The 72,089-nt window shown below is 29.6% G+C and overlaps 5 protein-coding genes across 10 annotated transcripts in view; 3 read left to right on the plus strand and 2 right to left on the minus strand.

Moving 5' to 3' along the window:
- Nucleotides 1-2,198: 2,198 nt before the first annotated feature.
- LOC105141251 (SWAP (Suppressor-of-White-APricot)/surp domain-containing protein) lies at nt 2,199-7,110 on the plus strand. 4 transcript variants are annotated; one of them, XM_011048423.1, is made up of 4 exons: nt 2,199-2,551; nt 3,395-3,546; nt 4,023-4,844; nt 5,297-7,110. In XM_011048423.1, the coding sequence occupies exons 1-4, from the start codon at nt 2,305-2,307 to the stop codon at nt 6,902-6,904; spliced, it is 2,829 nt and encodes a 942-aa protein (XP_011046725.1). In that variant the 5' UTR covers nt 2,199-2,304; the 3' UTR covers nt 6,905-7,110. The 4 variants fall into 4 exon arrangements, with proteins under 4 accessions (XP_011046725.1, XP_011046728.1, XP_011046726.1 ...); XM_011048426.1 differs by adding an exon at nt 3,700-3,786 and having other exon boundaries at nt 2,229-3,546; XM_011048424.1 differs by having other exon boundaries at nt 2,229-3,250.
- A 6,749-nt stretch (nt 7,111-13,859) lies between these two features.
- On the plus strand, nt 13,860-21,286 carry LOC105141253 (aspartic proteinase A1-like). 2 transcript variants are annotated; one of them, XM_011048429.1, is made up of 14 exons: nt 13,860-13,871; nt 17,189-17,566; nt 17,669-17,729; nt 18,269-18,363; nt 18,460-18,572; nt 18,709-18,877; nt 18,980-19,019; nt 19,130-19,194; nt 19,588-19,701; nt 19,812-19,876; nt 19,988-20,144; nt 20,220-20,339; nt 20,625-20,713; nt 20,875-21,286. In XM_011048429.1, exons 2-14 carry the CDS (start codon nt 17,192-17,194, stop codon nt 20,957-20,959), a joined length of 1,548 nt encoding a protein of 515 aa, XP_011046731.1. In that variant the 5' UTR covers nt 13,860-13,871; nt 17,189-17,191; the 3' UTR covers nt 20,960-21,286. The 2 variants fall into 2 exon arrangements, with proteins under 2 accessions (XP_011046731.1, XP_011046729.1); XM_011048427.1 differs by lacking the exon at nt 13,860-13,871 and adding an exon at nt 16,943-17,094.
- Nucleotides 21,287-40,966: 19,680 nt separating this feature from the next.
- On the minus strand, nt 40,967-46,887 carry LOC105141254 (dihydrolipoyllysine-residue succinyltransferase component of 2-oxoglutarate dehydrogenase complex 2, mitochondrial-like). 2 transcript variants are annotated; one of them, XM_011048431.1, is made up of 15 exons: nt 46,763-46,887; nt 46,575-46,659; nt 46,402-46,467; nt 46,246-46,309; nt 46,091-46,118; nt 45,483-45,553; nt 44,764-44,838; nt 44,599-44,654; nt 44,455-44,499; nt 44,074-44,346; nt 43,891-43,985; nt 43,504-43,594; nt 43,289-43,399; nt 42,099-42,293; nt 40,967-41,483 (listed from the first exon to the last, which is right to left on the minus strand). In XM_011048431.1, the coding sequence occupies exons 2-15, from the start codon at nt 46,632-46,634 to the stop codon at nt 41,292-41,294; spliced, it is 1,422 nt and encodes a 473-aa protein (XP_011046733.1). In that variant the 5' UTR covers nt 46,635-46,659; nt 46,763-46,887; the 3' UTR covers nt 40,967-41,291. The 2 variants fall into 2 exon arrangements, with proteins under 2 accessions (XP_011046733.1, XP_011046732.1); XM_011048430.1 differs by having other exon boundaries at nt 46,575-46,678.
- An 8,404-nt stretch (nt 46,888-55,291) lies between these two features.
- On the plus strand, nt 55,292-60,593 carry LOC105141255 (Phototropic-responsive NPH3 family protein). Its single transcript, XM_011048432.1, has 6 exons — nt 55,292-55,735; nt 55,833-56,143; nt 57,448-57,517; nt 57,851-59,074; nt 59,794-60,359; nt 60,393-60,593. Exons 2-5 carry the CDS (start codon nt 56,085-56,087, stop codon nt 60,331-60,333), a joined length of 1,893 nt encoding a protein of 630 aa, XP_011046734.1. The 5' UTR covers nt 55,292-55,735; nt 55,833-56,084; the 3' UTR covers nt 60,334-60,359; nt 60,393-60,593.
- A 7,438-nt stretch (nt 60,594-68,031) lies between these two features.
- Nucleotides 68,032-72,089, minus strand: part of PYRB (PYRIMIDINE B) — a 5,232-nt gene continuing 1,174 nt past the window's right edge. Inside the window, exons 2-6 of the mRNA XM_011048433.1 lie at nt 70,411-70,776; nt 70,177-70,316; nt 68,742-68,915; nt 68,337-68,573; nt 68,032-68,226 (exon numbers count right to left, since the gene is read on the minus strand). Of these exons, the coding sequence (XP_011046735.1) occupies nt 68,119-68,226; nt 68,337-68,573; nt 68,742-68,915; nt 70,177-70,316; nt 70,411-70,750 (999 nt within the window). The 5' untranslated portion in view covers nt 70,751-70,776 and the 3' untranslated portion in view covers nt 68,032-68,118. The remainder of the gene's footprint in view (nt 68,227-68,336; nt 68,574-68,741; nt 68,916-70,176; nt 70,317-70,410; nt 70,777-72,089) is intronic.

Here is a 72,089-nt window from a genome sequence, read left to right on the forward strand (position 1 = left end):
TTCTTCCCATCCTTTTCATATGTCCCCCCAAACAACAGGGTTCTTATCCTTTTTTGAGTTCGATGCTCGATTTTTGCCTTGCTTCGGGGCGAGGGCTAAAAAACGCTAGAGACATAGCAGGCATGTCCCAAGCAGAACGACCATGCCCGGAAACCACAGGTGGCGTGGAAGACTGATACCCAAATAAAATTAGTAGAAAGTGAAAATAGAGAGTCCTAGAAAGAGAAAGTCAAGGGTGAGGAAGGAAAAGAGAGACCCTATTCTGGGATGACAAAATAGAGAGAGGAGAGAGGTGGAGAAACTTTTTAATCTGATCTGAAAAAAGATTTAAACTTGAACGAATCCAAGAATTCCTCTACTTTGTAAGTTTTTTCTTATATTTTTCTTCCTTCTGATTGATTGTTTCCAATTACTATATATTATATTATCAGATCACTTCTTGTTGTTGCTTAATAATGGCTTCACCTGTAATTCAAAGCAGCAACAACAAGGAGGTGGGGGAATAATAGGGGGAGGTGGAGGTTTTGATATGAATAAATTGTTCAAGCTCTTTTTTTCAAATCATATGAATATAATGCAACCTCATATCCAATAAGAACAGCAACAACAGCAAGGTCATTCTCCATCTACCAACAGTAACAATGATGTCGTTTTATTTTTATATATATATAAAAAAGGTTGGGTCTCAGTTGGGTTTACCCAGGTCGACCGGGTTTCGGGTCAACCGGGTTTCACTGGGCTAACTCCCAAAAGGGTTTTTATTTAGACCTGGACCGGTTTCAAGCCCGGGTCGGCCGGGTCCTGGGTTGACCCACCAGACTAATCCAGGTTTTAAAACTATAGTTTAATGTGAGGAGGGGTATGATAAAAACCCCTCCTCTTTTTGGTAAATGGTGCTGTGTTATTTATAAATATTATAATAATATTTTTTTTTATAATTTATTTTATTTTTTTGTTTTTACATTTATGGTATTCATTAACTGTAGCGAAAATGAAGAGGTATTTTTACATACAGAAAAATATACTTTTTTAATTTGATTTTTTTTTTGTAGTTTTTCTTTTCATTGAAATAATAATAAAAAAATGTTTAGTTATTGAAAATAAAGACAAATCTTTTTATCAAAAATAAAATAAAATAAAAAATATATCAAGATTACACTATATTTTATTAAAAATCATAATCATAATTTAAAATAATTATCTCAATATTATATATTTGTGATAATTTAATTATATAATATTAATTTTATTTAAATTAAAATAAGAATTATCATAAAAAAGTTGTATTATTAACTAGTTTTTTTTTCAAGTTAGCTTTATAAAATTTACGACATTAACTAAATACAAAAATATAAAAAACAATCTTTTACATTGTTTTGTGTTGTATATAAAATAAAAAAACTGGATTGTTTATTATTTTATTTGAAAAATTATATATAAAAAAAAGTTATAAAAAGAGGGGAACTTTTACAAGGTGTTTTCTAAATTTAGTACTATTTTGAAAAATTAGAAAAGTAGTTGTTTAATTTTTTAAATAGAAAAATATTGTATTTGAACATAAAATCTTATTTTTTAAAATATTACTATGTTTCAGTAACTTCATTTTTTTTTTTAAGTCTTAAATGATCTAATAGGATTTTGACATTTTAATAATAAGACTTGCATGATTTAATTACTAAACATAATGTTTTTGGAAGTAAATTATAAATTAGTTCATTTATTTTTTTAAAATAAATTAAATATTATCTTTAATTTTTATAATTTATTAATTAGTTTATATATTTTTAAATTTGTTTATAATTCCTTTTTAATTCCATATTTGTTTTAGTTTAGTTTATTTTCATTAATATATGAAAGAAAATATATAAAGATAGGTGAGGAAATATATATTTTTTTGAGAAAAAAATAATTTTAAATTAAATATTAAAAAATTATTTAATTTTTAAAATTATAAAGGATATTTAATTTGTTTTACAAAATTTAAAAAATAATTTATAATTTATTTCCATTAGCTACTTAGAATAATAATAATAATAAGTCATTGAATTTAAAGTGTGTTTAAGAGTAAAGTTGCTTTTATTTTAAGATATTTTTAAAAGAATTTTTTAAAAAAATTAATTTTTTAATTATTTATATTAACATATTAAAATTATAGAAAAATATTATTTTTAATGTATTATAAAGAAAAAAACTTTCGAAAAGAGACTGCAAAACATATTCTTAGCCGGCCACCGAGTCACGCCACCTCCCTAGGTAGCCAAAAACAAATTCTAGGGTTTCTGTAGAAAGTGTCCAACTCCAAAGATGGATCTGGAAGTGTTTGGCCGCCACGCTCTGCTTTTCGACGACGATACGATGGCGTCTTTCGTCAACTCCACCGATGCACTTGTCGAATGGAACTCTCTCTCCATCGATCGTTACGACGTCCGACATCTCCTTTCCTCTCCCCCGCCGCCTCGCTCTCGCCACCGTCACAAACATCACGACTCTCTCGAATCTGAGCTCGATCACGATCGATACCTCGATTTAACCTATCCCTCCCTACCACAAGGTATTCTTTCTTTAATTTATTATTTATCTTGTATTGTTTAACTCTAATACATGTATTTTTTGTTTGCTCCAAAATTTAAATTAAGTATTTAGGGTAAGGTTTGGAAATTTGTGGTAGATGATGAGCTTGAGCTTAGAAGAATTTAAATTATTGTTTTGCTAGTTTGGATTTGTGTGTGTGTGTGAAATTGGATCTTTTTGAAATTATAGAATTATAAATTAAAAAAAAATATGTGACTATATAAATATATATATCACATTCTGCATGCTAGAAGCTTGTATCTTTGTTAATAGATGGGAGTGATTTGCTTCTCTCTCAGTTGAAGAACATTGTAGTTTGTTTTTGGTATCCAAAAATTAAAGAAACAATTCCTCCACTTGATTTGAATTTTAGTGTGAAAAAGGGTTAATTAAGTGGATGCTATGTATAGGCACCTCTCCTTTAATAAACGATGTCTAGTTATTAGCTCTATATGTGCTGGCTACAGAACTTCTCCGTTTATAATGTTCGTTGTTCGTTCGAAGACACGTTACTGGTTTCAATTAAATATGAATTTCCTTTTAACATTGTGTTCAGATAAAAATTGGGAATTTAGGTAATAGCTTGTCATTTGCATGAGTAGTGTATGCTTTCAATTACCTTTCCCAAGTTTGCAGGATCAAAATGATTTTGCTAAAGATGTAACTTTCAGAGAGACAAGTAAGACATTTCTTGCCTTTTCTTTTAAGTGTACTGTTTTCAGTGCTGATACCCTTTCGATGTCATATATGTAGTTTTGATTTCATTTTTAGTAAGATGACCTTGTGTTCATTTGATTTTGATCTCCTTTTCTCTTATTTTTAGACTTAGATACAGAGGCAGTTCAGGAGATTGCTGGTGTCTATAATGCGGTTTCTTTTACATATGGAAACCAACACACTGACCAAAAGAATGCGGATGCCGAATCTAGTTTTTGCCCCTCTTTCCCAGTGCCTGAACACTTGGTTCGAAACTTGGTGAGTAGACTTTTTTTTTTCAATGTTGACATTGTATATTTTTTTATTGTTAAATCATGATAATGTTGTTTGTTTGATGCCTGTCCATTGTGGTCAAATATAGTTGTCTAAGGTGCATGTGTTTTTCTAAGGCTTATCATGTCTAAGTTTCAGATGCTTGGAGCAGAGATCGGCGTCCTTCAAGGTTGCCATTCACGGGCACCTTGTCTTCTTTTGATGTCTTGACAAGGGGCCATGCAGGTGGGATTAGGATGGGAAAAAAAATGTTACTTTGACAGGAATCTTAATCTCTAGAGAGCAATCAGATGATAGCTGTCTTCACTGAGCGCTGTGTTTTTATATTTATAGTTATCCTAATACATCAAGAATCAGGAGTTTTTCTTGGGAGTATTCAGCTAGATGTCTATTTTACTGGTATTGTGCTATGCTTAAATTTCCCACCATTGAGGAGGATTTATTTTTTGTCCATTTTTCAGCCTCCAACAGAGAAGGTGCATCAGATCATTGCAAGAACTGCCATTTTTGTTAGCAAACATGGTGGGCAATCAGAAATTGTTTTGAGGGTCAAACAGGGAGACAACCCAACTTTTGGGTTCTTGATGCCTGATCATTATCTACATCCGTACTTTAGGTTTCTTGTTGATCATGAAGAACTTTTGAAGTCTGTCACTGATAGAAAAGCTATAGAAGAAGAAAACAGAGTGGAGAATGTGCTTGACCAAGCAGGTGGTCCAGCTGGAGCATTGTCATTGCTAGGTTCTGCTTATGGTTCTGGAGAGAATGAAGAAAGTGCAACTGTGGATGCCCCAGCTGTTTTAGAAAAGGACCCCAAGGAAGCTGTTAATGCTGATTCTGTGATCATCTCTCCTGGATCAGAAGAAGGCGGTTCTTCCCTAAATTTAGCTGGTAAAGGCAAGGGAAGTTCCAAGCATCCAGTTACTCCTTCAAAAGAAAAAGCTCATTTGGTACGAAGAAATCGTTCCATCTGTGTAGCTCAGGCTGGAACCACAACTAGGTTGAGGAAAGAAGGTGATACCTTGGAAATGGTTTCCTCTACTGTGGATAAGTTGCAGGTTTCTGATTCATCAAGCCTGTCCAAGTTGGAAACATCTATTTTGGAGCCTCCATCTGATTTGAAGAGGGTGGTTGAGAAGATAGTTGAGTTCATTTTGAGGAACGGGAAAGAATTTGAGGCTGTTCTTGTCCAGCAGGATACTAAGCATGGAAGGTTCCCATTTCTTCTGCCATCTAACCAATATCATCCCTTCTATCTAAATGCTCTACATAAAGCTCAGGAGGTGCGTTCTCCCAAAAGCTTTTTATGATGTGCTTTTTGCATTGGATGCCTTGTTTGTAAGGGGGGTTAATGGATTGCACATGGTTTGAGTTATGATATGCAGTTGTTGTGCTTTTTGCATTGGATGCCTTGTTTGTAAGGGGGGTTAATGGATTGCACATGGTTTGAGTTATGATATGCAGTTGTGCTATCCTCTATTTATCAATATGCTGTCAGAGTATGAATTTATGGAGGATTATTTGCTTGTTAGGAGAGTTTGAAGTATTTTTGTTTAAACTGATTATGGCAGTGTCATCATGTATTGACTGAACATGACATATTTTTCAACTTCTCTGTTACTGCTATTTCTTTAACTGCTTTTATTGGTCTTATGATTTGATTTTATAATGCCATGATGAATTTTTTTTTATCTGTTCTGGCTTGCTGATTTCTCCTATGTTTCTTTGTTTGTAGTCAAGGTCATTTGGCACTGGCTTCATTTCTGAGAAGCTTGATTCCTTGGCGCATGGGATGGGCAGGAAAGCAGCACTTGAAAAAAGCGATACCTTCTCATCATCTGATATACCATATGATTGCAATAGGAAAGAGAAGTTTAAAATGGTCATTGGAAAGTCAAAGAAGGATGGACAGGACCCACCTTCAAAAGCCACCCCACCTCAAGTAGGTGTCAGTGTGGATGCAGCTGCAGCTATTCTTCAGGCTGCCACTAAAGGTGTCAAGAATCCCCGTTTAGAAATACTATCAAAGACATCAATAAATGGCATCATTCAAGGTCCTAACACTGAAAGTGGGACACCCAGTGGCCCTAGCAGCTTGCTTTCCCACCCTCAAAGTTCCAGCAAAAGGCTTGATCATGGTGAACCTGGGGCGTCTATTCCTGTGGTGAGGGCTATTGCGCAGACAGCTGCTATTGCAGCAGCAAGTGAGGCTGATTCTTCTGAAGCCAGCTTGACAAGAGAGCAGAAGTTGAAGGCTGAGAGACTGAAACGGGCAAAGATGTTTGCAAGTATGATAAAAAATGGAGGAGCTGCACCATTAAGGATTGAATCATCGCGTGGGTTATCTGCAGAACCACCTGAATCTGGGCTCTCTGCTTCAGGCACTCAAACTGTGAACCTCACAGGCTTTGAAAGGGAAGGCAGCTTATGTCAGTTAGATGTTAATACTTCTGATAAAGATGAGAAGAAAGAATCAGCTGGTGGCCATAATGAGCGACGATCAAAGAGAAGGTACCGCTCAAGATCTAAAAGAGAAGAAGAAGGGGAAGAAGGGGAATTGGAAGAAATCCAGGATCACAAACTCGTCAGGAAGAAACAATCTCGTTATAGCTCACATCAGAGTAGCAATAGACGCAAACAAAAAAGAGAAAATACTTTGTCCAAGGACGAAGATTATCAGCATGGGCATAACCACAATCATACTTCAGATGATGAGCATGATCGTGCTCAAGGTATCTATACTGATGGCGAGCATAAACAGAAGCATTATAGCTCCTCTGATTATGAGAGTGGCCGCCATCAACATGGGTGTAAGCATAGTTCTCTTGAATCTCATCTTAGGCACTCTCAACACAGGCATAAGCATGATTATTCCTCTGATGATGAGCATAGGCATTCTCGGCATGGGTATGAACATGATACTTCTTCTGATAACAAGCGCAAGCACTCTCGTCACAAGCGCAAGCACAGCAGTTTCTTAGATGATGAACATAAGCACTCTCAACATAGAAGCAAGGGCGGCAACTCTTCTAACGAACATTTTCAATATGAGCATAAGCATTGTAGCTCATCAGATGATGAGGATCTGCATCACAGAAAATCCGTTAAGCATGTGAAGAAATCTCTCTTGGAAAGAGAAGCTGACTTGGAAGAAGGGGAGATCCTTACAAAATCAGATCAATCAAAAGCAAGTGGGGGTGGAGATGGTGTTAGTAGGGAAGCTTCTGTGGATTTGTCAAAATCGTACAACGATGCAAGGTCCTCTTCTCGGCCACCTGAAACTACTGAGGTTTCTGATGACCTTAGGGCCAAAATACGGGCCATGTTGATGGCGACCTTGTAAGTGGCCGCAACATGTATCTGCAGGTTTTGTTTTGTTTTTGAAAACGTAGAGTATTTTGTGTTGTATTTGATTTTCAATTTTTGTGGGTCGTGGACCTAACTAGGATTATATCTTTGTACCTGGTTTTATTAAGATAGCGTTGTATATCTCTACATGTGCTTCTCGTGCAATTTGAATTTCATTTGCATTGATGTAGCTACGTGCAATTCCTCGGTGGTTGCTTTTCCAAGCTCTTTCTGTGACCTTTATTATTTACAGGTCTTCAGTAGTCAATTTAAAGAGCTATGAATAGGTATCCTTAGTATAATAACAATCTTTTAAAATGAGAGAATAAAGAAACAAAATCCCCAACCTAGGATTATGTTGCTTTCTTGTTATATTAGGTAGGCAAATACTTCTTATACTCCAAGTCTAAGAAGCCTATTAATGCCTAGTTAAAGATAGTTGTGGTCTTAATAGAAGGTCATATTATGGCTTTAAAATGTTTTTATACTCGTATATATTTTCAAGGCCTTAGGGTAATGCTAAGTGAAGAGTGAACAATGTCCTTTCATGGTAAAAAACATATATAATGCCTTTTGATATAATTATAGGCTACAACCTAATTTCATGAATTTAGTGATGTATATTCAACCTTGATCCTTTAATTGACTTGTTTTGGAGAAAGATTGATAAAAACTCAATTACGCAACTTCTCTTTTAAATGCTATAGGGAAAGCTTTATATTCATGGTAAGAAAAAATGACCAATCCATAAAATTCCTTGTTGTAATAAAGACTTTTCGAAGTTACATATCTCTTTTCTAATAACAGAAAATAAAAGCTATAAAGGAGGAGTATGTTTTAATATGTATGAGCATACTGGCTTGTAGAGATCTTTACCTTGGTTTAGTGACCAATTCTATTTAGAGAAATAATTATTGCTCATGCAAGCCTTACAACCTATATTACATGGTAAGGTAGTTGGAATTAGTTCAATACACTTTATTTATAATGTTTTATGTCATGAATAAACCAAACCTAGCTAGGGTCATTTTTTACATCCTCAAGCAAGTGATGGTTATGACTTTAACAAATGAACACCACCTGAATTATTGTAGGTGAAAAACTTCACCTTGGCAATTGGGTACAAGTAAAGTTTCTTTTTATTATATTAAAAATTTAGCAACTAGTAAAGATGTCAAGAATACCATTAAGAAAGAATATGTTATTTTCATAAGTGAGTGTTTTGTTTTTTCATTTTATCATATTAAGGAGTTATAATGTTTATGAAAAATAGCGCATCAAGATAAAGCATTACCAATATTGATTGATAGATATAACAAAAGATTAATTAAGGTACAAAGAGTTCTTGGATTGTCTAATTCAAAAAGATATATGAAATTAGACTGTTATTCCTTTATAACAATGACTTCACTCTTTTGGTAAGGAATAATCCAGTATGACATCAAGATGTGTTTTGATGTTTAGACATTAGATTGCTTACATATACGAACATTTTGAATTGCCTGTGTATTTATTTTTCAATATGACATGTTTTATGGATGAATATATATTGCGAATGAATCCAATGTGTTTTCAAGTTTTTTTTTTGTGTGCATATAGGCATAATTCTTTAAAGTTTTCATCTTGCTCATGTTTAATATTTTTAGACATTTATTTATTAAGTAATAAGCTAAAGGGTGTGGGTGATTTACTATTCATCCACGTCTAATGCGAATTACAACAGTTATCCATAGTGTATTCCTCTTTTTGTTTTTTTACTTATTCAATTTTTTTCCAACTTTCTCATTTTTTTTATTTTTTCCAAAATTACTTTCTTTTTTTCCAACTTTTCCTCTTTTTTTTTTGTTTTTTTAAATTAACTTTCTCGATTTTACTTTTTTAATATTGAGCTCGTTGAAAATTTTGCTATGTAATTTTTTTAAAATATTATGGATTACTACGGTGTTTTCCCATAAAGTTTCTTTAATTTTTTTAATTATTTTTGTTGATTTTATTTTTTTAATATTGAGTTGATTGAGAATTTAGTTTAGCAATTTTTTTAAAACATTATTGATTGCTATAGTGTTTCTCCACATGTTTTTTTTTGTTTTTATTTTTTGATGATTTTCTTCAAAATTATCTTTTTTTATTTTATTTTTTTAATATTGAGTCGGTTAAAAATTACAATTACAATATGTGAGAAAAACACTGTAACTTTCCTCGTAAATTAATATGAATTGCCATAATGTTTTTTCCCACTTGGTTTTTTTCTAGTTTCTCTTGTGCTTTCTTTTTTTATAATATTTTTTTTAAATTGTCTTTGTCAATTTTATTTTTTTAATATTAATTTGGTTATAATTTAACTTTGTAATAAAGCTTAATCATGTGGGGAAAGCATTGTAGCTTTCCTCACAAAACATTGTAGATTGTTAAAGTATCTCTCAACATAGTTTTTTTTCTTATGATTTTTTTTAAATTTTCTTTGTCAATTTTATTTTTTAATATTAAGCTAGTTGAGAATTATAATTACAAGTCATTAAAAATAAGGCTAAATCATGTGGGGAACACTGTAACTTTCATTACAAAACACTATGAATTGCTACAATGTTTCCAAAATGATTTTTTTTCCCTACTTTTTTTTGTTATTTTTTTTTAAAATTATCTCTGTCAATTTTATTTTTTTAATATTGAGCTTATTGATAATTTAACTTTGTAATTTTTTTCCTTTAAAACACTATGAATTGTTGTAGTGTTTTCTCATATGATTTTTTCCAAAATTATCTTTGTCGAGTTTTTTTTTAATATTGAGTTGGTTAAGCATTATAATTACAATAAAGCTAAATCATATGGGAAAAGTTTTGTAGTTTTTCTCATAAAACACTATGAATTGTTATAGTAATTGTCTAAATTATTTTTTTATAATTTTTATAAAATTATCGTTGTTGATTTTATTGGAGAAAGTATTATAGTTTTCCTCTCGAAACATTGTCAATTGTTACAACGTTTTTTCTCATGGGTTTTTTTCTTCCAAAATTATCTTTATTGGGTTTTTTTTTTAATATTAAGTTAGTATAGAATTTAGCTTTGTAATTTTTTTTCTTTTTATTAACAGAAAAACTAAATCATGTGGTAAAAGGACTGTATCTATCCTCACAAAACACTATGAATTGCTACAAATCATTTAGTTTAGTCTCTAAGTTTTTTTATCACCATCACAACTTTTTTTCCTATCATGAAATGTTAGTTTCATCATACCTTTAGTTTTTATTACTTATCTAGCATTTTCTCACAATTATAACACTATCAAGTATATTTGTTTTATAAGCCCGCGGAAGTGCGCAGGCATGCCATCTCGTGTTATTTATAACTTTTTTATAAAACCCATTAAAAGTTCGACCCATATTAAAAGGTTTTTAAAAGGCCAGCATTCCAGTATTTTTTTTATACATAAATTCCTCATTTAGTTCTCAATCATGTTTTTTTAATTTCTAAGTAAAATTTTCAATTGTGAAAATGTGATTCACCTATAATGGATAAATTAAATGAATTAAGAGAAATCATTACTTTGAAAGTTGATTAGGAGTAAAACCTTCATCTTGTAATTTAATTTTTCAAAATTAAAGTTTTTTTTTTAAATGCATCAAACCTTTTTTCATTAGTCATCCATCAACGATTCCTAATGTACATGAACCATTAAAGGTCATTACTTATAGATGTTGATTGAAGATGACAATATAGTTCATTCATATATGATGTAAATATATTGGCTTTGAATAACTTGTCCTTTTAATATGGTTATACATACATAAGTCATAGTACCGGTGTGAATAAACATTGATTAGGTGGAACCAACTAAAATTAAAATGAAAGTTAAAAAACACATCGCATGACAAATGAATTCTAAAAAAATCATTGTCAAAATTTAGTCCACAAGGAACCCTCATGTCACTAAATTCTATTTCAAGTATATAAATCCATTGTGGTCATTACTTGGATATAATTGGGGCATATAATCTTTATTATTCATCAAATATTGTGACTAAATCGTGGGTACAATAAGATGGATGAACCGATCCATAAACCTTTGCTATAATTTAGGCTAGGTTCAATAAGCCCAACATAAACCCATTTGTTATTCATTAATATGGCTTAATATACTGTTGGTTTTAAGTCATGATTAATAATCACCAACTATTAACATCTCAATTCACCAATTAGTATAAAAAGATAATAATGAGAAATGACATAGATGAATCTTAGAATGATTAGACTTTAACCAACTACCTAGTGTTTAACTCATTGTAGTAGACTCATTATTACCTAGGTAAACCACTAACAAATTAGGTATAACAAGCTTATTAGGAATAAAAGATAAATAACAATGCAACTTATCTGAGGTATGATTTTTTAAGGTGATAATATTTTTTTTTTAGCATAACAAGTCCTTTACCTTAGAACTCTACAAACTAGTTAGAGTTTTCTAATAATCGTAATAGTAGGTGGTAACTCCTTTTTAAAATAAGACCTTTCTCCCTCCCCTTTCAATACAAAAAAAAAAATCCTTTTCTTTAACAAGAAACAGGACGAGTCAATGTGACAAACATCATCTTTAGTGTTTCTTTATAAAAAATGAGAAACAAATTCTTCTTTGATGAGATATCTTTTATTTACAATAGCAAAACAAAAATCATAAAAAATCAAGTTAGAAGGCCAACAGAAAGGCATACTCTTAAAGCTTCTTGTAAGAACATTTTGATCTTTAACATGTGTAACTATATTTTTTTTTAACCTACCTTGTATTATTAATTTGTTCTCCTTGTCTAGGTTCCCAGACTATGAATGGTTCTCTACCACTAACATCATTTAGTTATGTTAAACCATAACACATGTCAATCGTTGAATAAGCTCTCATTACTCGATTAAAGATTAGGACTATGATAAGTAAGTTAATCATAACAAACTACATGCTGACTTATTTTTCAAACCTCATTATTACCTTATTTTCTTATGCTTTCTAGGTACCAGTTCCTGAAACTACTCTTAAACCAATGATCATTATTATGAAGATGATTTTATAGGCATTATATTCTTCTTCCAACTAAATACCAAACATTATACCACCAATTATTATTATTATTGTTGTTATTTATAAGAATATTACCTAACCACTAATTATTAATGTCTTTTTTTCTAAAAATGCTCATGTTTTATCTTTTATAAGTGCCCAAACTAGATCTCTTTCTTACCATTAAATTAATCTTCTAAACATATATATACTTCACTTGTGTTTTTAAAGAAAAACCTTTACAAATTCATGCTTTAGCCATTGACTATTCTAAAGTCTATATGGACATGATCATTAAAAGAGAGTCTTTTACATTGTTATATGTTAGTTATGTTAGAAAAACTACTATAGAGAGATTAAATATATTGATTAAAGTTTTGTTGAAAAGGAAAAGGACTGGAGAGGCAAGCATTAATGCTAGTACAACTATTAAAGGCACAATTATAAATGAAATGAGGATGCAAAATATTGTTTATGAATATTGATTAATACCACCATCTTCTTTGCAATAACCTTAAAAAGAAGAATATTTTAGCTCTCTAATGGGTGTAGAGGATGAAGAGACTAAAACCTCTTTTCCTTTTATATCTTTAAAGGATAAAAAAAACCTTCATTCTTAATTGACAAACTATGGTTACCATATCATCAATCTTAAAGATAAGCCTCTTATATTAGTATGTTCTTGATAACATTTTAAGAGTGATTCTAACAAAAAAAATTCTTTTCATAGTACTTTTAATTACTTAATAACCTTTATATCTTCTAAAATCATATAAGAAATGTCTAATCTATAAACATATCCTAAAGATGATTAATAAAAATAATCTATGTTAAAGAATGTTAGAGAGATCTTTGGATTGTTAAGGAGAGGGGTGAATAACCTTAATGATCAGGTCCTTGTAGAGCATACTAAGCAACTTTTATCCTAAGAGTTTGCTGCATTAACTAGGTAGTAGATATGAGAAGCCTTTTTTTCATCTTAAAAATGGCTTATTCCTTTCAAGATAGCAAAAACATCTTTATTAAAAGTGCAGATAGATTATGAAACAACCTAAAATATAATGCTTTTATATAGGTAATATGGGAGGATAAACATATTGTCGTTTAAAAGGCATATTTTGCTATAAAAAGCTCTCAATCAACGTAAAGTCTTATAAAGTTAAGATTGTTATATTTAGAGGAAGATTAGTCATTATTGAAAAGATTCACATTCTAAATAAATGTTTAATATTTAAGATAACGATTTAAGTTTTTAGAGTGATGAAACTTTAATGATAATAAATGCTTTTCAAATGATAAAAATATAAAAAAAATATTTAGTTAAATATACAATTGAAAAGAACATCATAGTAAAAATAACAAAAGATCCATATATCAACTATTATATATATATATATATATATTTATAAAATAAAATATAAATTTACTATTAAATATGTATATAATATTCATTAATACACACATATAATATAATTTAGAATTAAAATATAAAAAAGCTCCAACATTTGCTTTTAAGTGTGAGGCCAAACCAAGAATGATATTTTCATCTAAACTTAATGAATAATGATCCGAATGGATATGTTATTTTATAATTATCTTACTCGATAAATAATTAATAGAGTATAGATATCATCAAACTTAAATTAATTCTTATCTTAAACACGCGCATGCACAATCCGAATGGATATATTATTTCATAATATAAATATTGTCAGGCTTAACTTAATTTTCACCTAAGACACACATAGAGGATTTATGTTTTTAAAATAATATATGTAAATCCCAATATTGGCTAACACACATATGATATTGTCATTTAATATATTGGTATTATATCAATATTAGAATATGCATATATTATATTTTATTTTAAAAATATAAATGTTTTATGTATATATTATATGTTGAATAATAAATAGTATTTAGATAATAGATTTTTCAAATGCAAAACCTAATAAATAAAAAATAAATATTTAAATTCTTTACTCGTTCAATAATAAGTAAAGCATAAATATAATAGAAATCTAAACCGTGAATATCATTATCATTTCTAAACGAAGCCTTTCACTCTACATTTTCGTAATCAAATGATAATAGAGGAGGTATCATTTTGGGTGTTGGTAGTCAAACGCGGTTTTAAATGTCGTTCATAAAAATTATAATATGAGCAAATGTAAAAGTCCTATTGATTTAATGTATTATTTTACATCATCAACTAAATTTACCTAATAATTTTTAATTTGAATTTATTAATCATAGACATCGACAGGGAAGAGAATTGGTCCATTTCAATCTGGTCATTTTTTACTAATTTAATTGTCTGTTTGGGTCAATATTTTAACCGGTTTTTTTAAAAATAAATTGATTTTTTTATTTTAAATTAAATTTTGTTGTGTTGTTGGATTGTTTTGAAGTGTTTGAAAAAATAAATTTTAAAAAATAAAAAAATATTATTTTAATATATTCAAAATATATATATTTTAAAAAGCATGTTATACCCTAAATCTGTTTTTTTCCTTTATATTTGGTTTTTTTAACAAACATTATTATTATATTTAGATTAATTTTAACTTTAACCGATTTATTTAAACGAAGAAGCAACGTTTTAAGTGGAGCCCACATAAATTGTCCATACCTAATATAAATTTACTATTAAATATGTATATAATATTCATTAATACACACATATAATATAATTTAGAATTAAAATATAAAAAAGCTCCAACATTTGCTTTTAAGTGTGAGGCCAAACCAAGAATGATATTTTCATCTAAACTCAATGAATAATAATCCGAATGGATATGTTATTTTATAATTATTTTATTTGATAAATAATTAATAGAGTATAGATATTGTCAAACTTGAATTAATTGTTATCTAAAACACGCACACACACAATCCGAATAGATATGTTATTTCATAATTACATTATTTGATGGGTAATTTATAGACTATAAATATTGTCAGGCTTGACTTAATTTTTACCTAAGACACACATAGAGAATTTATGTTTTTAAAATAATATATGTAAATCCCAATACTGGCTAACACACATATAATATTGTCATTTAATATATTGGTATTATATCAATATTAGAATACGTATATATTATATTTTATTTTAAAAATACAAATGTTTTATGTATATATTATATGTTGAATAATAAATAGTATTTAGATAATAAATTTTTCAAATGCAAAACCTAATAAATAAAAAATAAATATTTAAAATTTTTACTCGTTCAATAATAAGTAAAGCATAAATATAATAGAAATCTAAACCGTGAATATCATTATCATTTCTAAACTAAGCCTTTCACTCTACATTTTCGTAATCAAATGATAACAGAGGAGGTATCATTTTGGGTGTTGGTAGTCAAACGCGGTTTTAAATGTCGTTCATAAAAATTATAATATGAGCAAATGTAAAAGTCCTATTGATTTAATGTATTATTTTACATCATCAACTAAATTTACCTAATAATTTTTAATTTGAATTTATTAATCATAGACATCGACAGGGAAGAGAATTGGTCCATTTCAACCTTGTCATTTTTTACTAATCTAATTGTCTGTCTAGGTCAACATTTTAACCAGTTTTTTCAAAAATAAATTCATTTTTTTTTAAATTAAATTTTGTTGTGTTGTTGGATTGTTTTGAAGTATTTAAAAAAATAAATTTAAAAAAATAAAAAAAATATTATTTTAATATATTCAAAATATATATATTTTAAAAAGCATGTTATACCCTAAATCTGTTTTTTTCCTTTATATTTGGTTTTTTTAACAAACATTATTATTATATTTAGGTTAATTTTAACTTTAATCGATTTAAACGAAGAAGCAACGTTTCAAGTGGAGCCCACATAAATTGTCCATACCTGCAGCATGGGCTGAATGTCCTATCCACTTTCATCTCCTCTGAATTTTGATTGACCCGTAAATGAAAATAAAAAACACATTAGCAGATAGAAGCAACATGGGCTGTCATAGTCGCTGCCCCCACCAAATTAATCCCTCAAAATCGTTACTTAGTGAAAAAGAAAAGGATATTCCTACTTATCATAACACCACGATGTCAGACTCCATGATGCCTCCGCATGGCTCTGCCTACAAGTTTCCTTCTCCCCCACTGAACATAATAATAATAAAAATAAAATAGTTTAGTATGGAAAATATAAATAAAACATGAGAAAGACTTTTCATTAGTTAATTATACAACTCAGTTATAGAGTTTATTAAGAACTGTTTATTTTTATATTTTAAAAATATTTTTATTTTATTTATTTATTTTAAATTAATATATTTTTAGTGTCTTTAAATAATTTTAATATACTAATATTAAAAATAATTTTAAAAAAATAAAAAAATATTAACATAAATTTTAATATGAAAAATTATTTAAAAAATAACTCCAATCACAACACTAAATAAATTCAAAATTTAATTAATTATTTTTCATAATTTCATAAACTATATATTAATTAATCCTTATATTTTTAAATCCGTCTATGACTTAATCATTTATGATTATATTTTTTATTTTTTGAAAAATTAAAAGGTAAAAATGAAATAGATAAGATGGAAAAAAGGAAGGAGGGATTAATTAATTTATTATGATAAACTAAAGGATATTTATAATTAACTCTAGGATAACATTAGGAAATCCACAACTAGAACGTTGATATAGAGGGAATAACGTGGTTTACGCACAAGAACAGCAATGCCATGTTTATTTTTGTATTTTAAAATTCTTTTTCAAATATTTTTTATATTTTTAGATTATTGATGTTAAAAAAATTTCAAATTTTTTTATATTTTTAGATTATTGATGTTAAAAATGAATTAAAAAATATTATATTAATATATTTTTAAATAAAAAACTTTAAAAAACAAGTATTATTCTAATATTAAAAAAAAACATTAAATAAAGAAGAAAAATATGAAACCGGAGGAAAGGAACCGGAGGGTTAAAATATCTGGACACTCCTTTGTAAATCTCACCATCCTCCTTATATAAAAAACAAAGAGAAAGAAAGTCAACAAAGTTGGTTCCTAACATACAAAATTTCTTTCTTCTCTGAGCTACCATCCTCTTGCTCATCAGATCATCAAAAAGAAAAGAAAAGGAATAATAAACTGTAAGTTTTTGTTTTAAACGCAACCGTAATCATGCGATGTAGTTAACTCATAATCTCCTTTGGGTTTTGGTTAATTTTGTTGTGTAAATTTCAGAAAATGGGAACGATATTGAAACCAGTCGCAGCAGCGACGCTTTTCCTATGTTTTCTTCTGTTGCCTATGATTTCCTCTACGCTTTCGCCGCCGAATGATGGGTTGATTAGAATCGGACTGAAGAAGAGGAAATATGAACGGAACAACCGATTGGCTGCCAAGCTTGAGTCCAAGGAAGGAGACTCTATTAAAAAGTACCATCTTCTTAGGAATTTAGGAGGAGATGCAGAGGATACTGATATTGTTTCGCTAAAGAATTACATGGATGCTCAGTACTTTGGGGAGATTGGTATTGGGACTCCCCCACAAAAGTTCACTGTAATATTTGACACTGGGAGTTCTAATCTCTGGGTTCCTTCTTCCAAGTGCTATTTCTCTGTGAGTTCTTCGCTTTGCTTTCATTTTTTATTTTTATTTTTGCGTATTCTGTCTTCTTTTATGACAAAGGATTGGATTTCATCATCTTGTGTGTTGTTGCAGGTTGCTTGTTATTTCCACTCGAAGTACAAGTCAAGCCATTCGCGCACCTACAAGGAAAATGGTTTGTTTGTTTGTTTTTATCTTAGTTGTGGGATTTCTTACTTGATCATTTTGCGTTAAGTTTGTTTGAGTTTCTTGCGTGATAATGGAGTCTGGGGCGTTTACTACATGGTCATATAGCGTCTGTCTTCCCAATAAAAGACTTGCAAGTATGTCATATATCATCTGTAAACTCCTTCTGATGGGTCTTGAATGTTTTTCTAACATATCTTCACTTCGGAGATGTGGTTATGTGGGACATGTATGCCTTGTGCTTTTAAATGATTCTTGTCCTGCCATCAAGGTTGTTTTATATATGCTACTATGACGTGTAATTGTTTGTTTTGGGGTGGGTTTGGGAGGGGGGTGTATTGACTGTAAGGATGAATTCATTGTTGAGATGCTGCAGTAACAGTAACAGTACGGCATCATCGAATATTGATCACCAATTAACACTTGTTGCTAAGTGCTTGTTAGTATGAGTATGTGAACATATTCATCGTTTGGCGAAACTTAGCTACAGATGATAGGGAGAGTAACATGAACGTAATGCATGCACAGGAAAATCAGCAGAGATCCACTATGGAACTGGAGCTATTTCTGGCTTCTTTAGCCAAGACCATGTAAAAGTTGGTGATCTCGTGGTTAAGAATCAGGTAACGTGAAGGTGATGGTTACTTGAAAATTGAGTGCACTAATATGGTGGTTTCAGTTGATGGTATGCACTAACTAGCAAGGCTTGTTAATTTCAGGAATTTATTGAAGCTACCAGGGAGCCCAGCGTCACCTTTCTGGTGGCTAAGTTTGATGGCATTCTTGGACTTGGATTTCAAGAAATTTCGGTTGGAAAGGCTGTACCTGTGTGGTGTGTAATTTGCACATTGCTTTCGTTGGGTTGTGTCATAGATTGTTCATTTTTGTTGTATTGATCTTTCATGAATCGATAAGACAAAGATGCCCAGACTTCATTAATCAGTTCTCTAACTTTAGAATTTCTTCAGGTACAACATGGTTGACCAGGGTCTTGTTAAAGAGCCAGTTTTTTCTTTCTGGTTTAACCGCAATGCTGATGAAAAAGAAGGGGGTGAAATTGTTTTTGGTGGGGTAGATCCTGATCATTACAAGGGTGAGCACACATATGTCCCTGTGACACAGAAAGGATATTGGCAGGTTGGTGTTCCAATTGTCCAATCTACTGTTATACTATATGTCGGCATTTGGTTCAATTCAACATTGAAGATGCTTACTTTTCCTTTCCTTTTTATTTGGCAGTTTGACATGGGTGATGTCTTGATTGGTGGTCAAACTTCTGGTTAGCAAAGTTCTTTTAACTAGATTTGCAACTCTGTACTGGGGAGATGTGGAATGATTTATTCCATAATTTCATTGGTTGCCATCATGATTTTACCATATCTGTTTCAGGATTTTGTGCCAGTGGCTGTGCAGCAATTGCTGATTCTGGAACCTCTTTGTTAGCTGGTCCTACGGTGTGTATTAAACCTCATTTAGTTTGCATAATTTCTCCGTGTAGCCCGCCTTTTGCTTATGAACTGTCTAGTTTGACCAAATCTTCTTCTCACAGAAGATGATGGGAGTTCCAAGCTAGATCAATAACTAAGGATTCGTTGTATTGCCTTTGCTTCTAAATGAGGAATTAGATGTCATGCTTGTTTTTATGAATCTCTATTAAACATTGTTCCATATATAACAATGAACAATGTTTAATCTTATTCGCACTTGGTTCTCTTCTCTGCTCACCTAATTTTGTAACATAGCAATCTCTTTCTTTTTTTTCCTTTCTAGCATCAATGTGTATGATGTTCACTGCTTGAATTTGCTGGTCTGTGTCTAACTACTGTTATTTTGTATTTCATTTCCAGACTATTATTACTGAAGTGAACCATGCAATTGGAGCCACTGGAGTTGTCAGTCAAGAGTGCAAGGAAGTTGTTGCTCAATATGGAGACACCATAATTGAGATGCTTTTAGCAAAGGTACATTCTAAGCTGCTGAATATACCATTCTTGCCAGTGTGATGTGAAGTTCATTTTCTGATTGCTTTTCCCTGTTTGATTTTCGAATTATTATTGCTATCACATGTTAGGACCAACCACAAAAAATTTGCTCACAAATTGGTTTGTGCACATTTGATGGGACACGAGGTGTAAGGTTAGACATGAAATGCTTTTCATTATTGCACATGTCTAAAGATACATCTATTCTACTTCTGGCATAGCTAATATTGCTCCTTGCTCCTTGAATTACTTCCGAGTTGATCAGTGTGGGCATTGAGAGTGTAGTGAATGAACATGCTCAGAAGGCATCAGATGGTTTTCATGATGCAATGTGCTCTACTTGTGAGATGGCTGTTGTGTGGATGCAGAACCAACTTAAGCAGAATCAAACACAAGAGCGCATTCTTGACTATGTCAATGAGGTAAATCAACCATGGTTGTAATTAGCATATTCCCGTGAGTTAATGCTTACTCATGGTCTCATCTTGTTATTGCAGCTATGTGAACGACTGCCCAGTCCCATGGGAGAATCAGCTGTTGATTGTGATGGTTTGTCTTCCATGCCCAATGTTTCATTTACAATTGGTGGAAGGGTTTTTGACCTTAGCCCTGAGCAGGTATGGTGTAATCTTTATGGGTTTACGGGTTGTAGCTTTTAAGATATGCCTGATAGAACAAATGTGGTATCATGCCTGTGGGCTACCTGGAGAAATGAATTAGATATTGTCAGTGCTGTCTCTTGGGGCTTAATGTCATTAGTTCCAGTGACGAGCTTACTGTGGCTGACACTATTTTTCATATGTAACTTAGATTCCTAATGCAAATGAGCATTTGACTCACCAGCACGTTACAAGTTCTGATCTGTATTCTTGTTTGCTTGTCTGTTTCTGGTGATGCCACAGTATGTCCTCAAAGTTGGCGAGGGAGATGTAGCTCAATGCATTAGTGGATTCACAGCACTGGATGTACCACCACCTCGCGGTCCTCTCTGGTACTCCCTGCCTCTTTCTCAGATACTACATTCTTCCAAGTGACTAAATGGTTTCAATAATCACATTGGATGATTGTTGTAGTTTAAATGAGTGTTTTAACCTTATTGGGATCACTGGATTGTTAAGTTCCTAGTTCATACTAATATTTATTGCAATGCAGGATCTTGGGTGATGTCTTTATGGGTCGCTTCCACACAGTTTTCGATTATGGCAATATGAGAGTTGGATTTGCTGAAGCTTCTTAGTCAAATGGTTTGGCATTGGTTTGTTCTAGCGTTATCCACCTCTTATACCAGCATGTTTAAACCATACCATTTGTTTCATGGTTGTCTTCGAAGTGCTCGAAGTTTCCCATGAAACTCGCATGTGTATATCTGCTTGGTGTGTTGCAGACCACTGCTTACGTATTATATTTCAGTGGTCATTTTAAGTTTCAAGTAAACACTTAAATGTGCTGAAGTTCAATGTATTTGTGCTTGCGAAATAAAGATTATCCCTCTAGGCAACTGTAGTTGTTGATTGAATAGCCTTTCATTGGACATGAGAAGTTAATCTCGGTTAAAATTCTGTGATCTTGCTGTTTCTGGATTAGGTTCTTTATAGAAAATGTGAAGGCGAGTATTTCCTTATCTGGCTTATTTTGGGATTTATGCACTCCCGAGTGGACGCTTGTTTGTGTGAGGAGAGAATAGTCCATCCGCGTTTCACATCTTGGAAGTTGGGTTCTAGCATTCTTTGGCCTCATATTTCTTTACTAAATACGCCTCTTCCAAGAAAAAGGTCTGTTTTGACGTAAACGTAGGTCTGGTTATCGCCCTTGTATCAGGATAAATAGCTTAATAGGTTGAAAAATGATCTTGAATTCTGGAGTGGGAGAAGGATGGAGGATGAATGAGCCATGATTTCATACATGTAGGAATCCGTCATGCAGAGATTGATCTGACCACGAAGGCTTTTTTCGAATAATAGCAGGATTGTAGGGTGAAGATGGATAAAAATCTTCAACATGTGTGTATAGAAGTTGTGAAAATTTGAGGGTTGGATTGGGTTTTTCATGGCCTGCGGGTTTGAATGGAGGCTGTCTCTGTGCTTGGTTTTTCTTGTAAAAGAATTTTCTTGTCAAAATAGGAGACCCTTCAATAGCTGATAAATGGAGAAAAAATTAATATATAAAAAATAGTAGGAGAAAACATGGGTAATGTGTTCTTGTTTAATGGACTGGTGTGTAGTGTGAAGCCTTTAGCTTTAGCTTGCTTAGCTTCAATGTCTTATCTTGTGGCATGATATCAAATATTTTGTGATTAGTGTAGTTGTAGGTGCTTTATGGTATGTGTAGTAATTATGGAGAGTGACCTCACGTGGAGAAAATAAATACAATTGATGAAGAGGTTAGTGTTTATTATTGGTCAGTGATGCTTGTTGTATCATTGATGGAGATGTTTTTGCTTTGCATGAATAATTTATAGAGGGTGCATAGGCATGCACATGCACTAGCAAGTGGTGTGCAATGGCACTGTGACTTCTTAGAAACATAAAAATGTATTGAGGTGTTTATAGATATTATTTTGAACAACCCAAGGTGAGTAGGTGTAGATGTTACGCTGAAGTGTCTAGCAATTTATGGTTTGCCTGAATGGCCAGGATTTGTGCTTCATCCAAATGACTAGAATTTTTAATTTTTAGGTCAAGCTCAAACATCTATGGATAGGAATTTTATTTTTAATTTGGGATAATTACAAAAAAAAATCTCACAATGTTTGATCATGTTTTTACTTTCATATTATATTTTACATCGTAGGCTAAATAAAAACTTTAAAAAGGATTGAAAATAAAATTGTCCTCGTATATAATATATAAATATCAAAGAATTAACTCAATTCAATAGTTTAAACTGTCCAAGAATATGATTTATATTATTCTCTAACACAACCTTCTAAGTGAAAGTCCTTTGGATTTAAAATTTATATAGGTCTACTTTATTTTGTGTTTAATTTTTATCAAATAAATAAGAATGGTGAAATTCGAACTCATGACAGCTTAGTTATCAAGGCTTTGATACCATATCAAAAAATCAACTCAATCCAATAGCTTAAGTTATTAGGTGAGGTCCTTGGATATAATTTATTTTATTATTTGCAATAAAAAAAGACAAATCACACCCGTATTCAACACTCTTTTTAGTCTTGATATGTTTCTCCTAATTCATGATCTTTTTTAAATCCTAAAAACTGAACCATAAACTCTAGAAATTGCACATGAAAACTAATTTGACTTCATAGTATAAGCTTCAAGTCTACACTTTAATGTTTAATTAGAGAAATGGTATGATACTAAAGAAATTTCATTTTGAGATAGCACTTGGAAATGTCATCTCTAAATACAGTAGGAACTCATGATTAGAGATTATCATGGGTTGTTCAAATGAATCTTACTTGTTTATCCAATTTTACGGTTGATATTGACTTATAAAATTCTATGAAGCTTAACCTGACTAATGCTAAAAAAATATATGTAATATGCTGACTCAACTTGTGTTTAAGACAACTTTTGGGCTTTAAAAACATGGGTAGGCCAGGATATAACCTAGTCATCATGCCTCCATCTTGAGGTGAAAGCCTAGCCTAGACTAAGAGCGTGTTTAGTATTGTGGTAATTTTTATGGTTATGATTTGGAAAAAAAAAAAAAGCTTAGAAAAATCACTTTTAGTATGGTTGATTTGATAAAAATATGTGTTTGGTTAAAATTATGGTTGTTATTAAGCAAAAAAATATGTCCAAAATATTTGGTTAAAATAAAATTGGTAATGAAAAGACCTAAAAAGATATTTATCAATTTTTGGTTTCTCTCACAATGAGATGGAAGAAGAAAAGAAGGTCATTTTAGTAAGTTAAAAGGTAACAAATGATTAAAAATATTAAAGGACATAACATTGATTGAACCCTAACAAAAAAAGATAGTAAAAGATGTTTCCTAATAATTGAGGTTAAAACTCAGTTTATTGGCACGTCCTACATATAAAAACATAGCTTGATTTTATAACTAAACACTTAATGCTTGTGGTTCAACAAAACATAAAAGCTATCTAAAAAACAAACAAGGTTTGGGTCTCATGATCAGATCCTTTTGATCTATTTACCTTATATATTTAATTTTTTTCTTGTTCTTATTATTCAGCAATTGTCTTTTGCTTAGTGATAATTAGGTGGCAATTGGATGTTCCTCACGAAAAGTTAACTAATCATAAAGGAAAGGCAAAATCTTCTAATAAGTCAACCAAAAAAAGGAGATGGTTTTTGGGCTTGAGGCAAGCGAATTAGGCTTATTTTTATAACATGTAGTTTTGTGTTAATAAACATAATTTTTAATCCAACCACTTGATCAAGATAAAATATTTCTAGAAGATTCTAAAAGTCTTATTTCCTATGAAGTTAAGATTTTATAGCGATCAAATATCGGAAAGGCTTTATAATAAAACCTAAAAGTAAATGTTCATGAGTTGCAATATTTTCCTAGTTAATTTAGGATTATTTTTTTCAATCTTGTTATTTTTATATATTTTTAGGACATTTTACATAGTATAAATAGAGTTATTTAGCTTGTATTTAGGTTTCGAGTATTTTGATTTCAAAAATAATATTTTATGTGCAAGTTTTTCATACCCTTAGTTTTTCTTTGAACTCCTTAAAATTTATCAAAGATTACTTCCTTTTGGCACTTATCCTTATAATTCTAGTTTTTCATTCTATATAATCAACGAGTTGGGGTTTTCATCCAATAACTATTGTTTTTTTATTCAAATAATCACTAGGTCAGGTTTTTTTACTTGATATTAGCTTTCATGAGTTGTGTTCAATCATTGATTATAGGTTCTAAAATTCTTACCATTTAGGTTAACACCAGTTGATATCATATCTTAGCTCTAAAATTAAGTTTTATCATTTGATATTTAAATTTTTCATGTCTTTGTTCTTATTTGATTTTAAGAATTTATTTCTTTGCTCTTGTTTATAAATTCTTGGGTTGTAGTAATTATTAAAAAAGAAAACGTTTCTTTTAAATTATAACTACTACTAAAACCAATTAAAAAAATAAAATAAAGAAATAAAAAATATGGTTTCTATTGCAAATTGAAATTATAGAAATATTGATTTCAGGTCCTTAAAAAATTACAACTCATATCAGTTTGTCTCATCAGTGGGTATTCGTTTGTTTTATATTGATTTCAAGTTATTTGAGCTTATAGTAGTTTTTGGATTTTATTAAGTCATTCTTGAACTTTGTATTTGCTTTTATTTTTATTATCTTGCTTGTTTTATTTCTTGAAATTTGTTGGTTGGACATTGCAAACTAAGATTTTTAGTTGTTTTTGTTTTGTTTCATAAAGAATTTAATTTTTTTTATTTAGTTCCTTAAATAAATAAAGAGGTGAGCAAGAGAGGTAAAAGATAAAAATGTTAGACTATTATCATGAAAAGATAAATTTTGAGTGAAACACGAGTTTATTTACTAAAAAAATTAGAATTGTCGATATCTTTCAAAGGCATGTTATCTCCTAAAAAGAAGAAAGAGAACTCTTTTTTTCTTTGACAAACCATGCAACAATATTTTGAGAGGATGAATGTAATGTTTGGTAAGATAAAAGATTGAATAGATAGACAAGAGGTCATGATTACTGGTCTGCAAAAGAAGCCATCCTAGAGGGTTTATAATAATAAAAGTCTAAAAAGATGATCTACCACTCTTGTAGATGAGTTTGTTGATGATAACGAGGATTAAGATGTCAATGATTATGACCATACTTTATTCAAGGAGGGAGATTGAATGAGATAAAGGCAATCACAAGAAAGAGATTTTTCTTGGTCATTATTATTGGGAGTTTTATCGTAAATTGCAAAGCTTAATATAAGATTCTAAAAATATAGAGGACTACCATAAAGAGATGGAGGTAGTTATGATTTAGAAGAATATAATAAAGAATAAAGAAGCTATTATGGCTATGTTTTTGAATAGTTTGAACCGTGACATAATGAATATTGTGGAGTTACAACACCAACTAGAGTTAGAAGATATGATGTGTATGGCTACAAAAATGGAACAATAATTTAAAAAAGAGGGTAGTTCATAACAAGTTTAAAATTCAAGTTCTTTTTTGACATAAAAACTAAATTGGAGGAAGGAAAGGACTGCTCAAACCAAGTCAATATATAAGTCAAAACCAAACCACTTAAAGGCAAAAATAAGGCAAAAAAAATCTTCATTAATGTTAGAGCTAAATTTGATTATCAAACACCTTGTAATCATGATATTAGATGTATTTTATGTTTAGAAATAGGTCACATAAATTTTTAGTATCCAAACAAGAAAGCTATGATCTTATTTGTAAACTATCGGTCAAAATTTATGAATCAGTGTTAAATAGAGTGATCCCCAACCAAAAAATACTAAATTATGAAAAAAAATGATGATTAGGAGATAACATCCCTAATGATATAAATTAATAAATTAGCATGCAAAATATCAGTCAAACGATAAATCATGTGTAAACTTTCCAATCTAGTAAAATAATGTTTTATGAATTATGAATAAACTAGTGTATAATTTTACACATAAATTACACTAACTACCGGTATAAGCTCTGTATACAATCATATAATTTTTAACCAAAAATAGAGGAAATTTGAAGAAAATTTTATTATAAATAAGGATGAAAGTCTCTAGTGAATTAGTTTGTAAATCTTGATTATTTAAGTAAATAAAATTGTACATAAAAGAATTGATGGACAAGTAAAATACCAAAAATAACGACCGAATAATTAGTAATGGCAAAACTACAAATAAAGAAAACTTTTTTCTCCCTCTATATGAGGCTGACATAAGCCATAGAATACAAGTTCTTCTCATTTTTATTCCTAAATCCATGGTTAATCTAATATATTTTTGAGTTGCGGGGAGATTAAAAGTGATTTTTGGTAGAGAAAACAAACTTAAAGAGGGGTAAAGAAAGAAAAATATACATGACATTAAATAGAGAAACATGAAAGTTTTGAAGAAGAAAGAAGATAAAGAGGAGAATTTTTTTAAGAAACACTTTATTGTGTTTAAATTTGTTGAGTAAGATGTTTCCCACCATATTTCTTATTTTAATGGGTTCATTATAGATGTATAAAAAAACCCTCAATTTCTTAATTCTAGGGTTTATAAAAATAGTTTGGGAATTTGATGTTTTTTTTAATTTATAAAAGTAGAATAAGAGGGGAAAATAACTAAACTGAAAGTATAGAAATAATTTTGAAAATAAGCTAGAAGAAGAATTATACATTAGGGATGACCATATAGGATGAATTTTGAGAAAATTGGCTAAAATAAAACTGATTTAGATTTTGTAATAATGTATGTTATGTGAACTGTTGACATGAGAAAATTTTATTTTTGAGAGATTATTAGCCGAGTATGTGAAGTTCTTGTGGTATGTATGTAAGGGGAAAGTGGTAGATTAAAATTTTGTGTTTCCTTATGGAAATGAATGTTATTAGTTAATATGAAAGTTATAGAATAGTGATTGAAGTAACAATTCTTGATTTTAAAATTGTTTGGCATGTTATGCTAATGTTTAAAAAGGGTAAAAATAAGTTTAAGAAACTTGGATGTGCGAATATATTAAGGACTAAATAAAATTATGGTTAAGTTGTGTGGTAAGGAATGAGATAGAAGAAATGAAATTAATTGAAAGAAATAACATAAAGATTTGGCTAACAAGTAATCAGTCATGTGTAGGTGGAAAGTGAAATAGAAATTGGCTATTTGGGTTTGTATATGTTGTGTTTATTATTGAATATGAATGTTCTTAAGACTAGGTAGTTATGATAAATTGTAAATATTGATTAAATTGACTAAATTATTGGTTTGTAAGTTGAGGAGCTTTCGAATGGATTTAAGCATTTAGTTGATTTAAGTAATTTCAAGCTTATGGCTTAAGAAGTTTAATAAATGGATTATATAAAATTAGGTGTAAAATAGAAAACTTGAGTAATTTATTTGGAATGAATTGAATTTATTTGATAGGACTAAGTTAGTAATTTATTTGGAAAGAATTTGCATATGAATTGAATTTATTTGATAGGACTAAGTATGAGTCATTAAGGGTTTAAATCGGACTATCAATGCTTGAATTGGGAAAGAAAAAAAAGATCTAGTAAATATAGTTGTATTCCTTTGTAAATAGGGAAGTTTAGGAAATAGCAAAGGATATGGAATTTTGATACAAAGAAAAATATAAATGGGTAAAAATATAAGAAATTAAATGTTAAATGTAGCATGTAGTGGAAATTATATAAGTTTAATGTCTAGGTGACATCATTATATTGGAATTGATTTAAATGGTAATAGAAATATAATTAAATATATAGTAATCAATGCAGAAAAATTATATTGATACTTGTATGCTTTATAATATGATTGAATTATGTATAAGTTTAATTAGAATTTATATAGAACATGTTATTTTAGCAACGGGTTTCGGTTATTTGAGTAAGAATAGAAGTTAAGAAATTGAAGAAAAAAATATGAAATTGGTATTTTCAAATGATGTTAAAGATGTTTGGAATTGATTGAAAGAGTTTAAATGGTTGTTTTGAATTTTTCTTTGCATGGCCACAATATTTATAGAGATGGAGAATTTGAAAATTGGACTTAGTAATGTATTTTTTTTGTACTAATTGATTATGTGTGAAAATGAATTATTGTAAGTAGGATGAAAATTAGAATTGTATGTTTGTGGACATGTTTTGAAAAATATAGAAATATAAAATCCTAAATGCATTGTGAGTTGTTCATATGGAAGGGAAAGTATTAAAGCGTGAATTGTTGATGTTGTGATAAATAGGGTAAATTGTATAATTTTAATGGTTTATGTGTTATTATGAATAAATAAGGTTGAGTTTAATTAAGTATGCAAATTGAGAAAAAAAAATATATCAAGTGTGATTGGTAGGGTTTGAAATTGGTAGTGTAAAAGTTCTACATGAAGATTTAATTTAATGGCTTGAATATTAACCTCTGGATTGCTTAATAACTAATACTTATGTTTTGTGGATGTTAATTTGGAATTATGGGATGTATGAAAGTTTCTAAGGTTGAATTTGAAATTAATGATAAGATGGAGATGCAAGAGAAGTGTTCGAGATGAGACCTAACTTCTTAAGAACTTGTACAATAAGAGTTTAATGTAAAGTTTTTACTTTTGGCTTTTAATTATTTAAAATACTTTTGTAAATTGTTAACTTGCAATGAAATTATTTGTGTTGAGTAAAATTGTTATTACAAGAGATTATATTGATAACAAAAGATATAAAGATATATGTAATTTATATTTAACCATGGCGATGGTTGTGCGTGTGTGTGAACAACCGCAATAATAGAATCAGTAGTATAAAATTATGAATGATAGCAATGGTAGTAATCGGTAGATAAATGTGTTTGAGTGTAATGACAATAATCAATATATAATCATGAATGACTATAATAATGGTAACCAATAGATAAATGCATTTAGCCACAATGGTGATAATCAATGCATAACCTTGAATGACCCTAACGGTGGTTACCCGAATATAATTATGATTGATTATAATGATACTGGTTAATATATAAATTATAATGACCATAATAATGGAATTTGAACATAATAAAAAGCAAATAAAGCAGTGATAACGTCTGAGATTGATAAATTACTTGATATTTAGTCGACCAAGTAGATAATGACTAAGGTTATAAATTTGATACTTAGTCGATCATGTGGAAGGTGACTAATGTTATGGATATGTTACTTAGTCAACCATGTGAATAGAGACGAAGGTGATTGTTGTGGTATCCTAGTTAGCTGTTTGGGCAGACATTATAGATACACAAATGAAAGATTAGTTAATAGTTTGAATGAAGATTAATATGAATGATTTGTGTAAAGTCAATCATATTAACGGTGACTTACTCTAACAAACATGGATGAGAAAAGCACCAAAATTGTCATGTGAAATTATTAACTTAACTGCATATGAAATTATAGGGTGTTATATTGCAGGGCATATAAAATTAAATATATGAGAATTTAATAGGTGGGAATTAAATGGACACAACAATGAAGTTTTTTATACAAGGTGAAATATAAATTATGGTTATCGAAACCAAATTGATGAGTGTACAACTAATATTAAGCAATGAGTAGTAAACATAGAGATTAAATTGATAGAAAATGTCAATGAGCTAAAGAAGATGTAAACCTTTATTTAAATGACAAATGGTAATATAAAACATATAATAGTATAAAAGTTTTATGAAATGGTAAATGGTATTAGGGATTCAAAGTTGAAGCAATATTCATATTAAATCAATAAATGGGTCAAGTGAATAATTTTGTATGAAAAATATATAGATGGACCATAAATGAGACAAATGAATAGTTTTGTATGAAAAATATATAGATGTGCTATAAATGGGTCAAATGAATATTTGAGTATGAGAAATATATAAAAGTTCCATAAATAAAAAAAAATATTCAAATATAAAAATATATAGAGGAGATATAAAATAACATAATAAGTAATTAAGGATGAAAATTAGACAAACAACCTATGAATGTGCATAAATAATAAGAAAAAATAAGATATAAATTAATTTTGACTTTGAACTAAGAGTATTGTGATGACCTTATGGAAGTGATATGAATTAATTGTGTGTAAAATAAAATAATTGTGCAGATTAAATGTGGTTGTGAAATGAAAGGTGACGTAAATTAAATGTATTGTAAATGAAATAATGATGTGAATCAGATATGATTTTAAAAAAAAAGTATTAATTAAATATATTTGTGATTTTAAAAAAAGTATTAATTAAATATATTTGTGAGATGAAACAATTGTATAAATTAAATATGTTTAATGAGACAAATTATGTAATGAAAAAAATGTGTTATGAAAAAAAATTATTATGATGTGACTATGATAGTTTAATATGTATAATGATATATAGAACAAATATTAAATTGAAAACTTGCATAAATTTGATGTACTTACAGAAAGGTTAAACAGAAAGGTTAAAGGATATTAAAGGATAATGGTTCTTCTTGTATAATTACCAAATGTTAGTAACCAAGATAGTATAAATATTTATTAAGATTTTCATAATATAAGGTGTCTTCTATGTTTCTTCTATTGAAGGCTTTGATTATTCATAATGTGATATGGAGCTAACTAGCCATCAAAAATAGATAGATCTTGATATTGTCTAATTAATGTTATGTGAATAATTTATTTATATGTAATTTTAAAAGTATTGTAATATTTAAATAGTATATCATTGTACTTATGGATGAAAATTATTAAATGGTTAGCTTGTAACTATTTTAATGGTGAAAATTCTCATTTTTCATGACATGAATGAATGAAAATGTGAAAATTCTATTAAAAAGTAGAAGGTGTTACATTACGTGATCATGGAGAGTTTTAAACTAAAAGTGACAGCATTTATAAAGAGATGTCGTCACTTAAGGATTATAGTGATGTTGATATAAAGTATCCAATTGAGGGTGAATCATTTACAATTAGACAATCATTAAATGTTCAAGTCAAGGAGGATGATTTGATGCAACAAAGAAAGAATATTTTCTATATAAGATGTTACATCAATAATAAAGTATATAATATGATTATAGATGATATGAGTTATGTTAATGTAGCTAACACTAATTTATCAAGAAGTTGAATTTGAATACTATAAAAAATCTTAGATCTTATATATTTTAGTGGTTGAATGAATTTGGCAAAGTGAAGGTGAATAAATAGGTTTTGATTTTATTTTTTGGAAGATATAGTGATGAAGTTTTGTATGATGTTGTTTCTATGCATACAAGTCATTTGTTATTGGGGAGGTTATGTCAATTTGATAAAATAGTTATACATAATAGGTATAAAATAGATATCTATTTATAAAAGATGACAAATTAAAATTGAAAGGAGAAAGTAAGATCGAGGGGAGTAAATATACAAAGTTGACAATGAGCCTTAAAAGAAAAAAAAAAGTTAGATTCAGCTGAGAGAGAAAGAATTAAAAAGTTCACCAAGAATGGAGAGGAAAAAAAGGAGTGAAGAAAAAAAAGAATAGAAATGAGAGTGTTACGGGAAAAACAAAAAAACAAGTGAGTTTTTATACCAAAAAAAAAGTGAGATCAAGAGTAATTTTTATACTAACTAGCTTATGTTTTTATTTTTGTACAAAAAGGCCTATTTAATGTTAACTAACTTGATCATTCTATTTCTAGCATTTTTTATTCTTTATTATAGAAATTTAAAAATATATTTCTTGAAGAAGTTCGTAGTAGATTGCCATAGTTAAAAAAAAATAAAATGTCAAATTAATCTTGTATTTTAAATTATGATTCGCGTTTGACCAGCTTATAAAAATAATTTTAAAGAGATAAAAGAGCTTCAAAGACAAGTTAAGAAGCTAATATTTAAATAATATATAAATAAAAACATGAGTCTATGTGCGAACCTTTCCTACCAATAGTCATGACTTATGACCTTTTAATATAGTGCTTACACTACTTTACCTGTGTAGCATAAATAATTATTTTTTTATTATAACTCTACACAATGTTTGTAACTTCATGCTTTACAAGATAACTTTATGTGATAAAAATATATAAATATTTTAATTTAACAAACAAAACCATAAAATCAAGCATAACATTGAAATACATACTCTCCCAAGCTTTTACTTTTTATAAAAAAAAATTTCCATGAAAATATGAAACAGTCAAATCTATATACTTCATCTAAGATGTATTCATGGAAAGTCAAATCTAATTTGAAGATTTTATGAATTTTTCAAAAACAATATCATATTGTCATTCTACTATAATCCTTCTAGTTATATGTGCAAATGATTTTATTATAGACATGTACAAATAAAATGCATGCATGTATATTATATCATTACACTTGATATCAATCGACACTTTTCTTCCATTTATTTTAGTTAAGTTCAAAAGAGTATGTTGATACGTTTTTCATACATTAATGAACAAATAATGGGCACCTAGTCTTTTTATTTTATTATTATTATTAATGTGAATATTCTGGTTAATTTATATACATCTTAATTTATTCCACAAGCCATTTGTATTTTCTTCTTCTTTTTTTCTTTTATCATGGTTATACTACTATTCAGGATTAATTAATTTAATGTATAATGATTACTTAGTAACTCTTTTTTCACATCAGGAAATCTTCTTTTCATGTGTATGAGCGCATGATTTATATAAGAAATGTTGTATGATTTAATTATAGAAATTTATTCGAAAAAAAAGAAAAAGATAGTGACCGGAATAACTAGTATAAATTGATTATCATGATCTCTATTAGATAGATTTCCTGTCAGAGAAAGAGAGAGAGGTCACATCCTTTTATATAAGTTTATGATTCCTTGTTAAATTCTGGGGATGCTGTTGTTTCCTTCAGGACGTTTACATCCCCTCTTCTCCCTCTGCTTTTCTTGTCTTTAAAATCTAGTTGGTTAGTAACGTGTAATACAATTTAAATTGTATTTTTTAAAATTTTAAATTTTTTTTATTTAAAAGTGGGTTAGTAACATTGTATTAGAATAAGTTTAAATCATGTTTTTTTTTAAAAAAATTTAAATATATATATATATATATATATATTATTTTGATATAATAATCTCAAAAATAATTTTAAAAAAATAATAAATAAATATTATTTATTAGACTCTTAATTTTTTCACCTCTTTCAACTCATCTCTAATGACTTAAAATATATATATATATATATTTAAATTATTTTGATATAATAATCTCAAAAATAATTTTAAAAAAATAATAAATAAATATTATTTATTAGACTCTTAATTTTTTTCACCTCTTTCAACTCATCTCTAATGACTTAGGGTTGTTTGATATAGTAAGGTGGTCTATCTTCTATCGAAATGTATTACTATTAAAAATAAAAAAAATCCTACCGTGTATATTTAATATTATGGACAGAGTGTTTTTAAAATATATTTTTTACTTAAAAATATATTAAAACAATGTTTTAATATTTTTTATTTTTGATATCATTACATTAAAAATCCTATAAAGAAATATTAATTTGATATTTTTCTAAATAAAACGTACTTTTAAAAAACTTACAAAAATATAAATTATTACTCTTCCAAACATATAAACGCAACTCAATTTAATATATTTTAAATTAATGTCTCAATATGTTCTATATAAAGAGAGATTCTTCAATTTTCTCTTATATATATATATAAAATTTATCATTCTAGTATATTTTAAATCTAAACCACTGAAATTAGTGACTTGATTTGCTTATGAGAGTCTTATATTTGTTTGGCTTGGAAGGACATTTTGAGAATAAATCATATTCATGTGCAAGTCATGCAACTAATTCCAAAGATTTAGACTGAAAATCGTATCAAAAGATGAACTTAACATATGCTAAAAAGACAATTTGATTATGTAAAGGTAGAATGAGTCATTCATCTTAAATTAATTGTGAAAAACAGATCGATAAGCTGTAAGATAAAAGTAAGAAAATATGAACTTGTCAGAACGTTGCTCTCTCCACAAGAAATAATGGCGTTTGATCTGCCAATTCCCATGGCTTGAAATTAATATAAAATGGCTGAAGACCATTCGAAGCAAGTTTGTGCAAAGCCCCTCCCTCCTCTCAAGGTTTATTATTCAACAACCTTTACAGCTTTCCCACCTCGATAAAATCTTGCTTATTTTGCAAGCTAAATGTACATAAAAACTAACAAAACCTAGTCAACCTCCCCCATCCATGGTCAAATCATGCATCCAACTACCACCTATTTTCTATCCAATATATATATATAACTTAGCTCACAAATCCGGCAATTTCTAGTGAATTGATGTGAAAACTGGATGATATTGGTTGTTCAAGATTTGAAATTTGATTGATTACGATCGTAATCCACTAATTCCAAAAAAAAAATCTTTTTGTTTTGACGTTTCAAGAGTATTTTAAAAAAAATTAATTTTTTATTTTTTCATATTAATATTAAAAATAAAAAATATTTTTTAAAATAAAAAATACTTTAAAAATAATTTATATCATAATACAAAATTGGCGTTCATGTATATTAATGATGTGAGTTGTAAATAATACAATAGTAAATTGATGTGAAAATTGAATGATATTGATTGGCCATTATTTGAATTTAGATTGATTAAGATCTTGATTTACTAATCTTTCTCCTCCTTTTTTTTTCACATTTAATGCAGAGGCACTACAAGCCTATTTATTTTTTTGTTTTAAAAGATTTTTTTTTAAATATAAAATTTTATTTTTTTGTTTCAAATTTTTTTTTCGTGTTTAGATTATTTTGATTTATTTCTGTTCAAAATAAATTTTAAACTTTTGCTCGTTCAGCTTGCAAGGCGTGGGATTTGAATACGCACTTAGGACTCCTGCCACAAGGTACGTTGCAACTTGATACCCAAGTGCTTATGATGCGATCATATAATAAATATATTTATATTATATCGAATTTATTAATACAGTTAATCCATTGAGTCAACTCATTCATTTAGATAGAAATTTATTGTTTGAAATCTTGGTCAGATTTTGAATTGAGTCTGACAATTATATTATAATTTTTTTAAATAATTATAAAATTAACAAAGAAAGAAAAAACGCATCTCAATTATTCAGACTTATAGAAAAAAAATAATAAAAATTTAAAATATATAGAGACACAACTTAACTTGCGTGAAGCAACCTAATAAATACAGATGCTCACCCCTACTTGATACCCAAGTGCTTATGATGCGATCTATTATATGATCGCATCATAACCAAATCGGTTTGGCTCGGTTTTTCCGGTTTGACTCGGTTTTGGCTCGGTTTTCTCGGTTTTTCCGGTTTGGCTCGGTTTTGGCTCAGTTTTCTCGGTTTTGGCTCGGGTTTTTTTTCCGGTTTCGATTCGGTTCGGTTCAGTTTGACCGGCTGGTTTTTTCAAAATTTTAATTGGTTTAATCGGTTTTTTTTTCGGTTCGGTTTTTTCGATTATTTTTTTTCCAGTTTTCTCGGTTTAATCAGTTTTTTGATTTTTTTGCTCACCCCTACTTGATACCCAAGTGCTTATGATGCGATCATATAATAAATATATTTATATTATATCGAATTTATTAATACAGTTAATCCATTGAGTCAACTCATTCATTTAGATAGAAATTTATTGTTTGAAATCTTGGTCAGATTTTGAATTGAGTCTGACAATTATATTATAATTTTTTTAAATAATTATAAAATTAACAAAGAAAGAAAAAACGCATCTCAATTATTCAGACTTATAGAAAAAAAAATAATAAAAATTTAAAATATATTGAGACACAACTTAACTTGCGTGAAGCAACCTAATAAATACAGATGTGTGAAGCAACCTAATAAATACAGATGTGTAATGTAATTAACAATGTAATATAGAACCATCAAACCATAGAATTAAAAATAATTAAAAAGACTCAATCATTTACTGTGGAAAAAACCACATTTTATTATGGATTGCAGCGATCAAATAATCATTTTTCACTTTTAAAAAACTCAATAAACCTGTTCCTGGGATAGAATAGTTTTTTTATAATGGTTCATTTATCGTTATAAAATTAATTGTGGTTAAAAAGGTCTTCTCATATTTCTTATCACAATTAAATAATTAAATTACCCTTAGAAGTTAAAAAAAAAAAATAGCACCCATAAACTTCTTAATCTTTCTATTATTTTTCGCATAATAAAATGACTTAATTGACACTAAAACTAAAAATCATTAAACTAGCCTTCAGGTTTTTTGTTTCAAATGGTTTTTTAGTTTAATTAACTTGTCTTATAGGCAATTTGATATATTAATAAATATAAAATAATATTAAAAATATTAATCGGCACCTAAAACACAAGTGTTAATATATAAAGCATCTTTGTGCTTCTCCAAAGACATGTGAGAAATTGTCTTATAGGCAATTTGATATATTAATAAATATAAAATATTATTAAAAATATTAATCGGCACCTGAAACACAAGTGTTAATATATAAAGCATCTTTGTGCTTCTCCAAAGACATGTGAGGAATTGTCTTATAGGCAATTTGATATATTAATAAATATAAAATATTATTAAAAATATTAATCGGCACCTGAAACACAAGTGTTAATATATAAAGCATCTTTGTGTTTCTCCAAAGACATGTGAGGAATTGTCCAGCGATGAAGCGCCAACTTCTGCAATGACATTATAAGTGTCACGATATCTCATTTCATATGGAGCGATGTATTCATTGGTTTAGGTGTTGGCATGTCATTGATGGTTTCTCATTTTTCTTTCTCTTCATCCCTCGAAATTCACGTTGGCCATTGAAAAATTCAGAGTTATCCTCTCATTTATTTATATTTCAAATTTAATCCTTATTTATTTGATTTTAATTTTTGTGTTGACTCTTTTATCAAAGTTAAATATATTTTCAATTTCATCATTGAATTCATAATTATGATTTGTTAATTATTTTCAAATATGATCTTCAATTTTTTTATTTTGACTCTTTTTTATTCTTTTATGAATTTAATTTTTATTTTTAACTTTCCCCTTCAATTAAAAATTCTAGGTTGCATCTCATTTACTTTTATTTAAAATTAGATCATCACTCTCCTAATTGCTATTTTTTTATGTTGGATCCTTTTATATAATTGAGTTTTTTTTCAATTTCATTCTTCAGCATTTTATTTGTTGCAAGCTAGGGTTTGCGGTTTTTCCAGTTGAGGAGTTTATATTTTAGTAACTCGCGTCACAAGTTTGAAATTTAATACAAGTTGATATTGATTTTTTTCACTTATTTTTTTAACTTCATCCTTCATCATTGTTTATTTTTAAAAATAAATTTTGTAATTTTCTTCAATTTTGTTTCAATTAAATTATCCAGATCTTATAACCTGAACAATATGCTTGGTCGAGTAACCTGGGTATTTTTTTATCATTTTTTTATAGTTTTTTGTTTTACCCTTCAAAATCGGGTTCTTTTAAAAAATAATCTTTGTCATTTTTCTTGTTATGACTTCTATTAGATTATCTTGTTCACATGATTCAACCGCGAGTTTTGACAGCCTTATCCAAGTTTTTAAGGGATTGTTCATCGCTTTTTTTCATTTGGTTATCATTATCACTTTTTTTAAAATTTGATCCATTTATTATTATTGTTTTTTCTATCATATAATTAAATGAAACCATGTTATTGGATCCAGTAGGGTCTATAACTCAAGTGGTGGATTTGTTTTTTATTTTTAAAACATACTAGTAGTGCATTAATGTCATTTTTTTTTCCATTACAAAACAAATTAGTTCGGCTCATAACAAGTCACATGCCACTTATCTTATTATTTTTTAAGAAAGATCAGTTTATTTTGTAATGAATATTAAAAAAATTTAAATGCTTAGATAGTATGGTTATTTATAGGCACCAAACCAAACATAATAATAATAAAAACATAATAACTAATAAAAAAAACCATAAGGAAAATAATATAAAATAAATTCTCTTTTAAAAATTAAAAATTAAATACTAATATAAAAAATAATACTAAAAATATAAAAAATAATCAAAGAATATATATAACTGCTAAATAATCAAATATGAATGAGATATCAACGAAAGAGAGCAAATATAAAAACAAAGAAAGAAAGAAAACAAGAAATCAAGAAAGAAAATGAGTGAGTAATCGTTGGAAGTATACGAGTGTGAATTCAATATAAAATGCACATACACATACATGAATACACTGAGTGAACAAGGTACAATACTTGAACAAGAAAATAATGAGTAAACAAAGTTTGATACACATAATATAAAAGGAATAAGTTAGTCGCATACCGTGGCTAATGACTTGTAAAAATAATTAATTAGTTGCATGAATAGGAGGTTATTGATTTAAAAAGAATAAAGTCATTTGCATGAGAGGAAGCTATTAATTTAAAAAGAATTAAGTCGATAGCATGAGCAAGGGGCTATTAATTAAAAAAAGAAAAAGGGATTTTGTAAGTATTATGCTTTCAGGACAAGATATTATAAATTGTATGTCTTCACTAAAAAATTATGTAATTATTATATATTTGAGATAGGATTATGTAAATGTTCTGCCTTCAAAGCATGAATATTTAAATATTATATATTTAGGGGCAGGATTATATAATTGTTATGCCTTTATGGTAGGGTTTTATAGGTTTCATGACTTCAAGGTTGGACTATATATAAAGATGTCTTTATAGGAGGACTATGATTTAAAAATAAATTGGCCGCAATAAAAGGGGGCTAAAGTATGACTCAAGACACAAGTTAAGTATATCAAAATGAATCAATATTGTTTGTAAAAATTGAGGAGTGTATGATTAATATTTAATTTCAGTTTTGATTATTAAAAAAAATATTGAGCACATGAATACTGTGCGAAATAAGTTACAATGATTGAAAATGAATCATTAAATATAATTGTCCTAGAATATAATTTAAAGACAATGAATTAGGATTCATGAATATGAGAGTATAATTTTGAGCATTTATATATATTATATATGATATGCACCTCCTTTGAGTGCTTTATTATTAATATATGAACCCTCATAGTTAGGGGATTACTTGTCATATTTTGGGTTCTTATGAAAAATTGGAAGGATGCCATCCTAAGTCATTTATTCTTTAAACAAATATGTTTATATTATGATCTATCAAATTTTTTTTATATTCTAACAAGTGATCCATTCTTAACACACTTTTATATAACTAATATAATCCTTAGTTATACCTGACCAATAAAAATCATGGTTTATTATTAATTATTTCATCTTAATTTTATATTGGTCAATTTGCATAACCCATCATGAACATCATTTATAGTTAACAAGGCTTTTTTTAGTCCTAAACATTTAGGTAAATTTTTGAACTTATATTTTTTTTATATTCTAATAAGTGATCCATTCTTAACTAAACATTTAGGTAAATTTTTGAACTTATATCTCCTACATAGTACATATGCTAAGAGTATATAATTAGTCATTTTTATTTTTTTATTTTTAAAAACTTAAGACTTTCAACTAGGGATTTTAAAGGAAAATTTTAATATCTTTTCTCTAGTTTTTGTTGAGATCAAAACCACTAATATTATTAGGATTTTATACCTGTACTTGGTAGAAAATTTCAATAATAATCTTGTTGTTAATGTTTTATTTTTTCTCAACCATGGAGTTTGCATTGCTCTATTTTTCGACAACAGTTATAATGATTAATTGATAATTTTCATAGAGATTATGCTATGATTATTAAAATTCATCTTGTACCATAATCCATATCAAGTGAAGTATCTGACATCTATGTTATTTTTTCTTATTAAAAAACTATCAAAAAACATTAAAAAAAACCCTTTTAATAAGGTTTGTGGCCATATATCATGATATGATTCTAGGGTGGGATGTTCACAATTATATCCTTCAAATAACTAGTTGATTTAAGTAATTAGTTCCAGGAAGTACAAAAGAGATTACTAATCTTTTTTTACTTTTTTGAAAAAGAACTCCAAAGATGAATTTATTGATAAAATCCATTGATCTTTTGATATCAAGCCCTGAACTCATGACAATTTTCAAAAAATATAAGACCATATTGGACGTAATCCGTATAACAGGTTTTAATCCTCAATATATAATAGTCGTTCATTTTCACCGAGTTACATAATAGCAAGAAATTCGATGACCTCATTCTTCGAAGGAGCATGCCACCTGGCATGAGTGCGGCGAACCCTTTACAGTGCCTCGGGTAGATTCAAAGGCATTGTTTGTGGATTGTCATTTTCATTTACGCAATCAAAATTCTCAGTGGATAGCCATTCAGTGTCTCTTTTTGAAATCATAGTACATGATCACAAATCAAAATATCATTTTGATTAAAAAAATCCAAAAAATAAAAATGTTGATTATCAACCTCCAATCGACCTGAGACCAGTAGCTGAAGACGGAACACCAGTTTCAACCAAATAACGTGTCATCAGGAGCTCTTATAGTGATGTGAACCAACTTGGAGATGGAAATGGCTATAAAAAAATGGCCAGCTTTAAGTATCAGAAAGGCCGGATTATAAATCAAGTGCAATAAAATCAACGAATCCAAGTCCAGAATATCTAAAGACCAAAGAAATTCAAAAATACATATAAATTTCATGATATATGGGGCACTATACGTGCTATTTTCCCGAATCTGGAGTCTCTTACATGTATAAAAATAAAAGAGCAGTTTTGCTGAACATTTTGAAATATAAAATAAGTAACATGTAGCCAGTTCCTCATTTTAGATTAAAACATGGCATGCCGCAAACAAAAAGCTCGTAGGGTCAAAATAACAACAAACCCCAACAAAACCTTCATCTCAAGAGTATTTATTCTTGTCAAATATATAGCATGTTCTATTGCCAGCATGGCTGAAAACTCATCAAATTGAATCCATGTTCAGACATCCAAGAGCAGCCTGCGTGGATCCTCCACAACATCTTTGATACGACGCAAAAAGAAAACCGCCTCTCTTCCATCAATTAGCCTATGGTCGTATGTTAGTGCAATGTACATCATTGGCCTTGGAACAACATTACCTCCAACAACCATTGGACGACTCACTATCGAGTGCATTCCCAATATAGCCGACTGCCAAAAAAATATCGGTTGTGAAGATCTTTACTTGTAACAAAATCTGACAAATACAAATACTAATTGAGTGCACAGCAGTCACTTATCCAAGAAAATGTGTTGCTGTCCATACCAAGACTAATCAGGACCTGACCAGGTAGTGGCCAGGAGCCCAATCACTGAGTCACTGGTTCAGGCAGGCAGCAATGTTTTCCTAGTCTGATACTAAAATCTTTGCCAGATTGGATTAGCAAAGAGTTCCATCTTTTTAAAATTTCATATGCTATGAGAACCGGTCAGAGCCTGCATCTAACCAGGGAAAACATGATTGATTCTCTAAAACCCAATCTAAGAATGCCTTTCTGAGTTTCTTTGCTTAAATGATCCAACTAAGAACCAGACCAGCTTAGAAGCTGTTTCACCAGTTTTCCGGTTCTACTAGCCAGTCCATTCTGTTAAACATGGCCTAGACGATCAAGTTGGAGAACTACAATGTCCATAGGAGAAGCATACACACATTAATTTAAACAGATGAGATCTCAAGTTCAGCCACGTAGTAAATTAGCGCTCTGTGTTTCAATCAGAAAAGAGAATTGTATTCATTTAAATTATTATTACAGTAGAATGCCAAACCTGAGGGGGGTTGATAATGGGTGTACTCAAAAGGCTTCCATAAACACCTCCATTTGATATTGTAAATGAACCTCCAGCCATCTCATCAATTGAAATTGTCCCATCATTTGCCTTCTTTGCAAGGGTGTTGATTTCCTTCTCTATCTCAGCAAAGTTCATCTTACTAGCATTACGGATAACTGGAACAACAAGGCCCTGGAAGAAACATGATAATTACAGTAAGGACATCAAAAGGGAAAATAACACACAAGTTTATTGTTTGTGAACCTCTATGAATAATTGAAACTTCAACAAAATAACAGAGGAAAGTGAAACCCAGCAAGGAATTAAGTAATTGCAGCATTTTTCTCCTATTTATTTGTTCATAGAAATCACAAGGAGAGCAAATACTTTAATACAATCACAATATTTGTCAAAGATATTTCAAGTGTACAGGTTGTCAGAGATAAACATGGCAGAAGAAGATTCATTTAAACTGGCACCTCCAGAGGAGAGGATGGTGTCCTTGTGGCAATCTAGTAATTGAGGGAATTCGATGTCTCATGGTGCTCAACATCTTGGGTGCAGTATTTACTGTGGAAATGGGAGGTAGTACGCCACAAGTGAAATATATATGTCAATGAGGCATTGGTCCGGTTAAAGGACTTATGGCTAAGGCTGTGGGGGTTGGGAGCACCCAGGTTCAAATCTTCCCACCCCCAACATATCACAAACAGAAGACAAACATGTCATTTCTTCACTAATAAAAACAATCCTTACACTGAATAGCCAATAGCAAGGAAATAGTTGCTTTCGATGAGACCAGCTTCAAGGGAAATTTGGTTAAATGATATTAGGCCCTAGCAACCTAATAAATTGTAATTGAAAAATTATTTTGATGAACTCATAAATGTGCATAACTGCTCCAATTCTTTGGATAAAAACATGTTTAGCAACCAGAATCAAACTATAATAGTATCCCACAATGTAGTTAGGCTAAGGAAATATACAAATAAAGATGCTTTTGAAAATGTAAGGAGCAAGAGAGATGCCCGAACCCATTACACTAATTACAAACACCACAAAATGAAGATATATAGAAAGCAAGTCCAGTGCATAACTGCTGGATCTTCACCAAACCATAAGTACCAAATGTTGCATGTTTGTGTTCACAAATAAGAAGTCAACAGATTAAAGAGATGAAGACAAACCTTTGGAGTACCAACAGCTATACTAATGTCTACATAATCTCTGTATATGATATCATCCCCATCAATAACTGCATTTATAATAGGCTGATTCTGGAGACCGCTGACAGCAGCCTGAGGTATTTCACAGAGAAGACAAGGAAAATGAAACCACGTATGTTGGATCAAAAGTATATTTCAGAAATTATTTGTATAATTATAGATAACACATTGTTTACCTTTATAAATCCTGACATAAGGCCCAATTTCACTCCATGTTTTTCAACAAAAGCATCCTTGTAATCAGAGCGAAGCTTCATCAAATTAGTCCTACAATAAGCAGAGAATCAATGATCGGAAAACAAGCATGCAGGAAAAACAATCCAAGGTAATGTTATTTTGTGGGGTAAAATTCAGGAACTAATCCACCCATTTCAAAGTGCCTTTTTCTGTTTTCTTTGGGTTAGAAGCATTATAAGGGAACGAAAACTCAAAGAAATAAGTTCAAGCATCTGTGTTGGCAAAAAACCAAACCAATAGGATATGACCTAACCACTATTATCAAAGAGTTATAGTATAGCAATAGTGATATAAGCAATGAAACGTCAGAATCAAATTGAACTCACATATCAACTTCATTGAATGTTGTCAACATAGCAAATGTGTTCTGAGAGTCCTTCAATCGGGTTGCAACCCTTTTCCGAAGTCTTGTCATAGGAACCTGTAATCAAAGAAGAACTTGAGACACTAATAGAACAAATGTCAAGGAACATTCACTAATATATAATGACAAAAGACAACAAACTTACTCTTCTTTCCCGTTCCTTAGGAGGAAGCTGGGGTTCTGTAGCAGAGCGTTTAGGAGGTGATGTTGCCGGAGTTTTAGGCTTTTCTGGGACAGGACTAGCTACAACCTTAGGCTTTTGCTTTTCTTCATCCTTTGTTTGAGAAGCAGATTGCTTAGGTGCAGCTTTCTTTGATATATTCTCAGATGGAGCAACATGAGCTACACCTTCACCAGACTTTGAAATGACAGCAATCTTGGTACCTGGTTCAACAGTATCCCCTTCCTTGGCTGTGTACTGCCAAAAATCATGCACAACAGTTCAATTAAAATTTGCAACCTCGTTCATCAAACCTCTTCCCCCAGGAACATAAAACTATCATTTAAAAAACAATACATGTATTACCTCTTTTATCACACCTGCTTCTGGACTAGCAACATCAATTGTCACCTGAACATAAGTTGACATTACAAGTATTAGAAACGCACAACAAATTTTCTATTACAGGTATCAGAAAGCAGGGAAGGAAAAGCATGTTGAGGGCAACACCTTATCCGTCTCAATTTGAGCAATTGGCTCATCAACTTCTACACTATCACCAGGATCTGCTCTCAGTATATCAGATTCAACAAAATCAGGAACTTGCAATTATATAAAGGACAAAAGGACGTTGGCAAACAACAGAAATGAGAAATTATTACTGGTAAAACATACTCTTTAAAAATTTTGCTAGAGTGCCATCAGTGATGGATTCACCCATAAAAGGAACAACAGCATCAACCAAATCCCCTACATCAGAACACGGAATTATCATAAAGCAAGATATAGCAAAGCTTTAATATACGATATAGCTGCAATAAAAATAGTTGCAGGGTCCTCTTCAAAGAAATAAACTAAATTGAAGCAACCCATCCATTTCATCACATCCAAGATCTCACAAGGGTCAACTCAACAAAGTACCCAACCATTGTAGAAAGATTCAACACTTAGTGACAAGCCAAATTGGTGCTCCAAAGGCTATTACAATCTGAACTGTCGTACCACCTAAGCCTAACCCCTCTATGCCGCAATTTAATGTAAATGCATACCACATTTCTGGCAACTATGACAGAGTACTTTGATTCAAAATTTTCCATTACGTTTTCCCATGATAAAACTCCACAGCAAGAGCTTTCAACTGCATTCTTTGTTAGAAGCAACTTCAAAGCTATTCGGGAAAGACTCACATAAGAGCTAGGATGCTAATATCCTAGATAAGTGATTGAAATTAACAATTATAAAGCCATAAGGATTAAATAGTCCAGTGAGGACTAGAAGCATGCAATGCATCCTTCACCAATAACTTGTGCACCACTGCACACACATAGAGAAATTACAGAGCAATGTGTAATGCACAAATGAAGGGAATCCATAGAGTCCAGTCAATAACACACCAGTGTCTGAAGAAAATGGCCTACTCCAAGTTTTCTTGCTGGAGGTGAGCTCCATGTTGGAAACAACTTCTCTGCGTAACAAAAAAAATAAAAAAAAATAAGCAGGAGAGAGAGAGCACTGCAATGCAGCTACACAATAAACAACAAACAACTCTAATTAGCATAAAAATTCATCATCATTTTTCACCAACCTAATCTACATCTTTATTGGGTAGTTAGAAAGGACAAGCATTCTCCAATTTACAAATTCAGTGGGAAATAAAAGATGGGAAATCTAGTTCTATACTGACATAAAGCAGGTAAAATGAATTAGAGCAACCCATCGGGCCACTATCATTTAAGTGCGAGAGTCTCACCAAGGGTGTATGTAAACCTTGATTTATAAAAGGTAAAGTAAGATTGGTAAAAGGTTTAGACAAGGAAACGACAAAGGCAGTCAAACGAGAACATTTCTATTTGTTCACTTAAATGGTCCACAATCAAACGATAAGCTGAGCATGGTTTCACAGGCGGCATCCAGTTACTGCTTTTCTGATCCTAAATTCTGATCCTAGAAACGCTAGTCCTGATATAGTTTCTTCAAAGCACAGAAATAGAACATAACTAACCTCACGGGCCTTGAACTAATTGCCTTGCCTGTAAATAACAAAAAAACCAAAAAAGAAAAGAAAAAAAAAACATGATTATTGACAAACTATTATTGTTGATATTATTATTATGCTTAAAAAGGTAACAAAACGCCACACCTAGCATGAAATAATACCTCGGGGAGAAACAAGGCAACTGAATTTCCGAACATGTTCAAGTCCTCTGGCCGGAGTTAAAATCTGTTGACACACAAGATAGCATTATTGAAATTACACACACAGAGCAATTTTCTACCATAATATAATATAAACAAATGGAAAGTCATCAACACCTCGTCGGAGACTCCAGAGGCAGACGAAGGCGCAGGTCGAATAGTTTGTAATGACTGCCTCAAAATCTGATGAAGAGGCATATCAAACAAAGAAATTTCATATCAATAATATAAATTAGCAAATAAAACGATGAATAAATATAGTTAAAAAACAAAATCATGAATTTTCTAACCGAAGAAGACGACGAAGACAAGCCTCCATTAGCGACTCTTCTTCTTATAACCCCAAACATCTTGTTGGATTCTTTCGATCTCTATCTGCTATTTTTCAGATAAACTAATAAAGATAAAAACTGTTAAACAAAAAAAAAAAGACAATATTCTTTTTCAAAATTATTTTCATGTTATGACAGATTTTGACCTGATTAGAAAAACGTCTGCGGGGGGGTGAGTGAGCCAGCGAGCGCGAGACGAGAGAGAAGAGTGTTGTTTGTAGGGTTTGGCTTCTGAGTAATGAAGGACAAGGCTGCAAAGTTCATTTAAAGCACGTTACGCAGTTTCAGTTTGCTTGCTTGTCGCCCTTTTAATGGTTACACAAGTCAAAATTGGCTCGATTGAGGACTTACGATTTATTATTGTGTACTTTTCGCCTTACTCTTCTAAAAAGTGCTACACGTCTGTATTAAATAACAATTATTTTTTAAATTTTTTATTTAAAAATATATTAAAATAATATTATATTATTATTTTTTAAAATTTATTATTAATATCAATATATTTAAAAAAAAAATTTATAAAAATACTTTACCATCACAAAAATAATTATTTTTTATATAAAAATACTTTACCATCACAAAAATAAACTACACCTGAAATGGAAGTGAAAACATTATACCTCAGCGGAAAAACAAATATATCCGTGGACTTAGAAAATAAACAAAAAATCTCTTATTGTTCACCTTTAATAATCTGATTTTTTATTAGGCTTATCTATTTGGCTTTCATTGAGAAATTGACTAAATAATCCATAAAAATCCTTTCAGTTACTTTCTTTTCCTTTATTACTGTCTTTTCCTTCATGAACATATTTTTCTTGTTGATGTAGGCGGGAAAAAAAAATTACAATCGTGAGGATTTTTATACCTTTTTAATCCATCTCTTAACAAAGATATATTCAAAAAATTATATTATTGAAAGTGTAAAATAAAAAATATTATAATTTAAGAAATATTAAATTAATGGCTTGCATTGTACCATGGGTTAGATAAAAAAAATAATACAAAAAAAACATTTAAATACTATTTTTCAAAACAAAAAAAATAAGATTTAGATCATAAATTTGACTGGATTTAATGAATTGATTTCATTTAATTATATGATAATAAAAATAAAATTGATTTTATTTAATTATATGATAATAAAAATAGACAATCATGATAACTAAACTTGATGCAAACCCCGTGGATATATAGATGAAAAAATTTATAATCAAATCTATTTTTTTCAAGAAAGTTAAGATTAAGTCTAAAATTGATTTTCTTATTAAAATATAATGTGTTTTTTTATCTCCTTTCATATGTTTGAGGATTGTTTTGTTTTGATGATAAACATATATTTTTATTTTTCTCTTTACAATTTGTTTGTTTATTATAATAATAACATGTATCAATATACTAAAAGTATAAATAGTCGAATCATTGCCCGACACATATAAAAAGACACAAACAAGAAGTATAGAAGATGTCACGAAGCCTAGTTAATACTTCAATAAATTAGAGAAGTTTAATGAAGAACCAAAAAAATGAACAAAACATCACACACACAATAATAATAATTGTTGAAATCAAAGTTTGTCCTAGAAAAACTTAAATACAAATTAAATAATCTTATTTTTAATATGTAAAAGCATCCTAAATAATGTTAAAAAAATTAGAAAAGAGTTCTAAATAAAATAAAAGGAATCACAAATCAACTAGAAAACCAATACAATTATTGTATGATAGCTTTAAGACATTATTGCAAGGCCTTTTTTATTTTTGATTGTCCTAAAATTTTAATCCAATATATATCAAAATCCTTTTAAACTTCTAGTAAAATTCTAACTTAATCCAACAATCTGATCAAAAACCATGCTTTTTAAGTAAAATTATGCATTAGAAAAAATAAACGTCTAACTGATGAAATTAATTAGCCTATAAAATCAATGGATCAATTCTCTCCTATATATAGATTAAATTAACTAAAGTCTGATCATCATTTGTTGAAGGTGTAGTCTTCTTGAAAATCACTTTGGCCCAAACACTTTGAATAAGTTTATTGAATGCATCTTTAAGCTTTTTAGGCCTTGATCTTGTGATTGACACTTTTAATGGATCATTTAGTATAGTTTGGATAAATCATTTCCTCTCTCTTCAAAAAAATTAATCATCAAATCATTACCTACATTAAATAATAGAACCCTGAATTTCTTATTTATAGTAAGGAATTATGCCCCATTTGTTGGGAACCCGAGCTTTTCTATTAGAAAAGGTTTTTTTTGTTGTTTTGTCTTTATTTTACTAAAAATAAGAATTATGTAAGTGAACTGCCGACTTAAGCTCTTTAGAGTCAAAGGGTTAAAGCTTCTCATGGTTGAGAAGGATGCTGAGACTTCTACTTATGGCAAGCACCAATACTTTACTTGGATTCGACTTCGGGCCAATCCCTATTTTTCAATCTCATTATCATATAATAATAAGAAGAAGATAACATCTCGTGTCTAAGAAAGATCATAAACATTAAAAGTAGCATTAACACTATACTCACATGGTGGATTCATTTTGTAGATGTTGTCATTAATTCTTTCAAAAATTTGTTAATACACTTTCACACTCATATGACACAATAAAAATATGTCTCAAGGCACTAGCACTATTATAATAAAAAAAAACCCTAGTATAGAACAATATTTCAGGAAACTCTAGTAAGTTTTCATCTCAATCTAATGGTTAAATTGAGAATTATGATTATTGCCCTAAAGTTGAATAATAGGTACAATTATGCTAGAATTCAAATTTTTTTTGTTCAACCATTTCTTAAATCATATACAAAGATCATAATAGATAATAAAAAGCTATGAATGAATTGCATGTATGGCACTAAATATTGTTTTCAGCTACTTAATAACCTTTTTATAATTTTAAAGATATATAATTTCACATAAATATAAAATATTAATCATATTCAAACCATTTATGAAAGATAAGAACTATACAATCTTAATCTTAATATATCTTATACTCATTTATTTAAGCGTATCTTTTATAAAAGCTCCATATGTTATTGTTATTCTATAATATCCAAAAACCATCCTTTTAACTATTTATGTTGTATGTAAAACTTAATCATTTAATGTGAATGTGAATCACAATATTCTTAGTTGATGGTTGATGGTTGATTTTCATTTTCTTTATTGTTTCTCTTGAAAACCAATAATAAATAACTGTTGTTCTTAATCAAACAATACATGGATGAATTATTTTTTATATTAATAGTTATATATGGTGATCTTAAGGAATACATATAAAACCTTACATCAATAATCACATTAACTAGTAAGGATACTTTTACCAAGTTAGCATATTCAAATTTTTTCATGTAGATAATGATTTACAAGCCTTAAGTGTTACGTGATGTGATTTCAAATGGTAAGAACCCTAGACCCCATGATCATGATAAAAACAACCTAAAAAAGATAAAATCATATTAATAAAAAAAACTCAATTTAATTATTACCTAAATTAATAAATCAAAGTTGTTAGATGAAATACTCTAATTTATTAATTATAAAGAATCAATAATTAGAAGTATAAGGAAAAATGTCATAAAAATAATTAATCTTTGATAAGTCCTAAAGAGTTAAATGAAAAACCAAGAGTATCCGTAACCTCACACACATTATTATTATAAAGTAAAACCAAGTTTTTTTAATCAAAAGATAAATAATCATATTTATATTACGTAAAAACTTTCTAAAAAGTGTTAGAAAAAAAATACTAAACCAAATATAAAAAAAATATTAAAACAACTAAGAAAATAATGTAAATCCTATATAGTAGTTTTTAGGCTTTATTATAAGGTCTTTTCAATAAATACTACAAAATTTTAACCCTATATAAAAAAAGTTGTATACAATTTTCTGGAAAAGTTTTAGCCTAATCTAATTGTCAAATCAAAAGGCATGCATATTAGCATAAAATTATGCATTGAAAAAAATCTCAAAATCACCCTTTATTGTCTGTTTTTTGTATAAATCATATTGATCATGGCTTAATCCTCCTTTAAACTTAAATTCATGTTTTACCTGGCTTAAATATCTTGAATTAGCCAATTAAATATCTCTTCAAGTTTTTTTGGCCCTTGCCATTATAATATGTTCAATTAACACTTTTAATAGATCTTATGTTACTACTTGATAATTCCCATCTCCCCCTTCTCCTTAAAATGATTTATCTTTGAGTCAACATTAAAAACACCATTTGTAGGCAATACATCTATATAATCCTATAACAAAGAAACAACTACATTATTTTATATAGGTTTATTAGTATAAAAAACATTATTTATAATACTTTCTCTCATATAAAAACTCAACACTTTCTTTCATTCTTTGTAAAAGTGGATCATTTGCTTTCATCTTATCACTCTTTTCCTTTAAGTTAACCCCACTAATGTATTTTAAAAAGTCACACTTCTTACTGGAATTCTTTCACTCCTATATATGTGAACATGCATACAAACTCCTTGGCCATTATGTAAACTTTCATACCGAGACTTATGGTGTTCTCTCTTGTATTTATATGAAGGCAAAAAGGTATGAAAAGCTAATATTTCTCAATTTTATTATTGATTTAACATCTTAAATGAAAAATAATATATTTTTTTTGTTGCTTCAAATCATCCTCTTTAACTTGTAAACTTAATGCACGCCAATTCAGAAGTGACTCTTCCTTAACTGAATATTCTATCTTTTTATTACTAATATCATTAAGATTAAAATCAATAATGTCATCTTCCTCAATTATAAATCTAATGGACTTTCATTTGTTGAAACATCCATCTTGAACAAATTAGCTTCAAAGTTTTTTAAAGGTTCAATATTTTGTGAATGTTTCAAATCTTTTAACTGCTGGATTGCAGCTCCAAGTTGACAATTAATTTATTTATTTTTTCAATAGGTATTATAAATCATTCATCTTTGTTCTCTTTCTTAAAAAACCTTTTTAAAAGTCATCATTCAAGGCCTGAAGCCTTAGTTTCTTTTTTCTCCTAGCATTAAAAACTCTTAAACTCTTTGAGATTGTCTTACTTATAAATTAGAAATCATAACATCTTGTTTACCCATTCAGCCCTTTATATCACTGAACACTATATTCATATACTCAAACTATTATTGTATAACCAGTACTAAAATGAAAATGTTCTTCTTAACGACCCATTATTAAGAGACATTATCAAATCTAAAATTCTATACTAGTAAAACATGATATCCTTACACACTTCTTAACATTTTTTCACTCATGTTTTACTTAAATTTTAACTTTTCATGATAATAGTCTAACCTTCCTACCATTTACTTTTCTTACTTTCCTTTTCAGTTCCTTAATAAACTAAAAAAAAAACATCTAGTTTTGTAATATCTACCAAAGATTTCAAGAAATAAGACAATTAACAAAAACAAGAACAAAAGTGAATATAAAAACAAAAGGAATATGAAAATGAAAACAAAATGAAAAAAAGAATAATTTAACAAAACCCAAAAACTAATGTAAACCTAATAACCTGAATTTAGTCGCACACAATCATTTACACACTGATCAAAACTGAATTAAAACAAAAAAACTAATATGAAACCCAAAATTAAGATTTCAAATAACACCCACTAATCAAAGATAATTTCATGTTAATTGTAATTTTTCTCAAGAACTTGATATTAAAATTGTGTGATTTTTTTTTTGTTTTGTGACAAGATTAAACTAATGTGATTTCTTTTCTTTGCTCTTTTTTTTTATACTATTTGATAGTAGCTCTTTTTAACATAATCTTTCATCAAATAACTTCGGTTTAGTCTTTGTTAGTATTTGTTTTAATTCTTGAATTTGTGGCAGCTTTACACACACAATTATATATATAAAGTTAGATGAAGGACTAAACCAACACACACACTTATATATATAAAATTGGATGAAAGACTAAACTAAAGTTATTAGTTGAAATACCCTAATTCATTGATTACAAACAGTCACGAATAAAAAATATAAGGAATAACACCTCAAAGATAGAAAATCTTTGATAAGTTCTTAAGAGTTTGATAAAAAACCAAAAGTATGAACAACCTTGCATACACACGTAATATTATTTTGAAATAAAACAAGTCTTTTTTAAATTACAAGTTAAACAACCCTATATGTATTATGTAAAAACATCATAAATAAGTTCAAAAATAATAAAAAAGTACTAAACTAAATAACTAAAAGAATCTTAAAACAATTAGAAAAATATTATAAATCCTTTATAATAGATTGTAGGCTTTATTGTAAAGCCTTTCCAAAATCATATTGCTATCAAATTATAACCATATATAAAACAAGGCCTTTGTAATCTTCTGGTAAGATTTTAGCTCAATCCAATGATCGAATAAAAATTTATGCTTACTAACATAAAATCATGTGTTAGAAAAAATAAGTCTAAAATTATCTTTTCTTGTTCAATTCTTGCATAGATCATATTAATTAAAGCTTGTTTCTTATTTAAACTCAAATTTATGCTTAGATTAATCCGAATATCTTGAATTAACTAATTAAATATCATTTTAGACTTCTTCGCCATTTGATCTTATAATAGGCCTAATTGACACCTATATTTAATCTTACGCTACTAATTAATAATTCTCATCATTATCTATTTTTTGACTCTCTATTAGCTCTTTAACAAGTTTTTTTATTAGGATGTTATGTTGTTGTACCCAACTATATTGAAAATTATAAGACATAATATTATATTTATATAGAAAATGTAATCTCAATGATTAAGATCAAATATCACTTTTCCTTCTAAAAAAACATTAGGTATTTTGTTTCAAGATATTTATTAGAAATTTATACAACCAACTCCTTACTTTATTTTTTTAAAGTTTAGAGTAATAATCCCTTGTATAGAATATATCATACTCCCTCACTTTTAAAAACTTATTCATAATCAAGTCATACATTAATTTATATCCTAATTTAATTTCTTATTAATTATTCATAATGTGTATGACTCATCATGTTCTTAATATATTGACCCAGATATATTCACAATCCTAATTAGAAAATAATTAAATAAATTAAGTAATTTGACTTATCATCAGTCTAATAATTAATAATTAATTTATACTTAAAAATTAAATACAATATATGATAACATGATGTATCAAATATTAAAAAATTTATTTGTGATTTAACTTAAGATTTTAGAGATTAATCCGAATATCTTGAATTAACTAACTAAATATCATTTTAGACTTCTTCACCATTTAACCTTATAATAGACCTAATTGACACCTATATTTAATCTTATGCTATAATTAATAATTCTCATCATTATCTATTTTTTGACTCTCTATTAGCTCTTTAACAAGTTTTTTTATTAGGATGTTATGTTGTTGTACCCAACTATATTGAAAATTATAAGACATAATATTATATTTATATAGAAAATGTAATCTCAATGATTAAGATCAAATATCACTTTTCCTTCTAAAAAAACATTAGGTATTTTGTTTCAAGATATTTATTAGAAATTTATACAACCAACTCCTTACTTTATTTTTTAAAAGTTTAGAGTAATAATTCCTTGTATGAATATATCATACTCCCTCACTTTCAAAAACTTATTCATAATTAAGTCATACATTAATTTATATCCTAATTTAATTTCTTATTAATTATTCATAATATGTGTGACTCATCACGTTCTTAATATATTGACCCAGATATATTCACAATCCTAATTAGAAAATGATTAAATGAATTAAGTAATTTGACTTATTATCAATCTAATAATTAATAATTAATTTATACTTCAAAATTAAATACAATATATGATAACATGTTATGATGTATCAAATATTAAAAAAATTATTTATAATTTAATTTAATATTTTAAAAATCAATTTATTGGTGCAACTCATATCTCTTCATTTAGAATGTTATGATTTAAACAATTAAACATATAGGATATCTACTTTATCAAATCATTATTTTTCTTGATATGATAATTATTAATTATTTAAATAAAATTAATTATCTTTTAAATTTCATTTTATATTTTCATAATTAATAATATTTGGAAACACATATAATAATTTTTTCTAATTTTTTGAGAATGATAAATTATTTATTAATTATTCAAATATATTTATATAATTTTTATTATATTCAATGCTCGCACACTCTATACATGTTAATAAAACATGTAATTAAAATTAAAATATAATATTTTTTTTATATCAAATAATTTGGTTATTTTAAATTTAATAATTAATTATTTTATAAGTAATAAATACAGGATAAAAACAAACTATTTTAAAAGTAAAGGATACCACGATAAATGGAGCGCGGAAAAGAACGTTTTAACCCATCCAAATTATTTATCATAAAGAATTAAAAAAAAAAATCCTAAAGCACTGCTAGCAGTGCTGTTTTAATTATTGCATGAAAAAAGAAAAGAAACGCTTGCACATGGCCTAGCTGGGGAAAGCAGTTATCTGTAACTTCAATTGTCCGTTGGCATTAAACTAAAAATAAAATCCGCGATCCGACCAATTTCGTCAATTGCATTAAAGACTAGCTTCTCCTATGCTACGATGATTTGGTTTGGTTGATTGCTAGAAAGACTTTTTAAAAAATATTTAATAAATGCTCCTTAATTTTATTTTATTTTTCTTTCTTTTAACCAGTTCTAGACCTGCAATTGAGTGTGTTTAAAGCCAAATGGCCCACATGTATGCATGTATAGAAGAGCCCTACTCTTTTTTTCTTGTTTTTTCTTGTATATCATGATGACTTTTTAAGAGATTAGGTTCACGAGGAGAAGAAGCACCACAGGCTCATCAGCTCTCTACTGGAGTACTTGTTTATCTTTTAGTTTGGTGGGATTAAGCCAGCCAGGAAGACAAGAAAAACAAAATTTATTCTAGAGTTAGTTAGAACCATTATTTTTATTTTTTTCAAGACAGCAAATTGGAAAGGGTTGACCTAAAATTGTTGTCTGTATGTTTTCTGAACTAAACTATCTAAATCTGTTCAAGGGAAGCTCTGTGGTTTTGGACTGGGATTTCTCATTTCAGTTTGTTTCTTCTTCCGTTTTTGAGGTGGGTTTATGTTATTGGAGTGGTTCTTGGGTGTTTGTTTGATGGGCTTAGAGTTTGGGTAACGCGTTCTATGCGAGTTTGCTGAATCTTTCTGTAGGTTTGGCAGGCATTTCAGACAAGGAGCTACATTTGCGGTCTAGCTGAAGGAATTTGAGAGGGATTTTAAAAGGGGGCTTAGATTTGTGAGCGGTCTACTGCCTACTGCGTGGGTTTCTGTTACTCCCCTGAAGAAAGGGGTTATATAGGATTTAAGGAATTCTGCCTCTGGTCCTGAATAGCTTACCTGTCTTGGGAGATTGTTTCTTCTTTTTTTATCTTTTGAAGATTTGTCTGCTTCCCTTCTGAAGCAATGGCTTGCATGAAACTGGGTTCCAAAAGTGATGCTTTTCAAAAACAAGGGCAGGCCTGGTACGTGACCCCCCCTCATCATATAGTTTAGTGTTTTTCTACGATTTTCATTTTTCTTTCCTTAATCTCAAATATTTTTCTACGATTTTCATTTTTCTTTCCTTTTTGAGATATCTTAATCCTGGTAGCTCTAAGATCTACAAATTTGCTTTCTTTTGTGTCTTACCTCTACAAATTGACTGTTGAAGTAGCGCACATTTGATTGAGTTTGAGGGTCCTGCTAACAGAGTACCAACATGCTTGTTCTTGTGTCTCAATCCCTGGTGGTCTATTCCAGTTTCTCTGTGATAGTTTCCTTCAGTTTCAGCATCATTATTGGTTGTCTGACCTCACTATTGGAACAGATAATTAGTTTATCAGGTCCATGTTTTTATCCTAATCTGCACGTTGGCCATTATTATATGAAGTATTGGCAGATCCCACTTTTCTGATGTGGGTTCTTTCTGTGTGTTGGTGCTCATTTGACGCATTTTTTATGCATTGTACACGAAATACTTAACCCGTTAAGTACTTTAGCTAATGGATACATAGATTACTGTTCAGATTTATACCTACTGCGCTATAAACATAGGTTGGACAACCTTGGGAGAGGAATTATAGGCAAGTCATGTTAGTGATGGATTCCACTCTTGTTTGTGGAATGCTTGCTCATTTTATTTTTTGTTTTTCTGATAAAGCTTGCTTTCTCCTTCTGGAATCTTTTATTATTAATGGAATTATGAGGCATTGTATCCCATAGCCTCCTGCTAACACATGTTGGAATGTTAATGTTGGAAGAAACATCTCTAATGGCAGTCTTAATTTTACTGGTTTAGTAGATAATGGTATTTATTTTAGAGTATAAACTTGCCTGTTGTCCCAACAAACTGCATTTATTTTACATTGAGTTCAAGCAGCATGAAAATGAATGTTATACCCGCACAATTATTAACAGAAAACACTGAGTTATATATCATTCTGGCTCCAGTGGTTATGGGCCTCTGGTGCATGACACTGCTTTTGATAGCAAAGGCTGCTTTCTGAGCATGACTTTATAAAGCACTGATCATATAGGATTGTTTTATTAGACATTGCATTGCATTAAATACAAAAAGAAGCAGAAAAACCTAAAAACGCACATTTAACTGTCTGCTTTCTGATTGCATTTATTTTATGAAGTGGGACTTCTGTTTCTGTAAAAAGGGTCTGTAGCCTTTTTTCTTTTGCACTAACCATCAATGTACTATTCTCTCTATTTTGTGCTACTGGCTTGGTCTTTTATGATATCCCTGCTTAACCTTCAGTTTGATATGGAATGAATGTAGGTTCTGCACAACTGGGCTTCCCAGTGATATTGTTGTTGAAGTTGAGGAGATTTCCTTCCATCTTCACAAGGTAGTGTTACTAGTTACCATCTTTAATTTGATCAATCTCTATTTGGATGTTCTTAATGAAATTTAATCAATCATGTATAAGCACTTCACCTGTTAGAAAATAGCACAATGTCTTTTTAACTATGTATGATGGACAAGTTAAGTGAATAAATGACAAGTAGCGATTCTTCATAAAACTATATTCTGCTTTCCATGTCAATTGAAATTAGACTGATTTCCATCTCCAAAGTTGCTTCTCACTCTCACCAGGTCCAGCTCTTGTTAGTAATGCTGATTTTAAAAAGCTATTCACCATCAATTGTTTTTTTAGATCTTTGTGATACAATTTATGCAGTTTCCTTTGCTTTCTAGAAGTGGGGTTATGGAAAGGTTGATTGCAGAAGCATCGGAAGAAGGAGATAAAAAATGTGTCATAAGTCCCCCTAAGATTCCTGGTGGGGCCAAAACATTTGAGCTCGTGGCCAAGTTCTGCTATGGGGTGAAACTTGAACTTACAGCCTCAAATGTTGTGTATCTTCGTTGTGCTGCCGAGCATCTTGAAATGACTGAGGAATACGGGGAGGGAAATCTAATCACACAGACTGAGACATTTTTAAATCAAGTTGTCCTTCGTAATTGGAAAGACTCTCTAAAAGCACTGCAAACATGTGATGATATTCTTCCACATGCTGAAGAACTACATGTTACTAAGAGGTGCCTTGAGTCGCTAGCCACAAAGGCATGTACTGACCCAAATCTCTTTGGCTGGCCGATGATGGAACGTGGACCCATGCAGAGCCCTGGGGGAAGTGTCATGTGGAATGGGATAAGCACAGGAGCTAGACCAAAACATTCAAATTCAGATTGGTGGTACGAGGATGTATCAACTTTAAGTTTACCTCTGTATAAGAGGTTGATTTCCATTATGGAATCTCATGGAAACAGACAGGAGCTTCTTGCTGGATCCCTTGCCTACTATGCAAAAAAGTACCTCCATGGGCTGAATCGGCGTCAAGGTGCCAATGAAACTACCTCCTGTTTAATGCCCATGGCCTCGGGGGCTTCACCATCAGAAGAAGAGCAGAAGGTTTTGCTGGAAGAGATTGATCAATTACTTCCAGTGCAAAAGGGTCTAGTTCCAACCAAGTTTTTGTTTGGTCTTCTCCGGACAGCATTGATTCTAAAATCAAACCCCTCTTGTTTGGCAAACTTGGAAAAGAGAATCGGGATGCAGCTTGAGCAAGCAACACTTGAAGATCTTTTGATGCCCAATTTCTCTTATTCCACGGAGACACTTTACAATGTTGACTGTGTGCAGCGGATTCTTGAGCACTTCCTTGCCATGGATCAAATTACTGGTGGATCCTCTCCATGTTCAATTGAGGATGGACAGTTGATTGGATCGCCATCACTGATGCCAATCACAACGGTAGCCAAGCTGATCGATGGCTACCTTGCAGAGGTTGCCCCTGATGTTAATTTGAAGCTCCCCAAGTTCCAGGCTCTTGCTGCTGCTGTTCCTGAGTATGCAAGGCCCTTAGATGATGGTCTTTACCGTGCAATAGACATTTATCTGAAGGTACTAAACTACTAAACACCTCAATATCGAACAGATCCTGAAAATTGATAGTTTATATCATTCGTTGCAATTGTCTATTGGTTCATTTTAGCATCAAACAAAATTAAATTGAATTCTCTTGAAAATTAAGCTAGGTAGTAACCAAACCCAATTCTAAGTGGAATCTGTTATTCTGATTGCATTCTGTTTTCTATAGTTTGTTGCGTGTAGCCTTGTGACCATGTCATGTTTTCCTTTCCCTTTTTTCTTTTTTTGTTATATTCTATTCCAGCTCAAACATCTTACCACCATTGTTTGTTAAATAGAAAAGGTATTAATAAAAGTCAGCATATTTTCACTCTAAATAGTTGCTTACATGATGGTTTTACTTCCAACTCAACCCTTCCAAGCTGCTTGCTTAAGTCACTGTTGTTTCTATGCCTTCAAATTCCCGCAACAAAACAAGAAGACATTATTTAAAAACTAGTTTCTACCATATGTACTTGCAATTCTGCAATTCCACCTGTCCCTTTTAACAAGCATATATGTGTTTATAGTTCACCCAATTCCTTCATCTTAAACTTCCGCAACAAAACAAAACAGTCATGGTTTCTTAAATAATGACATCTGAATTGACAACCATTAAGAAGAGGAAGAAGAGCTCAGAAAAAGGGGAGAAATTAAGAACATTTACTTGGCCATTCAAGCTCATTGTTTGATTTTTTTGGTCAAACTTGCAGTCGCACCCATGGTTGGCAGAGTCTGACAGAGAACAGCTCTGCAGGTTGATTGATTGCCAGAAGCTCTCCTTGGAAGCTTGTACTCATGCTGCCCAGAATGAGAGGCTTCCCCTAAGAATAATAGTCCAAGTTCTCTTCTTTGAGCAGCTTCAATTAAGGACTTCCATTGCTGGCTGCTTTCTGGTTTCTGATAATCTTGATGGATCAAGACAATTGAGAAGTGGCTTTGCCGGGTCAACTGATGGTGGCTGGGCTACAGCTGTTAGAGAGAATCAAGTTTTGAAGGTGGGAATGGATAACATGAGAACGAGGGTTTTTGAGCTTGAGAAGGAGTGTTCGAGCATGAGACATGAGATTGAGAAATTGGGTCGCACCAAGGTTTCTAGCACTTGGGGAAATGTGTCAAAGAAATTTGGATTTAGGATGAAGTCTCAGATGTGTAGTGCTCAAGAAGGGTCTGTTAGCAAGCAGAATAATGGAAGTGCTAAGTTTGAGAAGGCCAAGGATAGACATGGAAAGCACAAGAAAAGCTCTTCTTAAGATGGGTAAGAAGAGTAAGATCCCATCTTCTTAAGATGGGTAAGAAGAGTAAGATGGGTTCTTACATTTTCTTAACTGCCTTGTTTCTTTTCCCATTATAATCTTAGATCGTTATTAATTGTACTTTGGATTGTGGATCAGAAACTAGAATTGCTTCTCCCTCGTGTTTTTCACTTTGTCAGAGACTTGACTTGTAATGGAGATGGAAGAGATAGTCGCAATATAATTGTTAGTTGTTCATGACTTTGATTATTCTGGATCAATCTGTTCTTCGATTCCTTTTTCTAATGAATATAAACTCCAATTATGAATTGAATCCCGAGAGAAGATCGATAAACTCTCTCGTTCTTGACTCTAACAAATTAGAAAGGAAAAAAATGCAAGTAAATTAATCCAAGGGGAAAACGTAAGAAAGCTATGCAAACAAGATAAAAGTTGGAAAAGCTAATGAAAGATCACTTTATATTCTTACAAAGATTAAATCTTATGTGAATCATATAATGCATAGCTATATGTGCGGGGTTTATATAATAAATTTCAATATTTTGCTAGTTTTTCGTTAGCAAGGAGACAAGGAAGTTTACTGCCAGCTAAAACACCTATATGAAGACCTTTTCTTTAATTGGAACTTCATGGCTGCCTTGATTTCATTATTCCTTGAACTCAACGAATCTACAAGGATAGGATCCTGTTCTGTACAACCGAACCAGAACCTCTGCAAACCAGATGGAGACATAAGCTAAATGGAGAGACTTAGGACTAGTTTTAAAAGGTGATTGTGATTATGATAGCAGTCAAGTGTTTGTTTATTTAAAAATATATTAAAATAATTTTTTTTAAATAAAAAAATTAAAATTTAAAATATGAACAACATTCTCAGGTACTCTCCAAAGTAGACGCGTACTGCGCTCCACTGCTGTTAATTACAGTTGTGAAAACCTGTGCTAGATCATTCAGTACAAGACAGAAATCTGAACAGCAAACAATCACAAGGGAAATTATTTTTATACTTCAATGTTTTCTTTGCAAAGAAGCATTGCAAACTTCAAGAGCAGAGAACCAACAACTAGGATTAAAGAAATCTCACGAAGTTTGAATCTTGATGGTAGCATTGGAATCGATTGTATAAAATCCGAAGTCAATTGTGATCTGATAATGCCGTGGCCAGAAAAAGAACGCCGGCGAGAAAAAGAACGCCGGCAAGAGGCTACCTAACAAAGCAATGCTGGCGTAAACTAGCATCTTCTTGATATTATTTTATTTTTCACTGAAGAACAGTGGCGTAAACCATCATAACATGCCAAGTCCAATGGACTGTCATGTCACCAAGTTCTTTTTGAAAAAGCAAATTAAGCAAAAGCAGGCAGTCGACTACTTTTTCGAAAAACAATATGAAGCCAAAGCTCAATAATTAGAAGCACTAAATGCAATGACGCAACATCCAAGAAAGGAACAAGGTTTTGATTAGATTCCCTTTTTCTTTCCCAGTTACCAAACACCGTGCTAGATTCCCTTTTTCTTTCCCAGTTACCAGGTAAAACACGGTATACATAAGTGAAAGTATTATTTTTATTTAATTATTTAAGTTATTAAAAGAGATTTTAAAATATAATTTATATAATATTTTAATTTATTTTTTAAAATAAAAATATTTTAGGTTTAAAATTTATATAACTTTATATTATGTTATATTTAATTTTTATTAAATAAATAAAAATAATATGATTCAAACTTGTTACTACTTGACTATAAAAATTTTAATATTATATTAAAAAATTCTATCAACTTATTAATTTAAATTTTAAAATATAATTTATATTAGTACATTTTAAATGGATATTTTGCGCAAGAATAACCAGCAAAACTAATTATACAAGTAAAGATACATATGATCCTATTAGCACAGCCTAAAAAACAACATAGGATTTTGACTTGTTTTTTTAACTTAGACATGCAATGTCCATTAAATCTTAAATGAATTTGATTTGCAGCTTATATTATGGGTTTTAATTGAAAATAAAATCATAAAATTAAAAAAATGAATCTAGAAAGGGAAAAAAATAAAAAATATATATTAATTAGTAGCGTTTAAAAAAGAGCATGCATTTTAAAAGATAATTTTAATTTTAGAATATAGGGTTCTTCTTCTACTATGCTATTCAACTTGAATAACTTCAAGTACATTTATTTTGATAATAAATGAATTCATTCTTTATGTTATCATCATTTTAATGAAAAATATTCTTATAAATGTTTAGATCTAAGTGATAAATTTAAATTATTTCTCTCATTGTACAAAAATTAGACAAGAGTATTATTTGACCAAATGTAGTTGTGAGCATTGACTTTTTATATTTATTATATCATGAAATAAATATTCTCTAAACTAGTTTTAATAATAAAAAAAATGGAACCTAGATATAAAAAATAAATTAAAGTGAACCTTGAACATCAATTTTTTAGTTTTAGTTTTTTTTTGATAAAAAAATACCTTTAATCATTCTAACATGTTAATAAAAGTCTTGAGAAAACAACAAGTTTTGAAAAAGTATTATGAAAATAGCACAATTTAATACAACCATTATTGAAAATAACAATTGTAGTACTATTAGAAATAGGGTTGTTTCAAAATTAATGTCTCTTTCAAATTAATTAACAAGTACAAAAATCAATTTCAGATTTTACGAAGATACATTAACCAAAAGATAAAAATTAAGATCCAAGAGAGAGAAGCTGATGTGAGATGAAAGGGTAAGATAGGAGGGGGGGGAATAATAGATCACCAGGGACACATCATGACTTTATTTTTAATATATCCAGTAATGTTAGAAAGACCTTAACGATATGATTTTAACCACACCTTGAAATACTATCAAATAAGATTGTAATTAGTTAGGGGTTTTGTTTGGTGTTAATTTAGGTTTAATCACGATCCCATTTGATGGTCTTCCAAGTTATGGTCAGAATCATCTCGTTGAGATCTTTTTAATGATACCAAGTATGTCAAAAATGGATTCAGTGTGTCCCTGATAACTTATTTTTTATTTCCATTTTTTTACCCTCATTTTTCTCTTTTACCATATCACTTTATCTCCTCCTATTTTTTTTCATGGCCATTAGATTTTGAATCTTATCTTTTGGTGATTAGACCTTTATAAAATTTTGAGTTGATTTTTAAGCCCTGTTTGTTTAATGAAAAGTAGTTTTCTGAAAATTACTTTTCTGATCTTTCTTATATTTGTTTACTATTAGAAAAGTTGGTTAATAAAAAAATATTTTCTAGTCAAAAGAAAATTTGATTTGATTTTTAGGAAAGTGTTTTCCTTTTATTTTAAGTAAAAAACACTTTATAGAGAGTTATGAAAAAATAAAAATATTTTGTTATTTGTTAATTATATCAAATTTGTCTTTAGTTTTTTGATTGCTTTATATTTTGTTTTGATTTGTTTTTCAATTTCTTTCATTAAAACTTAATTTAATTAGATCTTTATATCAACTCTTCATTCTTTTAATTGTTATTTATTTTTCTCTCATATTTTTTTTTAATTGAAAATTTTTATTTATTACATTTGGTCCCTTTTTTTATTTATATGTATTTTATTTAAAATAATTTATGAAATTATTTTTTTTTAATTTATTCTCTTTCAATTTTTATATGTATCAAATTTAATCTTTGGTATATTAATTGCTATTTATTTTATTTAAAATAATTTATAAAATTAATTATTTTTATTTTATCTTTTGAAAATAAAGATAGTCATGCTTAGAATTGTTTTTATTAATATAGCTAGGGTAAGAGTTGAACCCTTTTTTTATACTAGTAGGGAAACTTTAACTTTTTTTAAAAAAAAAATTAATGGAGAATTGACATCAACACATCTACAGACAACCAGCTTAATTCAAGAACACGACCAATCTCTCTAAAAAAAAAGCTACAGTAAAAACACCTAGAAGCTTGAAACTGCAAAACAAACAATCTCAATCAATAAAATTCACGTCAAATACTTCTTTATCTAAAAACAAACACCAACTTTACAACTAAATTGATCAAATCCAACACCGCAAATAGAAATAACATAAATTTGTCTCTAATCTTTTCTTATAGAGAAACAAAAGGAAGAAAAAAAAGAGGTATAATTGGATGATACAATAAAATAATATGATAAAGAAAATTACATATTTTATTATTATTATATTTTAAAGACAACAACAATGTAAGATCTTGTTCTCTAAGAAATTAATGACATGTATTGAAGTCAATCTGTGATTAAATAAAAGAGTTGATGATTTGCAATAAAAAAAACATGCTTATCTACTCGAATAATAACTCTAAAGAACAAATCAAGTTTGTATGTCCATACTAAATTATAATCATGAGTTTTTGTTGATATGTCATGTAACTTTCATATAAATATGCATATGATATCAATTAATTATTTCTATTTTCTAAGAAGGATTGATATCTTACTCGTTAATTATTTTTACTTTTTAAGAAGGAGAAATTACAATATAAAAACTTAATCAATAAATAATTTGGGCAACAACCTCATGAAACAAAATATAAAGATCTAAGACCTTAAGAACAAACACGTTATATGCTCCAAAGCAACACTACATAAGAAAAATAATAGGTTTATAAAGAAGGAGGGATATTATAAGAATTAAAGTGTTGGAAAATAATTAGAAAAACTATAAATATAGCAAGAAAATAAATGTAATTGAAACTGGTAAAAAATATAATTTAAATTGCTTATATGGAGCTGATAATTTTTTATAGTAATTATAGCCCTTTATATATTAGTACAAAGTTTAAATCATATCTAAATATATAATTTTAACACTATACAAATATTTGTACCATGTAACGAGACTTTATTGAACCTTAATACAAGATAAATTCTTTCTATTTTGATACTAAGTGAATATTAAGCTAATCTTGTAACTTCTAATTAGTTGATTTTTCAAGAACTCTCTTTCTAAATGCAATTAAGCTTTCTCTCATTCTAAATGTAATTAAGCTTTCTTTTTCTTCATGCACGTATAATTAATCTTTTTGGTTCTTCACATGTGATTAACCTATTATGGTAATCTCTTTTATTTAATCAATCATGAGTTTTGAATGACTAATTCTTTGTTCTTCAAAACTCAGCCTATCAAGGCTTTTCCAGTGCGATCAATCCTACTATTCTCAATTTATTTCAGCTTTTTCCCTTGTTTTCTTGCGAATAATCATTGTTCTTACTTAAATAGCACGTGAAAGTTTATTTTTTATGTTAACATTATCATCATCATCATGTTGTTGTAAGGTTTTTATGGTTAAATCATTTGTTAAGATTAAAAAAGAAAAGAAAGAAAAGATAGGGTTGGTAGTGCTATTATTTTTGTTTCTCTTATTGTATGGGAGTAATAAAAGATTAGAAAAGTAGCTAAGAGTGCATTATATGACAATAATATTTTTATTTCCTTTTCGCTTATATATAACCCGATTAGATTTAGACTATATTTAGTAGGGTCAACTAAACCACTAAAAACTCGATCAGACGAAATGGCTTTTATCAGGTCAAAATCTTGGTTGGTTTAACTAGCAACCTGATTGGATCAAGCTCTTGGTCTCAGGTTTTGTATATCTAAATTTATAATTATACTTAGCAGACAAGATAAGGGAGACAACTTAAAAAGAAATGTCTAAAGCACCATTGATCAAACAAATACAAATAAGGCTTGCCATATAAAAGAAAAGAGGTTAATATTATAAGCAATATAATCAATGTATTATTCATCCATGATATGATTATTGTTAGCCAATAGAGATTAGATAAAAAAATAAATTATGCTAGAATAGTAAGGTTTTAATTTCAATATTTTATTTATGGAAATTAAAAAACTTATGATTTTGAAAACATCACATGATTTTGAAGTTTAACCTTGCACCTCTAATAGTATTCAAATAAAATTCATGCATGTCCTCCAAGCTCTAATGTAAAGTATAAACACCAACCTTATATCATTACAAAATCTCCCAACAATCATTAACTTTATATAATTGTAAAATCTCTTAATGGTATGTGATCAATGAGTTTAACACACAATGGTGTTTCACAACACTATACACATACTAAAATCAAGGAATAATTAAGAAAATAACTCAAAATAATAAGAAAAAAAAAGATGTACGAAAGGACCACAAATAATTTGGAAAAACTAAGAAATCAAGAAAAAAATAGTTTGTTAGCAAGTGGGGTACACGTTTTGGCCAGTTGTTATTGCCAATAAAGGTATTTTTATGATGGCTAGGTACATAACGGGTCTTGGCATAAAACTTACGACCTGTCACCACCATCATAAAGCAAAAGGATTCACCACCAACTAACAGGGGCAAATCAAGTGCTCAAAGTCGGATGCTCAGACTTCCTTCGTGCTATCGATTTACCATTCATTGGTGGTTGTTGCCACTATGATTATTACTTTTAGAGTGACTAATTTAGAGAGTTGTTGCATTCAATTTAGAGAGAGAGAGAGAGAGTTGGTATAATGTAATGATAATAACCGATTTTGGATGTGTGTGTGTGTATGTGAGCGCGCGCGCGTGTATATATATATATAGAGAGAGAGTGAGATAAAGAAAACCATCACTATGGTGGTTAAAAAAATAAAGGAAGACAAGGAAGGCTAAACTACTAGTTAGAGCTGATTTTTTTGGAATCTAATAAGAGATAATAAGAAAAAGAGAGAGATAGATTTAAGTTTTTCATTCCTTTTCTTTTCCTCCCTTTTTATTTATGATCGAAGCTATACTTGTTCAAACTTGATCAGAGATAACAATAAAAAGAAAAAAAAAAAGGAAAAGATTTTTTTTTTCTAGTTTTTCTCTTCTTTTTTTTTATTTATGGATGCTATTTATATATAAATACGTAAGGTAAGATGTAAAACTAGATGGATTTATAGGTAGATTCATCCTTATCTTTATTTAGAGTATTTTGATCAAATTATATCCATTTTATTCTAAATGCCTTATGTTTATGTATGTAAATTATATCCATAATTAAAAAAAATTATATGAAATGCAATTTTTTACATCTTAATTCTTATAAAAATAAAGGTATTAAGAATAAAACATAACGTCATCTTTAAAATAAAGGTCACTATCATCTTAACAAATATAAAATTATTATTATTTTCAATGTATTATCATTTTCAATGTATTATCTAAGATATAATTTATCATCTAAGCAAAGGGTTTTTTTTTTTGTTCGCATCATTTTCTCTTTTAACCTAAAAGTCTCTCCTTGATACCTAATAAGTCATTCAATCTAAAATATTAATAAAAATTAAAACTAAATATTTATTTTCTACTATAAACATTTAACTCAAAATCCTTCATGATTGAAAGAAATTTTAAGATTTTTAGGTAACAGTTAAAAACAAATAGGATGATTTTTTTAATTATTGGTTTTTTTACAATGAACTTGTTACCTTTTTACATGATAATCCATACACCATGTGCTTTATGATTCTTGTTTGGATTGCAGAACAAATTTAAACTTCTCCGTTGTTATAATTTAAACTTGAAAATAATCTTTTTGAATCTTGAACTCCTCATGAAAGTTTTAGGTATATATCTTAACCTTCCATTCATATAAAACAGATCTAAATCTAAGTTTTATAACTTCAATTATGATCTAATAACCAAACAATACTTCAGTTCAAATCACTCGTAAACAACAAGGACAAGCAAGTCAAACACTACGCATCAAAATTTCAAGATTGATTAAGGTAATCCATCCCTCACCACCCAACAAGTAGAAGTTTCAAGAGAGCCATTCTGATATAGAGACCATTCTTCGCTTGCCTAAAATATGCAGCCCTTGGATCAGCATCAACATCAACAGTTATCTAAACAACAACAATGAGAGGGAACAAATAAATCAACAGTTAAAAATTGCTAACGAAGAACGCTTTCAAGTGTAATACCAGGACCAACCAATTAAAATACCCATATTTACCTCGTCTAGCCTGGGGAGAGGATGCATGACCACAGCATGATTCTGCATCACATTTAACACATTATGATCCACAATGTACTTTCCCCGAGCTTCTTCATAAAGGTCAATTCTCTCCCCAAACCGTTCTCGCTGAATACGAGTTTGATATAAAACATCACACTTCGAAGCAACTTCCATTAGATCGGCACTTTCTTCCCATTCAACTCTTTTTGATGTCAGATAATCTTTTATGTCATCCTGAGGAAAAATAATATAATAATAATAAAATGTAAAAAACCCAAACTCAAAAAATGTCCATTACAGTTCCCCTTAATCAACAGCATTTCGATCAGGTTTGTAAAAACAAAACGCTAGTATTTATTTATTTTTGGGGAGGGGGGGGTGTGTGGAGATAAGTTCTATTACCTTCATTTTTACCACATCAGGAGAGACAAAGTATATCTTCACATCTTGGTATTTGGCAAGCAAATAGGCAAGTGAGCGGACTGTCCTCCCATTAGCAAGATCTCCCACAAGTGCAACTTTAATACCATCCAGTTTCCCTATCTCTCTGTCGATAGTGTATACATCCAAAAGAGCCTATAGCATTATAAAACAAAAATTAAAACAATATCAGTAGAAACAAAAGGCAAGAAACTTAATTGTACTTCAAGAGCACATGTTAAACTGCCATAGAGTGTATTGCTGAAGCAACCGGGCATACTTTTCAAAGTAACACTTACTGACACTACAGCTCTAGGTCATTAGCCACATGCAGCACCACATATTATTCACACAATTAACAGCTTTTCTGGACAATAGTTCACTGGTTGACTACAACTTATTTGGAAAAGGAAAAGTGTTGATCAATTGCTTAGACAACTTATGATTTTATTTTATATAGAAGATTAAAAAACTCCAGATACATAAGAAAATCTTATTATTGTAAGAGTAAACAAGGGATTGTAATAAATCCCTATACTATATCAATTTGGTCAGATAAGCCTCTCTAGAAAAAAAGAAGAAAGAGACAAAAAGAGAGAGAACATTGACCACTCTATAATCCAAACATGACCATTTTCAGCCTATTTTCAATGGAAATAGGACACATGTCAACATCTAATTGGCCAGCAACCGATTAACTAACATGGTTCAATTAAGAAAAATGCTCCAATTCATGTCATAGAGGGGTCAATTATAGTCTTTTTATTAAGGGCCTGATCTGACTAGAACAATATGGTACAAAGACTTATAGTGATTTTTATCGGGTAAACAAGTTTATTTCTTCCTCTTGTTTTGATTTTGTGGGGTCCATCATTCTACATAAGAACAAAATTTGCTACAACCATCCATAATCACTTACTAGCAATACCATTAGTAGTAGGTTCAAAGTATACAGGACAAACTCGGAGTAATATGCTACGAAATCCTCAAAAGAGAAAAATGAAATGAAAGAATAAAAAAAGAAACAAAAAGCATGCACATACAACATTACAAAGAAGTAGCACAATTTACTACTCCACATAACAAGGCCTTCTACACAACCAAACAATTACCATCTTCAAGTCACACATGAGAAGAATGAAAGGTGAATTGTGGACATGAAAGCTGAATGTCAGATTACTCAATTAAGGTAACTTCTCCATTAGCAAATTCTTTAATTTTACACCAACTTTATCAAACAAACGTGTTATTCAAGTACTGAACAAACAACTGTTTACAACTTTCCAATCTCATACACATAACTTGGGCATTCATTCATCCAGAGGATGAACCTCTGTAACAAACTGCCAACGAAATAATCAAATTTCCAAACAAGTGTTACGTTATCACTGTAAAGAGGGTGTAAAGTTACGCGAACCTGGGTGGGATGCTGTCCAGGCCCATCTCCTGCATTGATAACAGGAACTTCAGCTGTTGCTGCAGCTCTTTTAGCAGCACCACTTTCAAAATGGCGCATTACAATAATATCTGAATAGCCTTCAACAGTTCTAATAGTATCTGCACAACTTAAAATCCTAAAACAAGTGACGAACCAAAGAAACAATCTCCAATTTGGTAGTTGAAATTTTTTTAATGAAACTGAAACAATTACCCTCAAGAGTCTCTCCCTTGGCTGCGGACGAAAACTCCCTCGCATTTTCAGTTGTCAAAACTTCACCACCTAGCCTTTTCATTGCAGACTCAAAAGAAAGCCTGGTACGAGTAGAAGGCTCGTAAAAAAGAGTAGCCATTAAATACCCCTTAAGGACTTGACTCCCAGGAGAATTCTTCTCAACCTTTTCCATCTCACGAGCAACTTCAAATATATCAGCTAGAATTTCCCTATCAAACTGCTGCGCCTCAATCAAATCATCAAGTTGAAACTTTTTCCCAGCTGAAAACGAAGGTGTATTCTGAATTCCTAATAATTGGCTATGGATTCTACTCCTCATTGACAACCTTCCATTCTGTCTAGATACTGAAAGAAAATATTATTTGGTAAATAAATCAGACTAATTTGCACATTAAAAATCAGAGAATTCTCCTCATTGGCATCAATAAATAGAACCCACATGATAAAGCCAAAAAGATTACATTAATTAATTAATTAATACAATAGAGATCAAAAACCCAATTCAAAGATCTTACTCCAAATTCTGAAAATAAAAATTGAAATGATTAAATAAATTAAACTGAAGATGATAAGAGCAAGCAAAGAAATAGCTATTGTCAAACCTTAGGAGGAGAGATGTAGAAAATAAGATTTTGTTATGCTGTTGCTGAGAAAAGAAGATAGGGTTTTAGGGAGAGACAAAGTATGAGAAAGTTGGGTTTTTAATGAAAAGCAAGATCTCTGGGAAAAGCAAAATTATAGCAGTACTAATTACAAACGGCAAATGAAAATCTTATACTATGAACATTTGCTTCTTATCATGTTGAGAGAGCAATCTATCTGTTTAAGGTCCAAATTCACCATTTATTTTGAATTCAACGACCTACATTATCATACATACACATATTGAATCTCAAGTTTTTTAATAAGCTCTAGCGATTTATCATTTTTTTTCCTTTTTTGATCTTTTAGACATTTTTCTTGATTTTGGAATTGACAAGTAGGATATATGAGTTTTTAAGTTGATAATATCAAGATTACTAACAAACTGATATTTGATTAAAAATTAATTACACAAGTATTATTATTAAACACAATTCCTATAATAAAGATAATTATACTAATTAGCTAACTTTTAGAATTTACTTAATAAAACTTAGAAAAAATAGCTATATGCATGCACATATTATTCTCTATGACTTTCATTTCCTCAATGTTTAGGTACGCTCTCTCTAACTATCATTTTCTTCATTTTTCTTTATGAATTTTATTCAATACAAAATTACGTTCATTTTATTTTATTTTATTGTTTTGAGTATCTATTTCCTCTGCTTTTTAATTACACATTGTGTGTGATTTTATTTTTTTAATTATAAATAGTGTTTAATTCATTGATATGTTGAATTAAGTCTATAGGTTTTCAATAAATTAAAATTATTAACAGAGTTTTTAAAGTGAAAAGAGTTTGTTTTCATACGTATTGGTCATTATATATGAACAAAAATTATTAAAAGAAAAATGCCGCAACGTGTGAGTTATCAACAAGATAAGTAATAAAAAGGAAATACTTAAATATATCTAACATATACTTGATATTCATTCATTTCTAATTTAATAATTTATATTTGACAAACATGTCAAAAAGAAAAATAAGGGCATCTCGTTCCAAATCTAGAATT

Source organism: Populus euphratica, unplaced genomic scaffold (assembly GCF_000495115.2).
Source record: "Populus euphratica unplaced genomic scaffold, PopEup_1.0 scaffold118.1, whole genome shotgun sequence".
In the NCBI taxonomy this organism is placed as follows: Eukaryota; Viridiplantae; Streptophyta; class Magnoliopsida; order Malpighiales; family Salicaceae; genus Populus; species Populus euphratica.

Bases quoted from the DNA above. Each gene is read 5' to 3' on its own strand.
- LOC105141251 (XM_011048423.1), top strand. From the start codon at position 2,305: ATGGATCTGGAAGTGTTTGGCCGCCACGCTCTGCTTTTCGACGACGAT. The intron at 3,547-4,022 runs GTGAGTAGACTT...TCCATTTTTCAG, and splicing joins AACACTTGGTTCGAAACTTG to CCTCCAACAGAGAAGGTGCA. The intron at 4,845-5,296 runs GTGCGTTCTCCC...CTTTGTTTGTAG, and splicing joins CTCTACATAAAGCTCAGGAG to TCAAGGTCATTTGGCACTGG.
- LOC105141253 (XM_011048429.1), top strand. From the start codon at position 17,192: ATGGGAACGATATTGAAACCAGTCGCAGCAGCGACGCTTTTCCTATGT. The intron at 17,567-17,668 runs GTGAGTTCTTCG...GTGTTGTTGCAG, and splicing joins CTTCCAAGTGCTATTTCTCT to GTTGCTTGTTATTTCCACTC. The intron at 18,573-18,708 runs GTGTGTAATTTG...GAATTTCTTCAG, and splicing joins GGAAAGGCTGTACCTGTGTG to GTACAACATGGTTGACCAGG.
- LOC105141254 (XM_011048431.1), bottom strand. From the start codon at position 46,634: ATGTTTGGGGTTATAAGAAGAAGAGTCGCTAATGGAGGCTTGTCTTCG. The intron at 46,119-46,245 runs GTATTATTTCAT...TGTTATTTACAG, and splicing joins TTGCCTTGTTTCTCCCCGAG to GCAAGGCAATTAGTTCAAGG. The intron at 44,839-45,482 runs GTGTGTTATTGA...GTTCTGATGTAG, and splicing joins GCCATTTTCTTCAGACACTG to GGGATTTGGTTGATGCTGTT.
- LOC105141255 (XM_011048432.1), top strand. From the start codon at position 56,085: ATGGCTTGCATGAAACTGGGTTCCAAAAGTGATGCTTTTCAAAAACAA. The intron at 56,144-57,447 runs GTACGTGACCCC...GAATGAATGTAG, and splicing joins CAAAAACAAGGGCAGGCCTG to GTTCTGCACAACTGGGCTTC. The intron at 59,075-59,793 runs GTACTAAACTAC...TCAAACTTGCAG, and splicing joins CAATAGACATTTATCTGAAG to TCGCACCCATGGTTGGCAGA.